Source organism: Glycine max, chromosome 6, assembly GCF_000004515.6.
Source record: "Glycine max cultivar Williams 82 chromosome 6, Glycine_max_v4.0, whole genome shotgun sequence".
Lineage (NCBI taxonomy): Eukaryota > Viridiplantae > Streptophyta > Magnoliopsida > Fabales > Fabaceae > Glycine > Glycine max.
In genome coordinates, this window is record NC_038242.2 from 24,589,017 (window position 1) to 24,661,105 (window position 72,089).

General features: G+C 36.1%; 2 protein-coding genes and 1 pseudogene across 2 annotated transcripts; 2 read left to right on the forward strand and 1 right to left on the reverse strand.

Annotated features, from left to right (window-relative positions):
• The first annotated feature begins 11,421 nt into the window (after positions 1–11,421).
• LOC100800117 (actin-related protein 6-like) lies at positions 11,422–14,247 on the forward strand (annotated as a pseudogene).
• Positions 14,248–31,417: 17,170 nt separating this feature from the next.
• On the forward strand, positions 31,418–34,484 carry LOC100798900 (uncharacterized). Its single transcript, XM_003527118.5, has 5 exons — positions 31,418–31,726; positions 31,861–31,975; positions 32,085–32,199; positions 32,770–33,409; positions 34,163–34,484. The coding sequence occupies exons 1-5, from the start codon at positions 31,626–31,628 to the stop codon at positions 34,251–34,253; spliced, it is 1,062 nt and encodes a 353-aa protein (XP_003527166.2). The 5' UTR covers positions 31,418–31,625; the 3' UTR covers positions 34,254–34,484.
• Positions 34,485–38,501: 4,017 nt separating this feature from the next.
• On the reverse strand, positions 38,502–40,037 carry LOC100799422 (umecyanin). Its single transcript, XM_003527119.4, has 2 exons — positions 39,757–40,037; positions 38,502–38,996 (listed from the first exon to the last, which is right to left on the reverse strand). Exons 1-2 carry the CDS (start codon positions 39,938–39,940, stop codon positions 38,677–38,679), a joined length of 504 nt encoding a protein of 167 aa, XP_003527167.1. The 5' UTR covers positions 39,941–40,037; the 3' UTR covers positions 38,502–38,676.
• Between the last annotated feature and the right edge of the window lie 32,052 nt (positions 40,038–72,089).

A 72,089-nucleotide genomic window follows, 5' to 3' on the forward strand; every position in this document is an offset into this window, starting at 1 on the left:
ATGACAAAGGGCGCAGAATTTGTCTCTGCGCGTTTATCACTCAACTTGTTGCTCCTGAATGACAGGGCGCAGAATTTGTCTCTGAGCGTTTATCACTCAACTTGTTGCTCTTGAATGACAAAGGGCACAGAATTTGTCTCTACGCATTTATCACTCAACTTGTTGCTCTTGAATGACAAAGGGTGCAGAATTTGTCTCTGCGCGTTTATCACTCAACTTGTTGCTCTTGAATGACAAAGGGCACAGAATTTGTCTTTGTGCGGTTATCACTCAACTTGTTGCTCCTGAATGACAAAGGGCGCAGAATTTGTCTCAACGCGTTTATCACTCAACTTGTTGCTCTTGAATGACAAAGGGCGCAGAATTTATCTCTGCGCGTTTATCACCCAACTTGTTGCTCTTGAATGACAAAGGGCGCAGAATTTGTCTCTGCGTGTTTATCACTCAACTTGTTGCTCTTGAATGACAAAGGGCGCAGAATTTGTCTCTGCGCGTTTATCACCCAACGAGAGTGCGGATAACCGCATGTCATCGGGCCCACCGCCTCTGGATGACAAAAGGCACAGAAGACAACGTTAGTCTCTGCGTGCTATCATGCTTTGAGTCTTATAGATAGCAAAAGAAAGTTTAAAAGTGTGGGACCAAATGGTTCCCGCATGTCATCGGGCCCGCCACCTTTGGATGACAAAAGGCGTAGAAGACGATGTTAGTCTTTGCGTGCTATCATGCTTTGAGTCATATAGATAGCAAAAGAAAGTTTAAAAGTGCAGGACCAAATGGTTCCCGCATGTCATCGGGCCCGCCGCTTCTGGATGACAAAAGGCGCAGAAGACGACCTTAGTCCCTACGTGCTATCATGCTTTGAGTCTTATAGATAGCAAAAAGTGAGGAACCAAATGGTTCCCGCATGTCATCGGGCCCGCCGCCTCTGGATGACAAAAGGCGCAGAAGACGACGTTAGTCTCTACCTACTATCATGCTTTGAGTCTTATAGATAGCAAAAAGTGTGGAACCAAATGGTTCCTGGATGTCATTGGGCCCTCCGCCTCTGGATGACAAAAGGCGCAGAAGACGACGTTAGTCTCTGCGTGCTATCATGCTTTGAGTCTTATAGATAGCAAAAGAAAGTTTTAAAAGTGCAGGACCAAATGGTTCCCGCATGTCATCGGGCCTGCTGCCTCTGGATGACAAAAGGAGCAGAAGACGACATTAGTCTCTGCGTGCTATTATGCTTTGAGTCTTAGAGATAGCAAAAAGTTTATACGGATAACCGCTTGGGTATTTCTGCCTGTCACATGACTCCAAGGTCAATAGGACAGAGATTGTGGGGCGGCCGACAAAAGCGAGGCTCTTGCTCCTACATATCCTTAATGAGGAACTCAGACCTATGTAGTTCTGGATAACTTATGAGACTAAAAATAGTCTCGGTGTTTTCTTCACTAAAATGTGAGCATGCTTTAGTAAAGAGAGAAAACTTCCAACTAATCAGAGCAACATATGATTTTCGGATGAAAAACAATGTGTCTACCGAGGAAGGGGAACATGCTGATGAAATTTTCTCATAACCATAAATGAAACTTTGGATGTTAGCATTTTGCTTCTAAATGACCATTTAGAGGAAACACTGGGCTCAACAAAAATAGAAGAAAATCACTCAAAGTGTATCAATCTCACATAGGTAAGTGTTTCATCCTAATTTTGAATCATAGATATGTCATGACTTTGCTTTGCAAGTCATTTCCTATCAAATCAAAGACTACATACGTGATCATGGATCAATAGGACTTCTTCTTAGGAATGGGTTTTTTGGTGGGAAATTTGGCTTTGAGTTTTTTTGGCCCTTTCCTTTTTTTGTTTTTGTTTAGTGTGAGGCGAACAAGTCACCGACGCACAGGATTTTGGTTGGCAATCAAAGGGAGAGGACAACTTTAGGTTGTGGCTTCCCTTCCCCTCTATTTTTGTTTACTTGGTGACAATTCTGGATTGTCCATATTGTCTGGTCCAAAGACCTTTCTGCATATTTCTTCTGTTTTCTTCCGACCCTTGATCGGGAATTTTCTTTCTTTTTTTTTTTTGCTTTCTCCTATTTTTTGATTGGGAATTTTCTTTTTCTCTCTTTTTTTTCCTTTTTTTGTTTTCTTCCAAGAGCAAGGATAGACATTCTCACCCTGGGTCAAGGTTTATGGTAAGTTGGGATTTTGGCTCAAGGCTTGTAGAACGACTGGACATGATAAATGTCAGGGCGTGGGCTTGGCCAGCGGTTCAGGGATAAAAGGGATGTCCCACATTATTTCCATGACACAAATGCAATAATGATGATTTGGAAATTTTATGCAAAACTAATTATGCATGCACCTATGTGGACACTCAAGTGTCGAATAAATTTTTCGTCATGTGATGCTAGGGCTCATAATTCATTTTCTCTACTTTAGCCAATCCAGTATTTCCAAAATATGTTCTTCTATCAATTTGTGCATTCATCCGAGTTTATCTTGGGTGTTCGAAAAACTTTTCACAGCATTTACCCTTCAAATGTGTACACACATTTTTTCAAAAACAAGTTATGATCACCGAATTTTTTTCAAAGAAAAGCTGGAAATTATCTCTTTTCAAAAGCATGTTGGTTTTTTAGCTAGACAACTTATTTTTTTTTTCTTTTTTCTCTTTTTTTCTTATTCCATGAGGTATTTTGCTACCTAAACATATGTATATTTTTGTGAGGTATTTTGCTATATACATGCGTGTCCAAGGTATCTTGCTACCTAAACATACATATATATGTTTTGTGAGATATTTTTGCTATATACATGCATATCCAAGGTATCTTGCTACCTAAACATACATACGTATATATATATATATATATATATATATATATATATATATATATATATATATATATATATATATATATATTTTGTGAGGTATGACTACCTTCCGAGCTTGTGCTTGTTTTATTTAAATTCCCAGGATCATGAGCAACTAGGTGTATCCTACTATGACTTGAGAAACAAAGGTGATCAAATAACAAGTAGAGATTTAAAAGGTACTAGGTTGCCTCCTAGTAGTGCTTCTTTAACGTCTTGAGCTGGACGCCTGATGATTTTTCGGTCACGGACCTAGTACTTTTGCTTACCTTTGGCTTTGGACTTGGTCGCCTATTGGTCGTCCATGTGTCATAGGCAACGCTCTAACCTTTTTGTGGATGAGCTGAGGTGAACTCTAGAGGTGGTGGCAGTGCGCCTGTTGCCCACTATCGGTCATCCCCAGGCTGTTGTGGTGTCTCGCCCTGCGCCTGCCTGGGGGCGCAGTACTTCTTGATGAAAGCTCGGTTAGTAGGGGGCCTGATGACCTTGCTGGGGGCGACGGGCACTCTGTAGGACTGACAAAGGCCCGTAATCCAAGCTGGCAACTCCAAGACCCTGTTGGACTTCTTCGGGTCCACTAGGTGTCTTGCAAACAATACATGACATCAGAAATCAGTTGAGCGATGTGCATACTTACCTATGTCATGATGGCGTGACCTTGCTGGGGGGAACGGGCACCCTGTAGGACTAACAGAGGCCCGTAACCAGAGCTAGAAACCCCAGGGCCCTGTTGGGCTCCTCCGGGTCCACTGGGTGTCTTGTGGGCGCAATCCCTGCAAATAGTAGATGGCATCAAAAATCAGTTCGACATAATACATACCTACCTATGTCGGGATGGCATAGACCAATTAATACTTCCGCAGGGGGAGATTGGCATTGCGGTCACTGGGAAGAATGTTGCTAAGTAGCAACGTCATCCATATTTGTGTAAGAGTGGTCATGTTGGTGCACATGATCTGCACTCGTCTCTTTGCAGCGGCACGGGTGAAATCTTGCCCCGGTATGCACAGTAGCTGCGCGATAGTCTCCTCCTCTAGTTGTACTTGCATAGTTGGCCCTCCTCCAGGATCAGGGGGTGGCCCCAGAGCTGATAAAAGGAAACTACTGGCCCCTTAACCAGGAGCGCAAGTCTCGGTTAAGCATTAAGGGCAGAGGACCTTAAATTCTCTTGAGGTGCAGATGTGGAGCCCTCTGAAAGCGAGGACGTGTAGCCCTCTAAAGACGAGGGAGTGTGCAGCCCTCCGAAGGCGAGGACGTGTTGCCCTCTAAAGGCAAGGGCTGAAAAGGGGGACATGTAGTCCTCTGAAGGCGAGGGCGTGTAGCCCTCCGAAGGCGAGGACGTGTAGTCCTCGCAAGGGGAGGACGTATAGTCCTCTAAAGATGAGGGTGTGTAGCCCCCTGAAGGTGAGGACGTGAAGTCCTTTGAAGGTGAGGACGTGCAGTCCTCTGAAGGTGAGGACGTGTAGTCCTCTAATGGCAAGGACATGTAGTCCTCTGAAGGCGAGGACATGTAGTCCTCTTAGGGGGAGGACGTATAGTCCACTGAAGATGAGGGTGTGTAGCCCTCTGAAGGTGAGGACGTGTAGTCCTCTGAAGGTGAGGACGTGCAGTCCTCTGAAGGTGAGGACATGCAGTCCTCTGATGGCGAGGACGTGGAGTCCTCTGATGGCGAGGACATGTAGTCCTCTGAAGACGAGGACATATAGTTGATTCGTGTCTTGTTTCTTCAAAGCTTCTTCTGTATATAGCCTTCATCTTCAAGTGTTTGTAATCTCACAACAAATGGATTCTTTATTCTACTTCTTTGTCTGATGAATTATGGTCGTTGAGGCATTTATTTCCTACATTAAATGCACAACTCTTGTCTATGCAGAGCCCATGCTTATAGGTTGTCGTGTCCAACACTTTAGCAGAAAATCACTTCTTCCATCAGAACAAGTCTACATTACAGAGCGAACCTTTTGATGAAGTGATGGAAGCTTGCTTGTGGAGCTTCTATGGAGGCTGGATCTTTGAGCTTCAATGAGGTCCTTTAATAGTGATTTTCCACCATGGAGATGCAGCAGAAGACAAAGGAGAAGAGGTAAGAGGCGGCACCATCCGCTAGGGAATAAGCCATGGAAGAAGGAGCTTCACCACCAAGATGAGCCTTGGATAAGAAGCTTGGAGAGGATGCTTCAATGGAGGAAAAGAAAGAGGGAGAGAAAGAGAGAGGGGGGAGCACGAAATTGAAGGAAGAAAAAGGGAGAGAAGTTGAACTTTAAGTTGTGTCTCACAAGACTCTCATTCATCAAAGTTACAACAAGTGTTACACATGCTTCTATTTATAGACTAGGTAGCTTCCTTGAGAAGCTTTCTTGAGAAAACTTCCTTGAGAAGCTTCTTTGAGAAAACTTCCTTGAGAAGCTAGAGCTTAGCTACACACACCCCTCTCATAACTAAGCTCACCTCCTTGAGAAGCTTCCTTAAGAAGATTCCTAAAGAAGCTAGAGCTTAGCTACACATACCTCTCTAATAGCTAAGTTCACCTTCTTGAGATGAAAAGCTAGAACTTAGCTACACACCCCCTATAATAGCTAAGCTCACCCCCATGACAAAAAAAACATGAAAATACAAAAAAAAGTCCTTACTACAAAGACTACTCAAAATGCCCCGAAATACAAGGCTAAAACCCTATACTACTAGAATGGCCAAAATACAAGGCCCAAACGAAGGAAAAACCTATTCTAATATTTACAAAGATAAGCGGGCTTATACTTAGCCCATGGGCTCAAAATCTACCCTAAGGCTCATGAGAACCCTAGGGCCTTCCCTTGGATCTCTAGCCCAATCTACTTGGAGTCTTCTACCCAATGCCCTTGCGGGATAGGATTGCATCATGAAGATCAACACTTTCAGACTGTGAACTTCATTTATTCTTCATAGGACTTTGATAGATTGTAAGATAATGTTTTGTACAAAATAGAATCTCAGACGTTGAGTATTAAATGAAGGTCTTAAATACAACACTTAAAGCTATGCTAGATCATGTTTATGAGATATAGTCTTGATTGAGCGTTTGTAGTTTAGTATTTTTCTATTCTTTTTAGCTCAATTGAAACCTATTTGAATCCTATTTTCTCACTTTAACTTATTTTTGGTCTTAGGATAATGATTGAGCTTAATTGATAATTGTGGCTCATTTTCATATTTTTGTGCTTACTTGGCCTATCTGCCTTGTGCAAGGCCTATAGGACACTAAAGAACTTCAAAAAGAGCATGTGAGTAGTCCTTGGAAATCTACGAAAAAGATCTTCAATTTTGTCATGGATAAGCTTGGGCCAATTCTGCCATTTTAAGGGTCAAATTGGGCTTGGAAGTCAAAACATCTGCACTTGAATAATTGGGCTACGAATTTGGGCTTTGCTTTGTGTAATTAGTTTAATTAGGTAGATTAGATAGGCCTAATCAAGACCAATCCCTTTCTTCTGAGTAGTAACTGTATGTATTAATGGAAGTTATTTAGTTAGTTACTTCATTTTGTACAAAAGTAGATTTAGTTACTTGTGCAAGCTTTAGGATCAAACCTTTTCCTCTCTTTTTCTCTCAATTGTTCTTCATTCTTCTTACTCTTTTCACTTTTATTCTTCCTTTTTCTTACACAGATTTTGTGGATCTTCCATTGATGATGATCATGGAAGGCTAAACAATTAATCAATCCAAGGATCCACTCCAAGGAAGGCTGAATTTGAGTTTTGATTTAGTATTTCTAATTTGTGTGAATGTTCATCTTTTTCTTCAATCCTTTTTTCGATTTTCATGATTATTAATATGCTTAAGATTGAAAAAGAATTAGGTTAGGGATTCCTTTCCAAATTTCGAACTTAATCACAAATTGTTTGGATGATATTCCAACCTAATTTGTGATCTCAATGAATTTAGGGATTAATTCGATTGAATTAACTCTGATGACATTGATTGAACATTCACAACTTGATCATTCTCCATAGAACTATGATAATTCGATTTTCATTGGTTTGGTGAATTGGATTGATGATTTCGAATTTGTTTTACAACCTGTTTGTGCAATTCTAATTGTGTTCTGCAACTAAAAGTCTCTTTTAGTTTAGATTTTGCATTTCTATTTTGTGTTTTTCCATTTCTTTCCAGTGCCTACAAACTATTCGTTGAAATTATCCTTGTTGTTTATAAGTTAATTAAAGAAGGAACCAAATTGAATCATATCTCTGAGTCAACTTAGGTTAATCCTATACAGCAGAATTTCCTAATTTTATTTATTTTGAATCGATTCGGCAGTCGTTATCAAGTCTGAAAAATATTAGACACAAAAATACGGATCATGATCTGATAGCACATTAGACATAACTTTTATCATTTGTATTTATTTTCATTTAATCAAAATAATTAGGAGTCCTGATTTGTCTTTAAGACAAAAATGTCTTTTGACTTAAGATTGACTGATTGTTGAAGAGAGAAAGGAGAGGAAGAGATTGTGAGTTAAAATCCCTCAACAAACAAGAAATTAACAACTAACATTTGTCTTTCAAAAAAAAGCTTAATGTTACTTTTGGTCCATTAAGTTTATTTTTAGTTTTGTTTTGGTACATTAAAGTGAAAAGGTTTTGTTTTGGTCTTTTATGTTTTCAAAAGTTTTCTTTGGTCCATTTTTCCTATTTCCATTAACAATGTTAGTGGTTTTGTTAACTTCAATTTTAAAAGGATTCATTTAAAATAGTGGTGGCGACTAAAAATCACTATTATTTTTATTTTACTTTAAAAATTATAGGCCACAAAATTGAAAAACCTTTTTCAAATGTTTTTTTCACCCTCTTCTAGAAATACCAAATCAAGACTATGAAACACACAAATTCGTGCAAGAATTGTAGCACCAAACTCGTCCACTATGCTCCCCGAAGGATAGTTCCCCAATTCCCTCAACATCTTCTTGACAAAGGTCTTGAGCTTGAACATCACAGCTTCGTCAGAGGAGGCTTGTCCCAGTAGTGGCGGGGTTTGAAGGAGTTGTTGACAGGATGAGGGGGTGGTGGGATGGTTTGTCGTTGGTGTTGGATCGAGTGGCCTCAAAATAATTAAGAATGGGGGTTGAATTAATTATTCCTAAACCTTTACTAATTAAAAAATTACTCTTCTAAGGCTTTTACTAAATTGTTAAGAGAATGAGGAGTAGAAGAGAAACTTAACAGAAAGTAAAAGCGGAAATTAAATGCACAGCGGAAAGTAAAAGAGTAGGGAAGAAGGAAACAAACACACAAGAGTTTTTATACTGGTTCGGCAACAACCCGTGCCTACATCCAGTCCCCAAGCGACCTGCGGTCCTTGAGATTTCTTTCAACCTTGTAAAAATCCTTTTACAAGCAAATATCCACAAGGGATGTACCCTCCCTTGTTCTCTTTGAACCTAGTGGATGTACCCTCCACTAGAACTGATCCATAAGAGATGTACCCTCTCTTGTTCTCAGTCAAACCCAAGTAGATGTACCCTCTACTTGTACCACAAAGGATGTACCCTCCAATGTGTTAAGACAAAGATCTCAGGCAATTAAACCTTTGATACTTTGTGAATGGGGATACAAAAGAATTCTCAGGCGGTTAGTCCTTTGAAAACTTTTGTATTAGGGAATGGGAAGAATCAAAAGAATTCTCAGACGATGTCATTTTGAATTCTTTGACAAGGGAGAAGGGACACACAAAATAATTATGGCGGTTAGTCCTTTGTTCTTCTGGAAAAGGGAGAAGAGACACACAAAAAGAATTCAGGCGGTTAGTCCTTGGCGAATTCTTTTTGGCAAAGGGAGAAGAGAATGAATAAAATGAATAGCACAAGTTTTCAAGGTTTAGAAAACCAGAAAACTTTGAAAAGCTTTTGGTACAAAGAAGAAGAAGAAGTTCAAAGAGATTCAAGGCTTATTAAGGATTGTATGAATAAGTGTAAAAAGTATTGAATGAATAAGTGTATAACAAAGCCTTGCTTTTATAGACTCTTCATGTCTGGTCAAGAAGACCATTTACAAGAGTTATAACTTTTAAAAAAACTTAAAACCAATTTGAAAAAGTCAAAAACCTTTTGAAGAGTTACATCTTTTTGATTTATTCAGAAACAATCACTGATAATCGATTACCAAATCAGTGTAATCGATTACACAAAGCTTTTATGTAAAAGGATGTGACTCTTCACATTTGAATTTGAATTTCAACGTTCAAAGGCACTGGTAATCGATTACCAAAACATTGTAATCGATTACAACTTTTTGAAATTAATTGGAACGTTGTAAATTCAATTTGAAAACTTTTTCAAAACAATTTTGCTACTAGTAATCGATTACAATAATCTGGTAATCGATTACCAGAGAGTAAAAACTCTTTGGTAAACATGTTTTGAGAAAAATCTTGTGCTACTCAATTTTTGAGAAAAAAATTTCATACTTATCTTGATTGAGCCATCTCTTGATTCTTGAATCTTGAGTCTTGAATCTTGATCTTGATTCTTGAGATCTTGAACCTTGAATCTTGATTCTTGAGATCTTGAACCTTGAATCTTGATTCTTGACTCTAAACTTTCTTCTTGAGTCTTGAATTCTTCTTGATTTACTTGAGTTGTGCTTTGATTGATCTTTGATTCACTTGAGTTGTTCTTTGATTGATCTTTGAGCTTTTTGTCATCACCTTTGTCATCATCTTTTGTTATCATCATTGTTATCATCAAAACACCTTTGAATCACCTTTGATTCACCATGAAGCTTTGCTTCTACAGTTGGGTTTGGGGTCACTATCGGCATGATGGTGGTGCTCTTGTCGAGTGGTAGAGAAAGAAATAAGGAAAGAGGGGAAGAGAAAGAAAGACAAAAAGGAAAAGGAAAAGGAAGAAGTGTGGTGGTGCAATGGTTGCTTTGATTTGATGAGGGATTCGAGGTTGGTCTCCAAGACGAGGAAGTGGAATAAGAGCACTAGGAGTGTAGGAGCATGAAGTGGATGGCAACAATGGAGTTGTGGAGGTGCTACAAACATGGTCGAAGAAGATGAACAAGAGAAAGTTATTTTTAAAAAAAATAAGATAAAGATAATAGCAATTAAAAATTGTTATTATTTAAAATTAATTATTTTAAAATTTTAAAGTCAACAAAACTACTAATTTTATTAACTAGAAATAGAAAATATAGACAAAAATAAAACTTTTAAAGGCTAAAAATATAACTTTTTAAATTTAATATAACATAACCAAATGATGTGCCATATTTTCTCCTATTTCTTAACCCTTTTTGCACCATTTTAAGTACTGATTAGTCTTAATTGTCAAATTAATTAGGCAGTTTTATTATTTGGGCCCATTCAGCTAATTTGATGTTTTTAATCTTATTTCAGGAATTAATGAAGCATTGGGCTTGAATCTAGAATTGGGCTTGGGCTTGAATCCAGAATTGGGCTTTGACTTGAAGAGGGCAGACTAATTTATTCTACAAAATTAGATCTTATCTTATCTTATCTTATCTAGATATTATTTAGATTTGATCTCATCTAGATATTATTTCATCTAGATCTTATCTTATCTTATCTTATCTAGATTTGATTTGATTTTACGTATGGGCTTGGATTTAAAACAGATTTGTAAGCTTTGGGGCTGAAAACATATATAACATCACCAAGGTTCTAGTTTAGCTCTCTATCCTCTCTCTCTTCTATTTTTTCGTTTTTAGTTTTAGTCTCTCTCTCCTCTCTCTCTTTTATTTTTCGTTTTTTTTACAATTCCAGTTCAGACTTTTAGTTTTATCAATAAAATTTCGTTCTCTATCTGATTAATGGAAGGCTAAGTCCTCAGCGTTGTTTTCTCTTAAGGATCAAGCACAGTTCTCTTTGAGGATCTATTATTATTGTTAAATTTTGTTCAGTTATTTTTCCTCTTCACTAATTACTCTGAATTTGTTGCTACTAATTCATGCATGCTTAGTGCTTGATTAATTGTTTCTGCGCTTAATTTACGTTCAATCTTAATGATCGTTTATGAGTAATTGGTGTATGTGATGCTTAATCACATAATGAATGCCTTATGTTGAATTTCGCTTAGTAATTTAATTTAGGGTTGGATTAAGTGGTTGAACTGAATAAGGATAAATTCTCGCAACCTAGTATAAGAGACTTGCTTGTGAATCAATGGGAAGCAACGTATTTTAATTATGATATTTTCTAATTAAATTTTACTCGCTGTTTAATTTACAAAAGCAAACAATCCCCCGCCCCCCAATTTGTTACTATTCCCTACTATCCGTTATGAACATTTGGTGTATCATTGCTCGTTGGGAAACGACCTAGGATCACTTCCTAGTTACTACATTTTAATATTTATTTGATTCGGGTACGGCCTCGATCACCAAACTAGAAGCAAACAGTTTTCTTTCTAATAATCTTTCACAGCTACACTAATCAGCCTACTATTCTTGTTTGACATAGAAAGAAAGAACCCGGAGAGATCCTTTGGGGGAGCCAATGCAGAGATAAAGGGGCAACCAACCAAAAAGAGTGATTCAATTGGTTGAGCAAGATGTCGACATCGACGAACCTGGTGGTCCTGGACAATGGCGGTGGGCTAATAAAAGCAGGCATCGACGGCGAGCACGACCCCTTCGCCATAGTCCCAAACTGCCTTTACCGCCCCCCCAACATCGAAGAAGTGGCTCCACCTCTACTCTGGCAATGAAGACCTCACCTCTACCGCCATGCGCTACCCCGTGGACCGCGGCTACCTCATAAACCCGGACCTACAACACAAAATCTGGTCCCACCTCTTCTCCTCCGTCCTCCACACAAACCCTTCCAAATCCTCTCTCATCCTCACAGAGCCTCTATTCACAGCCCCCTCCATCCAATGCTCCATGGATGAACTCATCTTCAAGGACTTTAACTTTTGGGCCCTCTACCTGGCCGATTCTGCCTCTGTCGTCTACCTCTACAAGGCCAGCCGCAACAATGCCAACGGGATCCTCTCCAAGGCCCAACAAAGCCTCGTCATGGACTTGGGCTTCTCCTTCACCCACACCTCCCCCGTCTTTCACAACTTCGCCCTCAACTACGCCATCAGGAGAATCGACCTCAGTGGCAAGGCCCTCACTAACTACCTCAAGGATCTCGTCTCCTTCCGCTCCGTCAACATCATGGAAGAGACTTTCATCATCAATGATGTCAAGGAGAAGCTCTGCGGCTTGTGGGGGATTGATAAGAAATAATAATGGTAGATTCATTAAAGGGTTTGTTGTGAGCATTGGAAGTTGCAATGCCCTTTGGGCTGAGTTATGGGGTTTGTTTAAGGGTATTCAACTGGCGAGAGCCATGCATCTTCATCAAGTCTATTTTGAAATGGGTTCTTTACAAGTGGTCAAGTTTTTCAAGGAGAGAAAGTCTCAGTCTAGACATCTTTAGCCTATTATTGATGACATCATTCAAAACCTTAGCAAAACGGATTAGATAACTAAGCTTTCCCGTTCCTATGGGGAGGCCAACCTCTAGGAAAACTTCCTGGTGAACTATGGGCATCATATTGAGTCTCATTTTCTTGTTATAGATGTTGTTCCCCCAACTATGATATCCTCCTTACTGTTAGAGGATAGGAGAGGGATAGCTTTTCCACACTTTGTTGCACTGTAGTTTTTTCTTTGGTTTTACCCAGTAATAAAAAAGAACAATTGAATGTGTAAAAAGTGTGACAATTGCGCCTTGTCCTTAAGTTTTTGTAGACCATTTTGTCATTAAATTGTAATGTTCAAGGACCAATATGATATTAAGTTATACGAAACGTAATTGTTTCATTTCTTGCATATTCATAGCTAAATTAGAATTTTTATTTTTTCAAGAACTAAATTGTCATCATGGCTTTACACTTTCATGGACAAAAGTGGATATTTTCCTGGTGTTTTATTCTAAAAGCAACTTAATAGTAAAATTCAATATTTAATTTTTTATCCAACGTAAAAGCTATCCAAAATTACTTCAACTTAATTCATGTAGGTAGGACCCAGAATCAATTCTTCAAAGTGAGACCAAGCAATTGAACATTTAACTAAAAACACCTTAGCTAGTACTTCAGTACTTTAATTTATTTTTGACAACTCAACATAAAACTAAGCACATACTTAAACTGATTTTTGACGACTCAACATAAAACCAAACGCACATTAATTGTTAGGTATGCTCATTTTTGTTATGCTATAGTTTGTTGCTTCATTAGGATAATATTGCGGCCTGAGAAAAAGATTTCACATACACAAAGGAATTTGTTAAGTATCCAGATCAGGCACAACACTATCTTGCATTGAGGGAGTGTGGCCTTCCTTCTTCACCATCAGTGGATGCACCAGGGGATGTGAAATGCCTGGAAATTGCTAAGCAGCCAGAGGACAGGAAGATAGTTGATTTGACAAAAAATGTATTTGCAAGAATTTCTTGTAGTGTGATATTCATTTGTTTCAATGATTTGATGTTTGGCTTTCAGTTTGTGTGATCCTTAAGAATTTGACTTGACAAACAAACAGTTTCTTGTGCCAAAGATGATATTTCGTCCTGCTGATTTGGGTCTATCAATACAATGTGATTTTGGTTAATTCTTTGCTTGATGAATTTCTTAAGTGACTGTAAATGAGGGTCTTAGTCGAATTTTATTATTTGCTCATTATGATAAGGTGGTTGTTCTTTTATCTGTAAAATGTTGAGCAAAATGGTTTGCAAGAATGAACCAAGTTGAGCTAGTTGAATGCATTGTACGTGTTGTTAATGTGTGTCATCCACATCTTCACCCTGTACTCTATGAAAGGAAACAAGCTCAGACCATTATTGATGGCCTTGTTTGTAGATATTTGCATTTTTCTTAATTTGAAACACTCATTTTTAAATGTTGTGTGTGTGTGTGTGTGTATTTTTTTTTGTAGCATCATTTTAACTGGTGAAAGCACCTTATTTCCTCAGTTTGTTGAGAGACTGTAAGTTTTTTGTTTGGATCACTGCACTTTGTACCATGATGCCATAAATTTTATGCACTTTTGTGATCTATCTTTCTTGCCCTGTATAGCATGTTGTAAATGTTTAATTAATTGATTTTAAATGTTGTAGCGAGAAGGAGCTTCGGCCTCTAGTTCCTAATGACTATCGTGTGAAGATAGCAACTCAAGAAGAGTAAACATCTTCCCAAAATAGTTTGTTCATTTCAAGTTGATATTTTCCATAAAAGAAATTATTGTTCTTCTTCAGTCCCTTACTAGGTGTTTGGCGTGGAGGGTCACTGTTGGCATCAAGTCCAGACTTTGAAGCTATGTGTGTGACCAAGTCTGAGTATGAGGAGCTTGGTTCTGCTAGATGTCGCAAGAGATTCTTTCATTAAATATACATGCTGTCATACCCTAATTTCGTCTGGGGACCATTGTTTGATGACATGCAACCTTTGTTTGACCGCTTCGAGGTACTTGGCACCCTTTGTTGCACAATACGTGAAGTTCTGAGACATGCCGAAAATCAAAAGGAAGCATTGTTACGCAATCCGTGAAATTCCGTAACATGTCGAAAATCAAAAGGAAGTATTGTTACGCAATCCGTGAGTTTCCGTAACATTCCGAAAGCTAAAAAATGAGTAATTACATGACCCGTAAAGTTTCGTAACCTTACGGAAAGAAAACAAGTATCGTTACAAAATTCGTAAAGTTTCGTAACGTTGCGGAAAAAGAATCACCAAAAAAGCAAAAGGGGGTGTGCATTTAGTAAAAAGGGGGTGTAAATAGAAATTAGAATCTAGGTCCTTCAACACATTTTGGAAGTTGGGTTGCTTAAGGAGAAAGCAACTGGGCGGCAAGCTCCTCCACATTTTTGAAAAATGGTTTCCGGGGCTTCCGTCGATTCCGTAATGCTTACGTAAAATTTCCGAAAACCTTGGGTAAGCATATTCCACTTAACATTGGTGAAAGGGAAGAGAAAAATAGATGAAAGTTAAGTCATATATGCTTCCGTAAGGCTTCCGTAACTTTTCCGTAAATTACACAAGAAGGTGGGGTGAACTTATTAAGATAGAGGTGTAAATAGCAATTCGAGTCTAGGCCCTTTTGGAACATTTTGGAAGTTTGGTTGCTTAAGGAGGAAGCAACTGGGCGGCAAGCTCCTCCACAGTTTTGAAAAATGGTTTCCGGGGCTTCCGTGGCTTCCGTAATGCTTCCTTAAAATTTTCGAGAACCTTGGGTAAGCATATTCCACTTAACATTGGTGAAAGGGAAGAGAAAAAAGATGAAAATCAAATCCGAAACACTTCCGTAAGGCTTCCGTAACTTTTCCGTAAAATACAAAAAGGGGGGTGAACTTAGTAATTCGGGTGCGCTTAGAAATCTTCTTCATTAAGTCTCTGGGCAGTAAGCACCTCCCTTTTTTCCTATAAATAGGGGCGGGGGAGCTGTTTCAAAATGTTCAAGACCCCTTGGCTATGCATTTCGGCTATTTTGGGCAAAAAAACACGTTTTCGTGAAGAAAAATCGAGTCGAAGTGTTTCCGTAACGCCTCCGTAAGTGATTCTGTGGAAATTCTTCATCGTTCCTCGTCGTTCTTCACCGTTCTTCGTTCGTTCTTCATTCTTCAACGGGTAAGTTTTCGAATCTGAGACTTTCAATTCATTTCTTGTTTTGTGTACTTTCACTTTAATTTCGTTTACTTTTAGTTTTCTTTTCTTCCGTTTTTGACGTGCTTTAGTCATTTACTTAAGTCATTCTCTCACCTAATCAAAAGATAAAATAAATTTCCACCGATCATTTGATTTGTAATATCCGTTAATTTCTGTTAAAATGAAATCTGACCATTCGGTCATACCGTAACCACATTGGAAACCAAAAAGAGGTAAAATAATAATATAATAATCAAAAAAATATCTTTTAGTAAAATAAACCAAAAAAATCAATCGGATGTTTCTCTTTGGGATTTCTCTTTCTTAATTGAATTGACTAATAACTAAAGTGAAACTAAGGCTAAAATCAACTCGCAAAGTCAAGCTCGTCCGCAAAAAATCACTAAAAAAGATTTTAAGGTTCGATACCCCAGTTTTTCTCATCAAGTAAAATGGATCATTTTAAGGTCCAACACCTTAAAAGGACCACCGTCCAAGTAAAAAGAATCGCTTGATTCGCCCTTTAGAAAGAACTACATAGGTCTGATTTCCTCTTCGGTGGAGGATACGTTGGAGCAAGAGCCCCGCTTTTGTCGACCTCAAAAATAAAAAAGATAAAAGTTTAGGTACACAATTTCACACAATTCTAATTTAAGGCTGTTGTCCTTTGGAACAAACATGAGAGGTTCTAATACCTTCCTCAAACGTAAATACAACTCCCGAATCTGGAATATTCTTCATGACCGGTTTCCTTCGGTTTTTCCGACGTTTTCCACAAATAAACGTTGGTGGCGACTCCGCGCATTTTCCTCCTTTGGAAGACGCACTCGTGAGTCTCGCCTCGCTCGCCCGCAAAAGGGTAGGTTGCGACAGTTGGCGACTCCACTAGGGACAAGAAGCATTGTAGGGCCCTGAAGCATAAGGTGCAAGGTCTAATTGATGCGGCCTGGTTGAAATTTGAGGAGAATCGCGTGTAAATCCCGACATTGACAAGAGATGCCACACATGGGGCAATTTTGAAAGCTGTTGTTAGATGTCTCTAATAACTCATCAGGATTTTCAAGTTTGTACCATTATTGTAAACCACAGTTACAATGTTAAATGAAATGGATAAAGTTGATATCTTTGTCCCTCATCCTCTCACAAACGCATCTTTGCTTATTCAACTTTCACCGGAATGTGGGTGCAAGCCATTGGTCTGTTTGCTCAAGCGACCTGTGCTCCTGATTTTGGACTTCCAAGACCGTTCAATCAGAGATTACTCGTCTTGCACGTTGGTGGGGGTGCCGTAAAACAACGAGTAAAGTTCAAAACAAATAAGTTTGAAAATAAAAATAAAAAAAGAGTTCAAAAAGAAAAAAAAGCATTTGATTGACTGTGTTTTCAAGACGTTCATGTGACCTCATTTTATCATTCCGGAAAGTTTGTCTTTTTAGAGAGAAGTGAGTTATCAAGAATAGGATGTTGGACAAATGGCCTCAGTTACCTTAAGAAAAAGGGGGGTTGAATTAAGATACAAAGACTATTCCCCAATTAAACTTTCACTCTCTCTTTTCGGATTAACAATGCACCCTTAACATGAATTACTCAAAAAACAATTCAAAATAAACTTCTTTAAAGCAAAAGATAAATAGCAATAAATAAAAGAAGTTTAAGGGAAGAGAGGAATGCAAACTTGATTTATACTGGTTCGGTCACTTCTTGTGCCTACGTCCAATCCTCAAGCAACCCACTTGAGATTTTCCACTCTCTTTGTAAAACTCTTTTTACAAAGTCTGAGCCACATAGGGACAACCCCTCCCTTGTGTTCAGGAATCCTCTACAACAAGAGACCCACGGTCTCTTAATCCCTTTTTAGAAATAAGAAGAAGAGAAGAATAAATCTCTCTTAAAAGAGATAGATTGTACAATGAAGATCAATCAAAATTCCTTATTGAATATGCAAGTGGTTGACCAAGGAATCTTTTTGAGAGGATAAGACATTTCAGTTCAGAAAAACTCTTAATCTTTTGAGAGGATAAAACTTTTTGGGCAATGAAAACTCTCTTTAAATTCGTGTTTCCAAGTCACCTTTGATGGCCATTCATAAAACATTTGAATAGATGTGACTCATGGAAATTATTTTCTGAAAATCCCCTCTGGTAATCGATTTCAAGACTTGTGTAATCGATTACAGGCTTTAAAATTTGAATTAAAACGTTCAATAAACTGCTGGTAATCAATTACCATCCATGCGTAATCAATTACACATTATAAATTTTGAATTCAAATTTCTAGTGACTGTGATAAACATTTTCAGCTGCTGGTAATCGATTACCAAAGAGTAAATCTCAATTTAAAATGATTTAGATAGAATTCTTTGGCCAAACCTTTTTCTTTGGAAACTTCTTCCTAAGATTCTAGAGATCAACTTGATCATATATCTTGATTTTCTTGGATTCTTGGATTCTTGTCTTGGAAGCACTTGATCCTTTGGCATCATCAAAACATCAAAACATCTTGCTTCTACATAGGAGTCATTTGACTTAATCCATCAACTGAAAAAAATCTTTCAACTATTTCTCGTCCTTGGAAAATTCTTTTTGCAAGAATCAACTGCTTCTTTCGCTCTTCCCCATTACGAGGTTGTGAAAACAAGACAATGATGGTTACCTCAAAGCCTTACACTGGGGCAATGAAGGGCACCGTGCATGAACCTCAAGCAAACCTAGAGGCAGATTAGAAGTTCTCACCCAATAGGTTCCCTGCTACAAGGTCGTGACGAAAGACAATGATTGGTACCTCAAAGCCCTACACTAGGGCAATGAGGGGCATCGTGCATGAGCCTCAAGTGAACATAGGGGCAGATCAAAAGTTATCACCCGTCGATGTTTTTTTAAACAAAAAAAAGGGGGGGGGGGACAAACCCTGGAATTTCAATGGATTGATTAAACGTCAAACGGCTCCATTGTCGTCACTCCAAAATGGTCAAGTGACTAAATCAAATAGAACAAACCCTCTGAGGGAGTTCCTGGAGAGATTTGCAAAGATAGGATAAGGTTGCATGAATTATCGCCTCTTTCAAAAGGACAGTCACTCTGTGTTTTCCAAAAAAAAAAAATTAAAATCACAAAATATGGAAAGAATGTCATGAACATTGTACAACTTTCCATTACATTGCATTGTTTCATATAAAGTCCGCATTTACCAAATTTCACGACAAAGGTTGCATGCATCTGCATCCCTAAAATTCATGTTAACTGCATAGATTTCCTACATCTAATGTCCAATCTTTTGAATTTGGAATGACCGGCCCTCTCAATGAGTCAATCTCTTGCTTTCTCATAAGGGCGGACCCTTGGGTACTAGTACCCTCACCTTCAGAGGACTGCACATCCTTACTTTCAAAGGACTATGCGTCCTCGCCTTCAGAGGACTACACGTCCTCCCTTTCAGAGGGCTATACGCCCTCGCCTTCAAAGGGCTGCACGCCCTCGCCTTTAGAGGGCTATGCATCCTCATTTTCAGTGTGTTCCATATCCACACCTTAAGAGAATTTAGGGTCCTTTGCCCTTAGATGCTTAACCGAGACTTGCGCTCCCGGTTAAGGGGCCAGTAGTTTCCTTTTCTTAGTTCCTGGGCCACCCCCTGATATTGGAGGGCGACCAACTGTGCGAGCACAACCAGAGAGGGAGGCTATCACGCAGCTACTATACATACCGGGGCAAGATTTCACCCGTGCCGCTGCAAAGAGACGAGGGTGGATCATGCGCCCCAACATGACCACTCTTACACAGATATAGATGATGTTGCTACTTAGCAACATTCTGCCCAACGACCGCAATGTCGATCTCCCCCTATGGAAGTATCAGTTGGTCTGTGTCGTTCTGACATAGGTAAGTATGCATGTGGCTAAACTGATTTTTGATGTCATCTATTGTTTGCAGGGATCGCGCCCGCAAGACACCCAATGGACCCGAAGAAGTCCAACAAGGCTCTGGGGTTTCTAGCTCTGGTTACGGGCCTTTGTCAGTCCTACAGGGTGCTCGTCCCCCCCCAGCAAGTTCATGCCATTGTGACATAGGTAAGTAGGCACATCTCTCAACTGGTTTCTGATGTCATCTATTGTTTGTAGGGATCACGCCCACAAGACACCCTGTGGACCCGGAGAAGTCCAACAGGGTCTTGGAGTTGCTAGCTCTGATTACGAGCCTCTATCGGTTCTACGGGGTGCCTGTTGCCCCCAGCAAGGTCATCAGGCCCCCTACTAATCGAGCTTTCATCAAGAAGTACTGTGCCCCTAGGCAGGCATAGGGCGAAACACCCCAGCAGCCTGGGGATGGCCTGCAGCAGGCAACAGACGCACCGCCACCACCTCTAGAGTTCACCTCAGCTCATCCACAAAAAGGTTAGAGCGTTGCCTACGGCACATGGCCGACCAATAGGCGACCAAGTCCAAAGCCAAAGGTAAGCAAAGTACTAGGTCCGTGACCGACAAGTCATAAGGCGTCCAGCTCAAGACGTTAAAGAAGCGCTACTAGGAGGCAACCTAGTACCTTTTAAATCTCTGCTTGTTATTTGATCACTTTTGTTTCTCAAGTCATAGCAGGACACACCTAGTTGCTCATGATCCTAGGAATTTAAATAAAACAAGCACAAGCTCGGAAGGTAGTCATACCTCACAAAATATACATATATATATATATATATATATATATATATATATATATATATATATATATGTATGTATGTATGTTTAGGTAGTGAAAATACCTTAGATATGCATGTATGTAAACAAAAAAATACTTCACAAAATATATATATATGTATGTTTAGGTAGAAAGATACCTTAGATATGCATGTATGTAGCAAAAATGCTTCACAATATATATATATATATATATATATATATATATATATATATATATATATGTTTAGGTAGCAAGATACCTTGGATATGCATGTATATAGCAAAAATATCTCACAAAACATATATATGTATGTTTAGGTAGCAAGATACCTTGGACACGCGTGTATATAGCAAAATACCTCACAAAAATATACGTATGTTTAGGTAGCAAAATACCTCATGGAAAAAAAGAGAGCAAAAAGAGCGAGCAAGAAAAGAAAAAGAAGGAAGAAAAAAAGAAAATAAATAAAAAATAAAAAGTTGTCTAGCTAAAAAATAACATGCTTGTGAAAAGAGATAATTTCCAACTTTTCTTTGAAAGATTTTACTGATCTTAACCAGTTTTTGAAAAAATGTGTATACACCTGAAGGATGAATGCTGTGAAAATTTTCCCGAACGCCCAAAATGGACTCGGATGAATGCATGATTTGATAAAAGAACATATTTTGGAAACACTGGGTTGACTTAAAATAGGGAAAATGAATCCTGAGCCCTAGTGTCACATGACCATAAAAACTTGATGCTTGAGTGTCCACATGGGTGCATGCTTGACCAGTTTTGCATAAAATTTCCTAATCATCATTGTTGCATGTATCATGGAAATAATGTAGGACATCCCCTTTATCCCCGAACCGCTGGCCAAACCCTGGCATATATCATGACCAGCCGTTCTACAAGCCTTGAGCCAAAATCCCAACTTATCATAAACCTTGACCCAGGGTGAGAATGTCAATCCTTGCCCTCGGAAAACAACAAATAAAAAGAAAAGGAAAATTCCCTATCAAAAGAGTGGCAGAAAGCAAAAAAGAAAGAAAGTTCCCAATCAAAAAGTGGGAGAAAGCAAAAAAGGAAAGAAAATTCCCGATCAAGGATCGGAAGAAAACAGAAGAAACATCCAGAAAGGTCTTTGGACCAGACAATATCTGAACAGTACAGAATTGTCACCAAGTAAACAAGAAAAAGGAAACCAGGACCTAAAGTGGTCCTCTCCCTTTGATTGCCGACAAAATCCTGTGCGCTAGTGACTTTCTCGCCACGCACTAAACAAAAACAGAAAAGGAAAAGGCAAAAACACTCAAAGCCAAATTCCCCACCTACAAACCATTCCCAAAATAAGTCCTATTGATCCATGATCACGCATGTAATCTTTGATTTGATAGGAAATGATTTGCAAAATCAAGTCATGACATATATATGGTTCGGAATTAGGATAAAACACTTACCTGTGTGAGATTGATACACTTTGAGTGATTTTCTCCTATCTTTGTTGGACCCAGTGTTTCCTCTAAATGGTCGTTTAGAAACGAAATGCTAACATCCAAAATCTCATTTACGGTTATGAGAAAATTTCATCAGCATTCTCTCCTTCCCCGATAGACACATTGTTTTTCATCCAAAAAGCATATGTTGCTCTGATCAGTTGGAAGTTTTGTCTCTTTACTAAAGCATGTTCGCATTTTGGTGAAGAAAACATCGAGACTATTTTTAGTCTCACAGTTATCAAGAACTACGTAGGTCTGAGTTCCTCATCACAAATTAAGGATACGTAGGAGCAAAAGCCCTGCTTTTGTCGACCACCCCACTTTTTGTTACCGTGACCCAAGGGTCTAGTGGCATGCGGAGCCACATGACCGTGGGATCCCCAAATTCGTATGTTCCATCATTTATCATTTGTATGTTATCTTATTTCTATGACTTAAGGGACTAACGTTTGTTTCGTTTTGATTGACTTTTGTTTTGTACATACATATCGTTTGAGTCGTTACGTTAGTACTTGTTTCATTGTTGTCAATAGTGTCTGTTGAAATTCCGAAATCGCGTAGAATTTTTCATTTAGGATTGTCGTCCTATATATATACACACACACTGAATAATATATATATATATAATTATTTAAATGTAACACTTACAAAATTCCGGGTAGAAATTCTAGGATGTTACATTAATCTCTCTAGAAAAATATATCTTTTATTTTTTGTTTTGATTAATTTTAGTTTTAGGTAGTTTAAACATTAACAAGTTTTTGACGTAGTTGCCTACCAGGGAATAATTGTTTGAAATTCAAATTAAAATCTTTTAGATTTTATTTTATATTATCTTTTAGGGAATTATATTCATAGATTAGGTAGTTATCTTTAAATTTATTAAGAAATTATCATAACTATTATCTTTCTAGATTTTATTTGTTAGGTTGTTATTTATATTATCTTTTGTCTTTATCATATTAGATTTAATTGATTTATCCTTTCAATTTATCTTTTTAAATTTTCAGCATTTGATTTTGTTTTCCTTTTTAACTTTAAAATCTCAAAATATACATATAGATAAAGATATAATTCGGCTTTCTTATAAGATCATAGATTTATATTTTCAATTTATCTTTCTAATTTATCATTTAGAATTTCAGCATTTAGTTTTTCTTACTTTTTTCCCTTTTGATAAATAAATTTTAAAAAAAAAGACAAATATATTTCAGTTTTTATTTTGTCTTCAATTTTTAGCATTAAATTTTAGTTTCCCTTTGTGATAAAATTTCAAAAAATTATCGTTTTGCGTGTAACTTAAAATTTAACAAAACCAACCTCTGAATCACGCTCAGGGTCTCATTCTGAGCGTTTTGATATATATATATATATATTGCCTATCTTCGAAAATGGACCCCGACAGGTGCAGAGAAATGCGAGGAACTAGAATCAGAGAGGTGGCATGCAAACCGAGGCAGGATTTTAGCATCCAAAAAGGTCCAGTTTTTTTCTCCTTTATGACTGAGTATGAGGTCAAATCAAAGGAAAAGGTGGGCCCTTTTAGCTCCAATTAAAATAGGACATGTGGCATTTGCTTTTTGAAAAGAAAATGAAAAAGAAAAGAAAACCCTTTTTTTATAAAAAAAAAAAGCCAAATCCTCTCTCCTTTTTTCAGAAACTTCCAGCAGCCCTCTTTCTCCCTCCATGTTGCTTTTTCTTCCTCTTCTTCTCCTCCATTGTTGTCCCTCTTGAAGCTCCAAATTCCTCTTCATTTCTACCCCAAATTGCAAGGAAAAGCTATTTTTGAAGTCTAGGAGCCTACCTCTACTTCGTGGGGCCTTAAATTTCAGGTAAGGGTGTACTTCTTCTCACTTGAAATCTGTGGGTGTTGGGTTTTTGGGAGCTATAATGGGTAGTTCTACTAGGTTATTGCTTTAGGGTAGTTGTTTGTGAAGGAAATTGTTGAAATTATGCTAAACTTGACATGTTTGATGTAAGTAAAATTACCCATGTTGATTTAGGGTTTAATAATGATGCTTTGAGATATATGTATGCTTAAAATGTAGATAGAAAACTGGTAGAGAGGATGGGGAGAGTTAACTTAGAGTTAAATGTGAGATTGGTAGTGTTGTAGGTGGAAAAGTGTGAGATTTTGAGGGTTAGAAAGCCAAATTTGGGGTTAGTAGAAATTTGAGTCTAAAGTGAGTTGATTCTAGTTTAGAATGTCAATTAGGACTTGTAGGAGAGCTTGGTTGGAGCAAATGAGAAAAATGTGTGACAAATGTGAAAGAAAAGAGTCATTTATAGGGTAAATTGGGTGTTGAGAGGTCAAATTTTGAATAGGTGGAGATTTCACCTTAAAATCAGTTTGAGCAAGTCTAAATCAATCTAATAGACTTGATGAAGATGAGAGTTTACCCCAAAATTACCCAATTTTCATTTTCACCTTTCAAACCTTGAGAATTCACTAAATTGGTGGGTTTTGGATACCTATATTTTGCTTTACCTTGGTTTGAAGTTTGTTTTTGATTTGAACATGATTTATACATGGTTTAGGACTTGTAGGATCCAATTTGAGTGAAAATGGATACATGCAAGCTAGAATTCGAAATCTGCCAAATTATGCAGAAAAAGCTGTCAAATTGTGCAACAAATTTTGCCAATTATGCAGAAAAAAAATGGTTGTGCAATGTTGATTTCTGTTGTCACGGGAAAGGTAGCATATCTCGTGTTCTAGACGTACTTTAGCAGATCCCAACGGTTAACACTTAGATTTCTGTATTAGGAACCCTCAATTAAATTTTCAAGGCGATCCAATGGTTAACGAATCGGAACAAAGAGAATGTTACTGAGGTATGTGAGTAGGAAAAACTGTGGAATTCGAATGAGTCTTGTGCAAAGTTTTCTGCCTCCACTCTGTTTTCTTGGTTTAGGGTAGTTTCATGACAAATGGAATTGAATTGTTGGATATTGTGAAAGCTTGGCGGGGTTGACGGGGACCCGGGCTGAGAGAAACGAGGAGAAGGCTACGTGCGTGCACGTGAGCTAAATTTAAAGGTGGGCAACTGGGGATGGTGTGCTTATGCCTGACTTGTGGAAATGGGATAGTTGATTTGTGCCATCGCCCGATCGCCACCTAGTACCACGTATGACGGGTGCCCCATAATCCAATAAGCTTGGTGTGAGAAAGCATGGAAGAGTCAGTCTTCCTACTTTTATTTGTTGACCACAGAGTGGTACCTGGAGATATGTCGCGGGGGTCAGGAGACCTTGGGGACGTCAGGTGGGGTGCTATTGCCCAAAACCAAGCTTGGCCAATCCCGACCCAACCCGAGCATAATCAGTTAGTGAGAACCTGTGACGTACCTAAGCAGGCGAGCTCCTAGTAGTCAACCAATAAAAGAACAAAGTCCACGAAGCAAGGAGGCTTGTGTGGCGGCTGGCCAGCTATTTATCTTGGGTGTTATCTGAAAAATACCCTCTGGTAATCGATTACCATTCGTGGGTAATCGATTATAGGGTTTAAAAATTGAAACAGGGTGTTCAGTAGCTTCTGGTAATCGATTACCAATTGTGTTTAATCGATTACACTGTGTGATATGCTACTGGTAATCGATTACCAGTTGTGTGTAATCGATTACATAGTGTTACCTGCTACTGGTAATCGATTACCATTTATGTGTAATCGATTACACAGTGTAACTTTTAGATTCCAATGTGCAAAGGCTGTGTAATTCATTTTTGGGCACTGGTAATCGATTACATACTTTGGTAATCGATTACCAGAGAGGAAATCCCTTGAAAAAGACATTTTGACTATGCGTAGCCGTTATGGGACGCATTGTATTGTTACCTGTGTAGTTAGATTTCTTGTGAAAGAGTCTACCCTCTTTCTTTTATCTCTTGTAGATCGCGATGGCAGCGCAGTTGATCCGTGATCGCGTTGTGATGGAGTGCCTAGAGGGTGTTTGGGAGACCCTCGAAGGCAATGAGAGGTGCCGATTCCGTGGCACAATTCGACTCACTACTACTTCGCTAGAACAACTGGAGCAACCCGCACGCACACTTCAGCAGCCTGTGGAGTGGATACTACCTACACCTACTCCGTATCGACTAGTGGAGCCGGTTCAAGTGATAGAGGTGTCATCCTCTAAAGAGGATCTTGAAGAGGACCCAGAGGAGTTACCTCCTGAACTTGCTATGGACTCCCCTGACTTACCAGAGGATGATGAGGACCCACTCCCTAATGTTGATTCTCCAGAGGATATTATGTCAGCATCTGAGACAGACTCTACAGAGGAGAGTGGCCCTGGAGGGACAGTGATTAGTAACGACTCTTCATCGTAGCAGACGGCTCCTTAGACTAGGCGTACATACTTTTTGTGGGTGGGTGTATCTAGTTCAGACTGCTAGGTTTACTCTTTTGATTTTTGGGTGGGTAGACCTATTGTATAGAAATTTTGATGATTGTATATATTGTGGCTGAAGCCACCACAGTTGTTACCTTTGCTCTGGATGTCACTGTGTTATTTTGCAAACTCCCATATTTTGGAAAGTTTTAGATGATGAAAACAATTATGTGTTATCTTGTTATTTGAAAAAGAAATGATAACGAACTTTATTTTAAAAGAGTTTACCGACCGCACCTTATTATTTCTCACGTGACGACCTAAACTGATGGCTGGTATATTTTTGAAAGAGAAAAATAGTTTGGAGGTTATGAGTGAGCAGAAAGAAATGAATCTGAATAGAGTTGTGAACTGGCCATTCAGGACTCTATAGTGATAATTTTCCTTCTGAATTTAATTAGCGTGAAATGAATAGCAGTGCGAAAAAAAAAAAGAGAAAAAAAATTCCCATGGTTTCTGCAATTTGATTTATTACTATTAAACCAGTCATTATTTAGGGACGCCACAATTAATGTGTTGAAAATTTAATAACAGACATTAAAAGAAAAGGTAAGAAGTTACTTGCTGACGCGATAATAATTGTAGACAGAAACAACAATGTTGAGATGCTAAAGTTGTACTTGGAATCCCCCTATTTGTTGCATTTCCTCACACTTCTATGTCATTATATCGTTCATCCCTAATTCTCTATCCCTAGTTGCTGAGCAAGATTGATCAGATGTACAATTGGAAACTCCATCAAAATGAGGATTTGGGAAATATCAATGAAACATTGAGGCTAGGCCGAGAAAGCACCACATTAGGGGTGGTAGTGATGAGGATGATTAGAGTCTGTAGCCATCCTTAGCCTTATGTTTATGTTTTATGTCTTTTGTTGTGTTGCTTATGTTCTATGTTTAAGCTCTATGTCTTTGATATTTTGGTGTTGTTGTTGTGAGTTTTTTTTATCAATGATGTAATGAAAGCCAAGTTATGTGCATCACTCTTATCATAATGGCTATATATGAATGAATGAGATTATGTTTTGTGTGTATCATTCCTTGTGTCCTCATTATCACTAATCACATACTATGCTTGTTTTCTTTTTAATATGCCTAAAGGGGAACAAAAGTGTATGTTGTTTGAAATAGGAAAATATTACCATTGATATGGACTTGGATTAACACCAAGTATGACTTAACAATACAAACATTTGAAGAATAAAAGCAACAACATCACAAGGAGCTTGGTCATGGTCCAAAAATGGGAGAATGTAAACATGAAGATGTTATAAAACCCCTTTTATGTTGTTGATGATGTATTGTAATAATGAACACTAGTCTATCATTAGGATTTTTGTTTGCTTTAATGCTTGATTGTATGTGAAATCATGAATCCTAGACTAGGATATGCATTTCAACATGATTAATGGATTGGCATAGCATTGATCCATGCCAATTAGCCTAAGAGAATTGAAACCATTCGTAACTTAGTTTTTAAAATAATGAAGTTTCAATTTTGCATCAAAATAAACAACAATATATTGATACAATAGACTATAATGAGGCTCTATATCTCAGGATTGAGATTGACTCACATTTAATCAATTATAATTAATACATAATCAACTGTTTGGGTCTGAAGAGTATTTCATTGTCATATTCAATTGATTATTTTGTGAAATAATCGACCATATATTCTTCAGAAAACCAGGTGATGTGAAGAACAATTTAATTGATTATATTAATTAGATAATCAACTATTTATGTTACAAGACTATAAAAATGATTTCTCAAAGGAACTCATGTGTGACACCCATTCTCTTATATTTCCACTTCATTTTTCATTGAGAGAAATTTAGAAACTCAGTGTGTCAACACCCTTTTGGTCCTTTTTACATAGAGAGTCAATGGATCTATGCATGGAATCATGAAGAGATGTTGATATTAGGAATTGCTTTTCAACTTTAATATATTTCAGTAATCAAGTGAATTATTTCCTTAATATGTGATTAATTTTGTGTATCTTGAGTGGGTTTCTCAAGTGTTTTTATGTTGTAGGTTTTTACACATAGGTTTGTAATTCTTGATAGGTTTACAAGGGGTTTTGCATATGTGGGTGCATGTGCATGTGAGTTTGGTTGTAAAACTCAAATTATAGTGGATAAATCCAATCTAAAGTTGTTGTGGATCAAACTGGATGTAGATTTCTTTCAAATCAAACCAGTGTAGATCTTGTGTACATCTTTGCTCTAACCCTTCATCTTTTACTAAATTCTTGCTTAAGTTTCTTAATAATTGGGTTTTGATATTTACTTGGTATCATTGTGGAAACCTCTAACTGTGTTTAAAAATCAAAGGGTATTTGCAATACATTTCAATTCCTTGTTTCAACTGGATTAAAAGGAAGCACATTTAAAAAATTATCAACAAGGGTGAAAAATGTTTATTAATAACTCAATAAATGCATTCACTTTCATGAGAAATTAGTGATATCTCATTAATAACTTTCATAATAAATTTAGAGTATAAAAGGAAACTAGTTATTATTAATTAGCGGTGGGTAAACGAGCCCAGGTCCATGGACTGGCCCACAGGGCCCACGGTCCGCGCGGATAATAAACCAATTTTTTTAAACGAACCATGGTTATGTCATATTTTTGGGCCCGTCCTACTTAACCCGCGGACTATGTGGGTTTGGCCCGCGGGGTCCACGGGTTACCTGCATTAGGATTTTATTGCTTCAAATATGGAATCATTTGTTGTTGGAGATGTTTAAGTTTCATATTTTAGATTTATTGCTTGAATTTTCTTTTGTTAAGACATTATTTATTTTATTGATGTAATTGACTAATTGTTAAGATTTTATTTACGTTTGTATTGAACTTAATTTGATTGTATTGTATTTTTATTGAAATTGAAATTCTTTTAAAACTAAGCCTGCGGACCGGCCCGTTTGACCCGCGGGGTCCGTAGGACAGGGGCGGAGGAGGAGGTTTGAATAATAATTATGAGATCATAGGTTTGGATAGTAAATATGAGATGAAATCATTGTATTTGTATATATAAAAAAAAAAACTCTTCATAAAAAAACATCATTATTTATATTTTTTTTCCTTTTCGTGAAAACATTACAAAAGGTTTCACTGATGGTATATGTTTGGTTTAAGAAAGAAAGTGAAAAAAGAAAAGAAAAAAAGAGTGGAAATAAGTTTTTGGATTGTTTGGTAAAAGAGAAAAGAAAAGAAAAATAAAATAAAATGTATAATAATCTTTTTTCAAAATATTAAAAAGTTGATAGATCATAATTTTTATAAATTTATTATTTAAATATTAAATATTAACACTACAAATCAAATGTTACTTTTTTTATTTTTGTATTAATATGACTCATTGAAAGAATATATAAAGTTATTTTAATTTATATAATTAAATAGTTGAGTATAAGAAAATTATCTCATACCTTTTCCAGAGTTAAAATGCTACATTCTTCAGAATAAATATTAATTTTGGAGAAAATAAATTCTATGAATTATTTCAAGAAATAAAATTGATTTTAAAGAAAAAGATTCCAAAATTATATATGCAAAAATCTAAAACCAATATATAATCAGTTCCTTTTGGGCTGCTTTACACTTTTTAGTAGTAATAACTAACTAACTAAGCTGAAAGAATGAATAAATTTAGTCATTTTCTATTCAATATTTTGGGTGTACGGATGAGAAATAGCTGGCCATGGTAATGTAACAATATAAATAAAAAATAGAGTAATTATATTTCACTATTCACTTTTTTTTCATCTCCTATTTTTTTAATTTATTTCTTTTTCTATCAATTTACTTATTAGATTTATCATTTTTTTTCTTCATCTTTTCTTTTCTTTTATTATATTTTTTTACCACTCAAACTCATCCAAAATTATGAATCAAACGTGAAATTGTTTCCGTATAATTAGATATTTCAAATACGAGTCCTTATTATATAATTAGATCTTATCCAATTGGAATAAGATGATACTTGTTATATATATATATATATATATATATATATATATATATATATATATATATATATATATTTGAGAGGACTTACATATATTTCTTAAAAATGATAAGATCCACAATAATGCATTAAAAAAAATTGATAATAAATGTAACAACTAACAACCCAAATACTGAATGCTGCAATGCAGCTACTGCCAAAGCATTGAGGTGGAGATAAATTTGGTTTTTCTACTGTCCCTTCCCATGCTGTCATGTGAAAATAACACTGCATGACAGTTATATTAATATTTAATGATAACATTTAATCTTAAAAATCATTAAAACTGTATAATTTTAAAGAGACAACACAAGGGGGGACAATAGAGAAACCAGATCCGATGGAGATTTTAGTGGACTTTATTATCCAGGTGCCTTTTGATGGTAACCCAATCCCCTCCACTCTCCTTTCCCAACCGGTGTGACCTGACCTAGAGTCCCCCTTCAGACTACACAAAAGATAGTTAAAAGGGAAAAACATAACAACCCAATGCATAAATCAGACTACCAAATTAACCTTTAGAATTTGTTTGAATGGGAAATTTTAAAATTTCAGAAAATTTAAAATGTTACAGATTTAAAATGCTCTTATTTAAATTTTTTTCATTTTGTAAATAGTTTATTTGAATGAATCAATTTAAATTTTTGGAATTTCAAATTTTTAGTTTGCATGGAACAATTTAATATGTATTTTACAAATTAAATTTTAACTTTAAATTTACTAAAAATAAACATTAACCAATACTTAATTATCTAATAATTTTAAAATAATTTTAATTTAATATTAGATAAAAATAAAAAATTAAAAAATATCATCCTTTCAATTTTAAGGATTTAAGTGATGACAAAAAAGTTATACAGTATAAATTTTTTTATATAGCTCATTCAATCATAATACATTATTTATAAAATAATTATATTTTAAAATAATTTAAACAGTTAAATTACACTTTAAAATTGTTAAACAATTGTGCTTAAACATTAAACCCTTAAATCACGGTGAGACTTAAAAAACAAAAGCAAAAACATTTAAACATTTAATTAGTCATTTAGTTGTTATAATTTTTAAATTTATCTTTTTTAGTCTTTATAATTAATAAGTAAATTTTTTTAATTTTTAAAATTTATACTTTAATTTTTAAAAAGTGTTTGTCTTTAAAATTCTTTAACTAACACAATCAAAATATTTTAAGAGAGTTTTTTTAGAAAATTAAAACGTAAATTTGAGAAACTAAAAAATCTACAATTAAAAAATTTACTTTATAACAGTTAAAAAGAATAAATATAAAAATTATAAAAATTAAATGGATAATTAAAAAAAAAGAAAATTTTACTCACTCCTTAGTCCTTTCTTTCCTCCTCCTACTACACGACCAAAACTATGCCATTACAGGCAAGACCTAAAGTTTGAAGAAGCACAGCGCACCAAAACCTAGGTAGAGAGAATCAACTAGTGTACTACAGTACTAGCTAGCTCCTCTCAGGTCCTAACACAAGATAGAGACAAAAAAAAAAACGCCACAAATCACAAAACACAAAAAAAATCAGTTTTTTCTTGAAGATGCCGAGGCCCGGCCCTAGACCTTACGAGTGCATGAGGCGAGCTTGGCACAGCGAGCGGCACCAACCCATGAGAGGTTCCATCATTCGGCAAATTTTCAGGTTTATTTTTTATTTTTTTCTCTCCTTTTATTCAATGCTCTGTTCATTTTACATCTGGATAGTTCAGTTGGTTTAAGAGTGTGCGTGAGTTATTGAAAATCCTCTGACCGAGCGTGCGTGACGCGTTCAATTAGGGTCGTCGCGGAGGCTCACTCCGCGGCTACTAAGAGCAACAAGGAGTGGCAAGAGAAGCTCCCCATAGTTGTCCTCAGAGCCGAGGAAATCATCTACTCCAAAGCCAATTCCGAGGTTGTTGTTAGTTCTCTCTGATTCCACCAAAATGCATGTCACAGATTCTTTAGATCTTTGTCGTCAAAAAAAAAAAAAACCTCGTCAATTTTGGTTTCCCTTTGCTTAGGCAGAGTACCTCAACCCCGACACGCTCTTGGACCGACTCAATGATGCCATCAACACCATCATACGCAGAGACGAAACCACCGAGACCGGTCAGCTTTTGCCGCCATGCGTTGAAGGTACTGAAAATTAGTTCCACCTTATTTCAACATTTCCCTTAAAAATTTTAAAAATTTGGCGTGTCATTTAGGAATTTTAGAAGGATAAATGACCATTTTAGTCCTTGAATGTATATAAAGAGGTTATAATTTAGTTTTTGAAAGAACGAAATTCTGATTTAGTTCTCAAATGTTTAAAAATGTTTATGGATCAATTTGTGATTAAGTTGCATATGACAGGATGTAATTGTCTCACTTTTGATACATTTAGGACTGAATCAAAATTTTCGTTCTTTTAGGGACTAAATTGTCACGGGTTTATACATTCAATATATATAAACAGGTGACAATTTAGTTTCTGAAAGATCCAAATTCTGATTTAGCTCTCAAATGTTTATGGATTAATTTGTCTTTAAGTTGTATATGACAGGACCTAATAGTCTCACTTTTGAAACATTTTGGACCGAATTAGAATTTTCATCCTTTCGAAGACTAAATTGTCACCGGTTTGTAGATTCAAAGACCAGAATGGTCATTTAGCAATTTTAAAACGTGAGCCATTTATGTTTTTTTCTTTCTTCATTTTGTTAGCTGCACTTAATATTGGTTGCAAGCCAGTGAGAACATCAAGAAGTGATAGGCATAACCCCAGGGCTTACCTTACCTCCAGACATCAACTACATCCTTGTTCTATTTCTCCCAAAACTGTTGCCAACAATGCTTTAAACTTTCTTCCAGTGTCGGATTCTGATGATCACACCAACAAAAATAACTATTCCTCATTAGACACTTTGGCTTCTGTTGTTCTTCATCACCAACCCTTGGCAGTGGAAACTAACCCCTCATTGAGCCTGGGTTCGGTTTACCCATTATATTATGGTTTTGAAGTCAAAGAGCCTCAACTAAGGACCAGCATCCGAAGAAGTACTTGTTCGGATACAATATTTGTTGGAAGACCGGTTATTAGTCCAGCCTTGGAGCCATGTAGAATGGATCTATTAGAAAACTTGTCCTGTGGTAGAGTCTATCATGCTCCAAAAAGAATTATGAAAGAAAATGCTGTAAGCGTTGCAGGTGAGTCGCAAGATGGGGAATGTGATTTGTCTTTGAGGTTGGGTATATGTTTAAAGAGCAACAAAGCAAGTTCAGCATATGGATCAGAAGATATTGGGTTAAGAGTGTCTGAAGAGGGCAGGAAATTTGGCCATTCGTCTCGACAGAAAAATGAAGGGTACTGTTTTTACCCTAGAGGAACAGGTTATGGTTCCATTTAGTGCATGTTTGGGAACCAGATGTTTTTGGGAAGTGATCGTTTTTTAAGTTCTCAATAAAAATAATACAAATAAATGATTATTTCTTCAAAATAAGCTGAACCTAACATGCAATTATTCCATGATGTTGAAGATGATCAAAATGCTGGCAACTTTTCAGAAGTACAGTGTGCTTCTAGGTAGCTAGGTGGATGGGCAATTTTGATGGCCATGACGGTTCTGCCCATTCTGTTTACTGGTAGAATTACTGGGTCAGGTTTGTAGTTTGTCTTTCATGTTGTAGCATATTTGCATTTGCAATTGAAGTTGGTCCATGATGTTTCATCCTCTCATGTGGATTCTTTGTTTGTAGCTATGCTTGTAAAAATTTAGGTGGTGCCATTGAGTTGCTCTTTGCTTGGCTGCAAAATTGAGCTGTATATAAAATCTTAGCTTGCTTTGTTTTGTTTCTACTTGGCTCAGAATAGATCAAATTGGAGAAAGAGAAATGAAACAAATGTCTTGAATGAATGTTCATATGCCCCAACTTAATGATGTCTGGCCTGATTCAATTCAACTACAAAAGTTTTATGTGTGGCAAACATATAACTGATGTACTACATTATTTCTGCTTTCTGAACCAGTCTAAATTCATGTGGCCAGGAGTTCGATCTGCTAACTGGAATCTCTTCTCAGTTACGATTAGCTCCCTTAACCCAATCTTTGTTTTGCAGAATTATGTCTAATGCAAATGATCAATCGAGAGAGAGAGGCCATAAGGTGAATTTTCCATTACAGTGGTCAAATGCAAATGCAATTATGTAACTTTTTTAAAAAAGACCCTGCGTATTAAATCACTGAACAGGACTTAATTTAGATGTTTCGCAACATAGAACTGGTGTTTTAAGAGATTTAGTCTTGCTCTTTCGTACACTTGACCACATTAAAAATCAGAATGCCCAATGTTATGGACAAGGTCTAAGTTTGAAGTCAATCAATCTGATCCTGCTATTAGAAGCGTGAGTTTCTAAATAATAAAAGGATAACTATCTTCGAGATCTCTCATTATTGTTGCTTTTCAAATTTCCTACTGTAGCGTGATGAAAATTGTTTGAAGGCAATTTTGGTTCACTATTTCTCTCTATAGATTTAGAATTGTGCAATTTTGATCTTTTAAATTTTTTTATTGCACATGTAGTTTTTTATGTTTTTAAAATTTAGCAATTTTTAGTGTGTTGTTAGTTTGTCATCTATTTAACATTTTTTTTAACAGAAATTGTTGACATGACTTATTTGAGATGTTTTGCACTCGTGTTAATATGGCAGGCTTACACATCCTAACTTTACTTACAATGTGCATACATGATAACATGTTAGTTAACATGTTGGTGTCATGTTATGATTAATATATGTCATACCAATCATTTTTGTTAAACAGTTAATGACAGATTATTGGTGAGCGAATATTGATAAGTTTTAAAGTCATGAGGATTAAGTGTGTAATAAAAAAAATTGATGGATTAAAATCGTACAACCATAAAATTATAGAAACTATAAGTGGATTTAAGTTAAGCTTAAATAAAGGGAAAAAAAACATTTAAATCCAATTGGAATTAAAGGGGTTTAATTTAATTAGTTAAGCGAGTGTGTTGTGTTCTTGTTGTAATCACTTATTTTTCATTTTTATGGGTAAAAAAAAAACTTAAGTGAAATGAGTAATTATTACATGATTTGAGAGTGATAATTTTTATGGGTCAGTAGCCATGATAATGAAATCCCTATTTGTCCAAACTCGTCTCGATTTTGACGAGAAATATTTGAGTTGATTGACATTGATTTATATTCGAGGATTATTCGACTTTTTTAATAAGAGACAAAGATGTTAGTATCTGTACCATATCCATATGAAATTATTAAAATTTTATTAGTTACTTATTAATTTTTTTATATAATTTTTACATAATTTAAGATTCTTTTATTGATGATTTTTATAAACAAATATGCTGCAATGGGTTTATTGATATATAAGTAGTTAAAAATAAATGTGTAATAATCATTTAAAAAAAATCAGATTTTTAATATAATTTTTTTATAATTTTTGTTTACAAATAAGGGGATGGAATAACAAATTTTAATTCGTCCCGCACAGTTGCCATGCCTACTGTATATAATAATCTTATTATTATTATTTTAAAATTTTGGTTATATCAAATAAAGATTAATAAAACAAGTAATAATTTTTCCGAGAACTATAGGGAGATGCAGAAAAAAGTGATGAAAAGTGATAAAAAAAGTAAAAAAAAAATATTAATTTAAATAAATCATGAGAAATTATTTAAATAAATATATCCTTTCACGGATGACAAATTCGTATGTCTCCAACAAAAAAAAAAATCACGTTTAGGCCAGGCGTATGAACAAATTTTTAACAACTAAAACCTCCTTAAACATGTTTAAATGGGAAGATCATAGAGTTAAACAATGCTCAAGTTCAGCAGCCTGAAGTTGACAATTCTACAAAGAGCGGTCAAGTTATCAGATTGATTACTGGAGTGTCAGTATGTAACTTGTTACGGATCTTTGTATACTCTTCTTCGGACCAAGGACTGGAAAGGCATATAATCTTGCATTGCACGGGTGATTTGGTATATCTCTTAAAAGTTGTCATTTCTAACGTTGAAAAAGATAATCTATTAGGCACGTTTCAAATTAGGGGTGTTCGTTTATTTTTTGTGGCAAAACATTGCTGATATTTAAAAAAATGATAAATTAATTCCTTAAGTTATGCTGGACAAAGCATTTTAAGGTATTTTACTTAGTTTTTAGTTTTTTTATTAGCGGAAAAATTTAGTTTACTGTTTAATAAATAAACTTTTTTTTAATAATTTTTAATATTTTTTGAAACGTTAATTGAAGTAGTATTTTTTAAAATGTTAACTTTTAATTTTTTATATTTTTTCATTTTTATTCCGGATATATTTATCAAATTTTCTTATTATCTTTTATAAATAAATCATGATTTTATTATTTTTATTATTATTTTATAATTTTAATTTTATTCAACACTTGTCGTTTAACAAGTTAATTTTTCAATTATTAATTTGTTAAATATAAGTTATATATGACAAGACATTTTAATTAATTTTTAACTTTTTCTATTAGCTATAAAATTTGTTTGGTTGTTCAATAAATAATTTTTTAATAATTTTTATTGTTTTTTTAAACGTTACTTGAAGTAATATTTTTTTAAAAGACTAGTTTTTAGTTTTTTTTTATATTTTTTATCCTTTAAATTCTTAATATATTTATCAAATTTCATATTTATTCTTTTTAAATAAATTATGATATTATTATTTTTATGTTATTTTTCACTTTCCAATTACTTTAACAATTATCAAATGTTTCTTAATTTTTCAATTAACTTTTTAACTTTTAATTATTTTTTAAACTGAGTTAATGTAACCGAACTGATAACCTAACTTTCACAAATATTTTATCATTGATTCAAATACCGATTTCATACTGGATGGACGAAAATACTCTTTCTTTATTGGTGAGTATGGATGAAAATACTCTAACATAACGGTTTATTTAATTTTTAACGGCAGAAAACACACGGTCATGTCTATAAGTTTTGTTTGATACAAATATAACAGAGGTGTTATGCAAGTTTTTTATTTGAGATCCATTTTAATGTAACTCATCAAAAATTTTATTTTATTCTTTTAATATTGTGAATATATGTGTTAATAAAGTTTAATAATGAAAAAAATTTAATATTTTATTATTTAATAATTTATTTAACCACTATCTTATAACATAATTTATCTCAAATTAACTCTTAAAAAATTAATCTTAAAAAAAAATTCAACAATCAATCGACAATAATTACAAAAAATAATAATATTATATGAACATTACATGCACTAAAAATTAAAGATTTTTTTTAACATAATTTAATACTTTTATATATTAGGACACTAATTCCTTTTGTTAGTAATTTTTTTTACTAACTTTAATTTAAAAAAAATGTCTACATTACAAATATAAAATTGATGCTCAATAAAATTTAATTTTACACAGAGAAACACACACCCTTGCACACACATATATAATAGAAAATTATTAGTTTTTATAATATATTAACATACATCCTGAACAAGATAAATATTTATTTTATATAATAAAAAATTTATTATATAAAGTATTACATTATAATTAAAATTTTTATCAAAAATTTATTTTGAATAAATAATTATATTTTAATATTATGATAAGTTATTTATATTATTATATAAAGTTACTTTTACTTATTAATAATTTTTTAAAATATTTGAATTGAACTTAAAAACAAAGATAAATTATGGAATAAATATTATTAATTATTACTTTTTGTTAATTTTCTCTCTCTTTCAATTTATCTTTTTCATTGTGCATCAATGTAAAAAGATAGATTAAAAGATAAATAAATTAACAAAAAATTTTAAAAATAATTTTGTTAAATATTTTTTTATAAATGATCTTATTAAAAAATAATTCTTATTTAATATAGTTATTCTATTTTATATCTAGATAGAGAAGAAATTTTACTAAATTTTCTAATAATAAATTAAATACAAATAATATAATAAATTTTACTATCTAATAATTTTAATATATATTTATATATATATATATATATATATATATATATATATATATATATATATATATATATATATAAATTTAATAACTTAAAAGAGGCCTAAAATGGTTGCCTTATTGACTTTGTCTTAGCCAGTGGCATGCAAAAAAAATAGTTTTGGATAATGTAAATAACTTTTTATTGAAGAGTATTGGATAGTAATTAGTGTATGGGAGATATTATTACTTCCATTCCCTTTTCAAGTGTTATTGGATAGTTAGTGTTATTTAAAGTTTAAAAAAATCAATGTTTTCATGCGTATATTGAAAAGGAAGTATTTTGAACTGGTCACTGAAATTAATCTTTCACTATAATTTTTTTTTTTAGTTTTTAAAAAAGTATCCTACGAAGACCCGATAAATTAAAACTAAAACTCTATCAATTCAATATTAATTGAAGTAACGTCTTTATTAAATTTAAAGTTACAATAGTATGTTGTAAGTAGCAGTACAACATTTATTGAAACAAACAACCCAGCAATCCTATAATATCTATAGTGAATATGTTCAAAGAATTGCTAGGAACAAGAATGCAAAATCCTCGTAGAGTTACACGACAAAGTAACTAACTAGTAACAGTGAAGAAATACACAGCCAAGCTAGAGAGAAATGCAGATAAGATTCTGAATGACAGTGTAGTAGGAGCAGCGGAATCAGGATGAGACTCAACGCTGATACTAAACTTCTGGCCTCTTTCACAGTGATTTCCAACGGTGCAGAGGAAATAGCGAGGCCCAGTTGGAGGAATAATATTATGTCGAAACATCGAATTACTCCCATTGACGCCTATGAACGTGAAACCAGTTAATAAGCTGGTGTTGCAATTCTCATAATAAGTAGCCTCTGTTCTAATTCCCACCGAATGCTCTCCGCTGATGTTGAAAACTGGTCCATTGTCGATAAAAAGTCAAAAGATTGAAGCAACTATAGTTACATTAATGATTTGTTTTCGAAGGTAGTTGCATTAAAGATTAATAGTTTAAATATCTTTGTAGTTTTTATAATTTAATATTTTTTTCTTCTTAGAATTTTTTTAATTTTAGTCTTTAAAAATAATATTTGTTATGTTTTTCATCTTTGTACTTAAAACGATATAGATAATGCTGTATAGTAGAAAAAAAAATACTATTTAAAGAATGAAAAACAAAATAACCATAAATTATAAGGACTATTTTTTTTAAGGATGATAAACAAAAAAATAATAAATTACAACAACTAAAAAAATATTAAACCATGATTAATTATAATGTATTTTATTCTCACATAATAAACTATTAATACATTTAAATATAATTAATATATTATATAACCTAATTTTTTTAGATGAAGCTAATATTAACTTATCCATAAGTTTTACTGTAAAAAAAATTATGCATAAGTTAATTTATAAAAACACTCACATATAACTTATCAATTAAATGAGAGATTCTACTAATTAGTTTGAGTATGAATTAATTTAAGAACTTAAAATGACTAACACTTTATTTATTTTCATTTAGCCAAGAGTATGAGCCAATTTATTTAAACTTAAAAAAATATGAAAGTGATTTTTAGTATAAATGAATCAATGAACTTGTTTTTTTTTTAAAAAAAAATAAATGACTAAATTTTAGTAGGATGAGAACGAACTCATATTAAAACTTACTGAGATTGTCACCAACGAAGAATCTCTTGGTGCTAGCCCAGTCTGTATAAAAGCTCTCATTGGAGGGAACGCTCCATCCGAAGCCTTCACCAACGATATAATCTGTTGCTTCAGCCACACCAATTATGAAAACCATTGCAACGATGGAGCACCCTATAAAATTCAAACCCACCTTCCTTGCCATTATTTTTTTCGTGTTATGCGTTATGAAATTGTGGTGGTGGATATTTAGTATTTATATAGAGACAAGGGAGAAATTGTTGTCTGAAATTAGAATTTTCAAATGGGGTATTCAACGTGCACACGAATTTATAATGTTAATAGAAAAATCAAAATTAGAAGACAGGGAGAAAATGTTATGTACATAACGTAGAAAATTCTAATATGTACATTGTGATGATGGTACGTGCGTATATAGCTCGAAGAACAACAGCTTGGGTCGTAGCCACGTTGCCTATTGAAACAAAATAAAGTCTATGTGCTAAATTGGAGGCGTGCCGCATTAATCATTACCAATGATGCACGTACTTACCGTTAAGAAATTGTTGAAGTATACAAATATTAGACCCTATTAGGCGCTGTAACATTAGACCATCGACCAATTACACGGTTGGCGGATTCACATTTGAATTAACAGGTTATCTCTCACTTTTAAAAAATGACATATAAATATATTAAAAATATGTATATTTTTTCCTTCTAATTTTATATATTTAAATTTTTTGTCTTTAATTTTTTTATTTATTTTAATGTATTAATAATTAAATTTATTTTTTTAAATAGGTTATCCCTTAACATGGAATCTTAGATTTGCCACTAGATGAAATATATAGGAAAAATGTGAACGCACAAAGAAAAAATCAAGAGATAATGTAATGGGTATGGTACCGAAGGTCTGTGTAGTAGTGTTTTTGTAATTATGTAAGTGATTCCGTTTTTTCTTGACTTTTCTGATCTCCCTACGTTGATTTAGTACCTGATACTTACAAAAAAACAAAAGGTCAATTGAAGGGTTAATGGTGGTACTGGTATACCAAGACCGAAAGACGTGTAGGCAAAGAAAGGAAATTTTGGTCTTAATTGATCTAAAATAATAATTATTACTGGAAAATGTTCACACTTTTACCTAAATTATATATCATGATTTTTAAAATCGGCTCAGTGATTAATCTAATCATGATACTTAGTTACTGGGTTAGTGGTTGAACGAGTGGGTCACTCGTTGACCCACATGACCCTATCTCTAATAAAAAATAAATTTTTTATATTTGTCTTAAAATCTTTCTCCTAGCGCATTGAAATTCACAAGTATTAAAAAACACAAACAAACTATAAAGAACAAAAGTTAAAATAATGACTATTATCTCTAACTTTTAACATCAAAGGCATTGACGATAGTATATATCAATATCCACACTAAAATGAAACATAGCGATATCACATTAATGTAGATTATAAAATATAAAAAACCAATCCAAAGTTTCAATAACTCAACAAAAAAATGCAATTGCGGGCACAAACAACGCTCAACAATGAATGAAAAGATCAATTTAACTCATAATCACACCCAAAAAAAAAAGTAAAATAAAACAAAATGAAAAGAAAAAAAAATTTAGTTGGACTCACTTGCACCTCCCACAACATTGCAGATGAACTGAGTGAGTCTAACAAGGGATGGCAGCAACACGACACCATGATGAGAGGAAGGAAGGAGAGGTTGACAAGTAGAGTGGCGGCATAGAGCGACAAAGCGAAACTGTGAGAGGAAGAAGGATAGGCCGATAGGGTTTCTAAAATTAAAATGGGTTCAAATTGTAACTATGTCGTTTCGGATATCGTACTCCATTGCCCAAAGGCTCTTCGCTATGCGAAGGTATGGGGGAGGGATGTTGTACGCAGCCTTACCCTTGCATATGCAAAGAGGCTGTTTCCAGATTCGAACCCATGACCAACAAGTCACCAAGGCACAACTTTACCGCTGCACCAGGGCTCGCCCTCATGTCGTTTCGGATATAATTAGAAAAAAAAAGATAGTGACCCGGTCTAGGTCCAAGGGTCACCAGTTTGACTGTAAACCCAGTTGGGTCAATTTAGGCTGCTCCGGGTCAAAAGCACACTCGATCGAACTTGTGACTCAACCCGGTCCAGCCACCTGGTCGCGGTTCGACCGGTCAGACTGGTGGAGTTGGTCCAAGTCTTAAAACTTTGATATATATTATCATATTAATTACTTAAGTTTATATTTTAATTGAATTTGGAAGAATCTCCTCACGATGATGTTTTTTCATGAGTTTCTTCACAAACTATAGTGGGATATTGATGGAAGCTTGCTTGAGAAACTTCTATGGAATGTTCCACAAGAATATGCCAAATGAATATTCCAAGAATATGCCAAAGAAATATTCCAAGAATATGCCAAAGGGGAGGAAAACTACACACATCTCTTCAATAGCTAAGCTCACACCCATGTCAAAATACACGAAAATACAAAAGAAAGTCCCTACTACAAAGACTACTCAAAATGCCCTGAAATACAAGGCTAAAACCCTATACTACTAGAATGACCAAAATACAAAGCCCAAAAGAAGGAAAACCTATTCTAATATTTACAAATAAGAGTGGACCCAACCTTGGCCCATGGGCTCAGAAATCTACCCTGAGGTTCATGAGAATCTTAGGGCCTTCTTTAGCAACTCTAGCTCAATCCTCTGGAGTCTTCTATCCAATACCCTTGGGGGATAGGATTGCATCATCCCCTCCCCCTTGAAAAGGATTTGACCTCAAATCTAGAGGTTCTAGATACTCTGAGCTTCTTCCCTCGACACCTATAAAAAGAATAAAAACATATATATTAGTAGTGTTAGGTATGTTAGAGTAAGATAAGGTCTGAAAACCCCTTTCCTAGGCATCTTCCCATGAGGGAACATGGTTCCTCACCAACTCAATGAGTGGTGCTACAAGTATAAAAAAATATGGGACAAACCTTTTGTAAAAGTTTGTTAAGTCATGGAATCCCCAAATTTCCCTTATACTTTGTGGAGTGGGCCATTCAGGAATAACCTTTATTCTCTTAGGGTCCGTGAGAACCCCTTGATCATTATTTACAAAATTAAGAAAAGTAATATAATAAAACATACATTTTCTGTATTTTCATGTTGGTTATTCCTACAAAAAAAGTATGACAACCCTAAGGTGTCTTATATGAGCATCTAGGTTTGTATTGAAATAAAAAATAAGAACAAACCTACCTAATGAGTCCCTATGTACACGAATCATGAAGATGTTTGGTACATGAGTGATTTTAAAAAAGAGGGTTGCACTACTCAACACATTCATCATACCACCTATCATAGGGATTTGGTGCCTCATAATACCTATTTTGGGCACCAACAAAGCACAAGGATTTAAGCTCTTACGAACCAAACCCTCATCCAACAACTCCTTTACTTGAGGAATAACCTCAAGCTCAAGAGGTATGATAGTGCCAAGGGAGGTTTCCCTTGATAGAAGACGGTAGAAGGATTGTTTAAGAAGGATTGCTCTTTGGATATCACCTTTTGTTGCAAAATGATTTTTCTTCTTAACTATCTTCTTGGAGGAATCCTTTTCCTCTTTTTCCTTCCCCTTGGCCTTTGAAGACAAGACCTTACTATTCTTCTTATTCTTTTGTTTTTCTAGCTTTTCTTCCTCATCCCTCTGATCATCTTTGGGCTTAGAAGGTGTAGCCCCTAAGATGCCTTGACCTTGGTCTTTCTTTGGATAAGAGTGAGAGCCATAAGATTTTGAAGTAGGCTTCATTTTAAGTTGGTACTCTACCCTTATGCAAAGTTGGACTAGGTCATCTAGGTCCCTATATGGAAGGAGCTCAACCTTGTCCCTCACTTCCATATTATTTCCACTAAGGAACCTAGCAATACTTGTTCTTTCCTCCTCCCTAAGCCCAACTCTCAAAAGGAGTAGTTCCATTTGTTGCCTATACTCTTCAATACTCATACTCCCTTGTCTAAGCCTTTGGGGCTTGTCCATAAGCTCTCTTTTATAGTTGGAGGAGATGTGCCTCTTCCTAAGGGCACTTTTCAAGTCATTCCAATACTCTACTAGAGGATCCCCATGAATCCTTCTTTCCCTAATAAGGGAAGTCCACCAATAGAGAGCATACCCTTGGAAGATAAGGGTAGCCAAAGGAACCTTTCTTTCTTCACTTGTATGATGGCAAGCAAAGAGTTGCCCAACCTTAATTTCCCAATCTAAGTTAGCCTCTACATTGTCCTTTCCATGGAAGTATGGGAGGTTAGTGTTGGCTTCTTGAGGCTTTCTTTCCTTTTCTCTCCTATGGGAGTGAGGTCTAGGATATGACCTATGCCTTCCTTCATAATAGTCACGAAATTCTTCACTTAGGCTCTTGCAAGAGTCATGACTACTATATAGGAGGCATATTTTTTTTTCCTTAACTCTTTTAGTATTTTCCTTATTTCTTCTTCCCTTATTTGTTCCCTTTCATCTTGATTTATTTCTACCCTCTTTTTTCCTTTTTCTTTTCTGTCTAGTTTTTCTTTCCATAACTTAAGGGAACTCAACTCATCTAAGATTCTAGATAAAGGGTCCTTATGACTAGTACCCTCACCATTAACCCTAGATGAATGATGACTCACTTGGTTCTTTTTCTATAATTTGTTTACCAATGTCTAGAAAATGCAGTAAAAATTTCAGCTCAAAATTTGCAGTGACCAATTCCCAGTAATTTTTACAAGTTCATATGTTTAAGCTGCTAGCACCAACAATTTTGTTGGATCAAGTGACCTCGGAATAATTAAGAAGGGGGGGTTGAATTAATTATTAATGTGCCTTGACTAATTAAAAATTTATCCTTCTTAATGTTACTAGATTTAATTAGGCTTTTACTACAAAGTTAAGAAAATAAAGAATAGAAAAAGAAACTTAACCAAAAGTAAAAGCAATAATTAAAGTGCACAGCGGAAATTAAAGAGTGTAGGGAAGAAGAAGACAAACACAAGAATTTATACTGGTTCGGCAACAACCCGTGCCTACATCCAGTCCCCAAGCGACTTGCGGTCCTTGAGATTTCTTTTCAACCTTGTAAAAGCCTTTACAAGCAAAGATCCACAAGGGATGTACCCTCCCTTGTTCTCTTTGAACAACCAAGTGGATGTACCCTCCACTTGTACTGATCCACAAGAGATGTACCCTCTCTTGTTCTCAGTTACAATAACCCAAGTAGATGTACCCTCTACTTGTACCACAAAGGATGTACCCTCCAATGTGTTAAGATAAAGTTCTCAGGCGGTTAGTCCTTTGAAACTTTGTGAAGGGGAAACAAAAGATATCTCAGGCGGTTAGTCCTTTGAAATCTTTTGTTTAAGGGAAAGGGAAGAAGCAAAAGAATTCTTAGACTGTGTCATTTTGAATTCTTTTAAAAGGGAGAAGGGAGACACAAAAGAATTCAGGCGGTTAGTCCTTATCGAATTCTTTTTGGCAAAGGGAGAAGAGAATGAAAAAGATGAATAACACACTTTTGTTTTTTGTGAAAGAACAAGGTTTGGAAACCAGAAAACTTAGAAAGCTTTTGGCAAAGGAAGAAGAAGAAGAAGTTCAAGAAGATGTTCAAAAGTATATATCAAAAGTTATTGAAATGCAATTCAAGGTTTTGCTTTTATAGACTCTTCATGTCTGGTCAAGAAAACCATTGGAAGAGTTATAACCTTGAGAAAAATCTGAAAACCATTGGAAGAGTTATATCTCTTGACTTTTTATTCAAAACTTGTCATCGGTAATCGATTGCCAAAACCATGTAATCGATTACACAAAGCATTTTATGAAAAGATATGACTCTTCACAATTGAATTTGAATTTCAACATTCAGATACACTGGTAATCGATTACCAATATATTGTAATCGATTACACCATTTAAAAATCAATTGGAACATTGCAAATTCAGTTAAAAGCTTTTAAAATCAAACTTTGCCACTGGTAATCGATTACAGGTAATTGGTAATCGATTACTAGAGAGTAAAAACTCTGGTAACTTAGAAAATTTTGAGAAAAACTCTTTTGAAAAACAAAATTGTGCTATATTTGTTTTTTGAAAAATATTTTCAATACTTCCCTTGTGAAGTCTTCTTTATTTCTTCTCTTGAATCTTGAATTCATCTTCTCTTGAATCTTGAAATCAAACTTCTCTTGAATCTTGAATCTTCTTGATTTCTTTTCATGAAACTTGAAATTAATCTTGATCTTGAACTTGTTGACTCAATCTTGAAATCATTCTTTGGGCTTTTTGTCATCATCTTTGTCATCATCAAAACTACTTGAATCAACTTGATTCATCATCATGAAGCTTGCTTCTACAGATTTCAGACTTCAAATTTTTTAAGCATGGTATATTGATTGCCTTAGGCTTACTTTCAACCTTCCTATGTATGTTGAACTCACTAGGCTTGTTTACCACATTTTTAGGAGTTCAATATTCACTTAGGATCAAAATTTCAGCCAGCAATTCAATCACCAAAACTCAAAGGAACTTAGACTCAACACAACTCATGGTTCAAGAACAAGAACAAGAACAAGAAATTTGAACCATAGAAAATCAAATCTAGCTTCTATAGCAAGTTTAATCAGTGGAAATTCTAAAAAATCATGTTAACAACATTCAACACAAAACATGTGAGGAGATACATGGAGAAAAATGAAGAAACAACAATGGAGGAGAAGGTAAAGTTGAAGATTAATGGAGGTTTAAGGAGCACCTACTTGAAGCTCTTGTGCTCTGATACCACTTGATGGAAGTTTACTTGAGAAGCTTCTATGGAAGCTGGATCTTTGAGCTTCATTGAGATCCTGCAATGGTGATTTTCAACCATGGAGTTGCAGCGGAAGATAAAGGAGAAGAGTTGAGAGGAGGCGTCATCCACTAGGAAATAAGCCATGGAAGGAGGAGCTTCACCACCATGAGAGTGTCTTGGATAAGAAGCTTAGAGAGAAAGCTTCAATGGAGGAAGAAAATGTGAGAGGGGGGGGGGGCACTAAATTGAAGGAGAAAAAGAGGGAGAGAAGTTGAACTTTGAAGTGTGTCTCACAAGATTCTTATTCATCAAAGTTACAAGTGTTACACATACTTCTTTTTATAGCCTAGGTAGCTTCCTTGAGAAACTTCCTTGAGAAGTTTCTTTGAGAAGTTTCCTTGAGAAGCTAGAGTTTAGCTACACACACCCCTCTAATAACTAAGTTCACCTCCTTGAGAAGCTATCTTGAGAAGCTAGAGCTGAGCTACACACACCCCTCTAATAGCTATGCTCACCTCCTTGAGATGAGAAGATAGAGCTTAGCTACACACACCCCCTCTAATAGCTAAGCTCACCTCATGCTAAAATACATGAAAATACAAAAAAGTTTCTACTACAAAGACTACTCAAAATGCCCTGCAATAAATGGCTAAAACCCTATACTACTAGAATGGCCAAAATACAAGGCCAAAAAGAAGGAAAAACCTATTCTAATATTTACAAAGAAGAGTGGACCCAACCTTGGCCCATGGGCTCAGAAATATACCCTGAGGCTCATGAGAATCCTAGGGCCTTCTTTAGCAGCTCTAGCCCAATCTTCTTGGAGTATTCTATCCAATACCCTTAGGGGGTAGGATTGCATTGGTGCCCTTAGGAAGAGGCACATTCCCTTCTACTATGGAAGGGAGCCTATGGATAAGCTCCAAAGGCTTAGACAAGGGAGTATGAGTGTTGAAGAATATAGACAACAAATGGAACTACTCCTTTTAAGAGCTGGACTTAGGGAGGAGGAAAGAACAAGCATAGTTAGGTTCCTTAGTGGGCTTAATATGGAAGTGAGGGACAAGATTGAACTCCTTCCATATAGGGACCTAGATGAGCTAGTCTAACTTTGTATAAGAGTGGAGCTACAACTTAAAAGAAAGCCTTCTTCAAAATCTTATGGCTTTCACTCTTATCCAAGGAAGGACCTAGCCCAAGGAATTTTGGGGGCTACACCTTCAAAACCCAGGAAAGATAAGGGTAAGGCCATAGAGAAATCCACCCCTAAGACTAGTTCTCAAGCAAGGACTAGCAACATTAAATGCTTCAAATATCTCGGGAGAGGTCACATTGTCTCTCAATGTCCTACAAGTAAAACCATGATTATGAAGGGTCAAGACATTTATAGTAGTCAAGAGGAGACTACTTCTTCCCCTTCCTCAAGTGGAAGTGAAGATGAAGTAAGGGGTGAAAAGTCTAGTGAGAAAGTCTACCCTCATGAAGAAGGTGACCTCCTAATGGTTAGAAGGCTCCTTGGAGGTTGTCATACCCTAATTTTGTTCGAGGACTATCGTTCAATGATCTTTTGATCCTTGCTAGTCGACTTACGATGTTGAATGCCAGTTATAGTGCAAAGAAAGGAACCATTCACTGTTTCGATTAGGAAAGCAAAAAATACCAAAAAATAAGGGCAAAAGGGTCTTTTCATTGAGTTTCCTGGACCCTAGCTCGCCCAGGCTAGCCTATGGCTCGTCTGGGCCCCCAAATTACTTCAGGGTTAAGGAACTAGCTCGCCTAGGCAAGCCAGTTACTTCAGGAGTAAGCATCAGCTCGCCTGGGCGAGCTGCCATTGCCCCAAGTGCCTATTTTCCTATAAATAGGCATGCTAAGGAGGCTGAGAGGGGGTTCCAGCATTCAGTAGTGAAGGAAATTGAGAGAATTAGGAGAGAAGAAGAAGAAATGAAGCTGGGGCGCTACCAAATTGTGATTGTGATCAATCCCTACTTCGTTTCTTGTTCGGTGTTCTTTGTGCGACCGTCGGTTAGTTTTATCTTTTAAGATTTGAATGTGATCTATGTACCGTTAGGGGGCCCCCTTGTTATTATGTGCATATCCATCTTCTCCATCTATCATCAACGATCTCATTTTTCTTTGTAAAGTTCAATCTTAACCGATCACTAGTATCGTAAAGTTTGTCTTTAAAGAGATTTAAAAGTTAATAAACAAAACTCAGATAAAACAAACTCATAACTAATTTCTTTTTATCAAATATCACTTGAGATCATTTCAAGGTCCAACGCCTTAACGATTCTCTCTGTTTTTAAAATTTAAAAAGATCGTTTCAAGGTCCAATGCCTTAACAAATCTCTCTGCTTTTCAAATTTAAAAGATCGTTTCAAGGTCCAACGTCTTAATGATTCTCTCTACTCTTCAAAATTTAAAACATCATTTCAAGGTCCAACACCTTAAAGGACTTTTTGTTCACAATTAAAATGAATCTTTCAAAAACATAAAAATCAATTTAACACACAAACATTCAGACTTAAAGAACTACGTGGGTCTAAATTCCTCATCACACCTGAGGATATGTAGGAGCAAGGGCAGCACCCTTATCGACCCCAAAAAAATAAAATATAAAAAAGGGAAAATACATAATTTTGAAGTCATGTTTTGCACACTCGATTAAAGGCTGTCATCCCTTATGATGGGCGCTTGGGGTGCTAATACCTTCCTTATGCGTAAACAACTCCTAAACCCTTCTTTTCAAAATTCTCATACCTCTTTTTGGTTTTTTAACGTTTTCCTCAAATAAACATTGGTGGAGACTCCCACGCGTTTTCCTTTTTGGAAGACACTCCTTTGGCTTTTTGCTCGCACTCCCGTCATAGGGTAGGTTGTGACAGATGGCGACTCCGCTGGTGAATATCTCTCTCATACTTTTCAAAGTTAGAGACACACATATATAGGCCCTTCGTGCCTTTTCAAAATGGTTTGAAGAGATGTGTCTTTTCAAAAAGCTTTTTTCTAAAATTCTTCACTGGTAATCAATTACACAGTTATATTTTGAAGGGTTATGACTTTTCAAATTGAATTTCAAGAGTTTCGTTGTTGGTAATCGATCACTAGACATGCAAAGCTTCAGCTCTCAGCCCAAACTCCCTTCACAAAATCTGATTTCAGGCTTAAGTAGGTGGCCTTGTTCGTGCTCGTGCGCTTAGTGCAATTCTGGACCGCTTAGCGCACATTAGTGAATTTCGGCTTAGCGCGTGCCTTTCTCGCTCAGCGGATGGACTGAAGCAGTGCGCTTAGTGAGATGAAGCGGTGTGATCAACGAACCTATACAGCTCATCTTCTTCCAGATTCTTCCTTGCGCTTAGCCAATGAGTGTTGCACTTAGCGAACGCTCGCTAAGCCAGCGGATTGGCTTAGCGAGAAGGTGAAAAACAACACTTTTCAAAGCTTGCCTAATTAACTTGAAAGTGAGAGAAAATGATTATTAAACACAGAAAATGGAAGTACTAAGTATTTATTACCTATACTTAACATAAAATACTTATAACACTACAAAATAACCATAAACTAGGGAAGTTTGATACAATTTACACAGGTTTTATACACAAAGTTAGTCGTATTCATCAACTAACACCTTGGATGTCTAGGAAACACTTTGTTTTGAGGCAAGGCTTGATCTTGAGTTAATCTTGAAGCAAGGCTTTGTTTGTTGAAGCAACCTTGTATTAATCTTGAAGCAATGCTTATCCTTTGAAGCAAACTTGTTTGATTCTTCTTGGCATCATCAAAATCATGTATTCATACATTCACAGCCTCATCTAGAGTTTTCCTCTTTTGGTGATGCATTTTCGCTGATAGTCCCTATTGCCACAATGTATTACCTAAGAGGATGATATCTCTAGAAGCCAGTAAAGTTACATGAAACCACCCTTGGGAGTTGTCACTAGAAGGGGACTTTTGGATCCTTTCCATTAGGTTCCTAAATTAGGGGCACATAGCAAACTCACTTTGGCTTGTTCCTTGATCGCATCATGCATCTCTTCATGGCATCGTAATGGACATATCATTCCTGCATTTTTCATTTATCATATTCATGCATTGCATTTGCATAAGTCATTGCATTATCATACATATTCATTTAGCATGCTTTTGTTCTGCCAACTGCATACATTCTATTTTCATTGTTTGCATGTTATGTTCACTCTGCCAAAAAAAACAAAAACAAAAAAAGAACAAAAAGAAAGTCACAATGAAGAATGAAAGTTTACCCCACATTCTTAATCACATGTGTTGGGTACCATGATGACAGCTATAAACAAACCATGTTGGGATTATACACTTATTTCTCTTAAAAAATGATTGAAAATCATGTGAACATGGTACCTAATGCATTGTTAACCAGGAAATGATGTTTCCTCAGGCGTCTTTTGTCGATCTCATTATTACATTTGTCATGCATAGCATAAGTATGCCCTAGTCATTCATCTCTATGATATGTTGTTGAAGTATTGACAATCAAAATTTCTATTCCTTGGATTAAGGGGTCAAACCAAGCACATGCTTTTAAGAAAAAGGTTTTCATCAAGTCAAGGTCAAGTATGGAAGTAACCAGCTTGCAAAAGTTGGGGCAAAAGATGGATTAAGTTTACATAGCTTCTTTGGCTATTGCCAACACATGATTGAGCTAAATAATTTACAAAATTAGGGACTGTTGATGTCTATGTTTTATTTCCAGTTGCACTTTGACTCTGACAAGATGTAATGAACAATGTTGTTTTAATGAAAATCTGAATTGATTCGACCCTATGTTTTACTAAATGTCCTATGTAAAAGTTTGCAATACTTCAACAATGTATCATTCACATACACCCATGCTTATTTCTCTTTCACATTGGTTGCATTGCTCATCGCATTCTTTCCTTGGAATCAGAACTGTAATCATTGTAATCAAAAGGAAAAAAACGTGCTTTACGGTGCCCTTACCGAACACGTGCCAAAGCTAGAGTGATGAGTGAAATAGAGGAGGTGCAAGAGCAGATGAAGGTCGACATGGAGGCCATGAAAGAGCAAATGACCACAATGATGGAAGCCATAATGAGTATAAGGAAAATGATGGAGGTTAACACAGCTATAGTCATTGCCGCAAGTACCGCCACTGAGGTGGACCCAACTCACCCATCTGGCATCAATCAAGTAAATCGTCCAGTCTCAGATATGGTAGGTCAGGGAGGCGAAGCATTGGGAAGTATGGGCGACTCCTATTTTGTGCAGGTTCAGAACAAGCATTCCTTCCCACCATATGGCCTCCTTCCCAACTATATACCACCCAATGTTGTACACGCTCCCGATGAGAATGTCGATAACTCTACACCCATACCCATTGAGAGCCAACAACCCCAATCTGATCATGCACAAGTCTCTCAACCCATGGGGGAGACACATGAAGCACCCCGAGACCACAATCTAGCTGACTTCGAGCCTCACCTCGGATATGCCGTTGAAGGGCAGGCGTTTTGCAGCGTACCCCTACCAAACCCTTTGGGAGGCCTTTAGTATCACCCACAATCGCAACTACAACTCTTGCATTGTGGTGAGAAGAGTCCTTCCTGCTATGGGGGAAAGGGAGAGATTTGATCATATAAAGGAGAGGCTGAGGGCTATTGAAGGAGGCAGAGATTATGCCTTTGCTGACATTGCAGAATTGTGCCTAGTGCCCGACGTCATTATCCCTCCAAAGTTCAAGGTGTCGGATTTCGATAAATACAAGGGGACTACTTGCCCCAAGAATCACCTGAAAATGTACAACAGGAAAATGGGGGCATACTTGAAAAATGAAAAATTGTTGATGCATTTCTTCCAGGAAAGTCTTACTAGGGCAGCCATCACCTGATATACTAATTTGGAACCTTCCCGAGTCCATTCTTGGAAGGACCTAATAGTTGCCTTCATTAGGCAGTATTAGTACTATTCTGATATGGATCTAGATAGAATGCAGCTACATAACATGTGTAAGAAGGAGCATGAATCTTTGAAAGAATACGCCTAAAGGTGGAGGGATTTGGCAGCTCAAGTAGCGACCCCAATGAAGGAGAGGGAGCTGATAACAATGATTGTAGACACGTTACCGGTGTTCTACTATGAGAAGATGGTGGACTACATGCCTTCAAGATTTTTCGATTTAGTGTTTACAGGTGAGAGGATCAAAGTTGGCCTAAAAAGAGGTAAATTTGATTACGCTGCTTCTATGAATTCTGGTGATAGAAGGCCTGGGGCAAATGGAAGGAATAAGAAGGAGGGAGAAACCATGTTGTGGCTGCCGTTCCTACATGGTCAAATTTCCCATTAGCCAAACAATATCAATACTCGACCAATATCAGTCCTTCTCATTACCCCCTACCCTACCAGCCAAGAACACCCAATCACCCACAAAGACCACCCCAAATCAGCCATAAAATCCACCCAATGCACATCCAAGACCAAACACCACCCCTAATACCAATCAAAACACCAACCAGGGAAGGAAATTTCCAGAAAAGAAGCCTGTAGAATTCACCCAATTCCAATGCCATATGCTGACTTACTCCCCTATCTAATCGATAATGCAATGGCAGTCATAAGCCCAACAAAGATTTCTCAACCTCGGTTTCCCAGAGGATACAACCCCAATGTGACATGTGCTTATCATGGTGGAGTTTTGGGGCATTCCATTGAGCATTGTATGACCCTGAAACATAAGGTGCAAAGTTGGATTGGTGCATGCTGGCTGAGATTCGAGGATGGAAATCGCTCGTGAGTTCTGATGTCGTCAAGCAATACTATGTATGATGCTTGGGGCAATTTGAAGGTTGTTGTTAGATTTCTTCGATGACTCATTAGGATTTTTGGTTTTATGCCATTACTATAAACAACAGTCACAATGCTAATAATATGAATAAATTTGATGTCCTTGTCTCTCATTCTCTCACAATTACATCTTTGCTTATTTAACTTTCACTGGAATGTGAATGTAAGCCATTGGTTTGTTTGCTCAAGTGACCTACGCTCCTGAGTTGATCTCCAAGTCTGTTCAATCAGAAATTGCTCGTTCTCCATGTTTGGTGAGGGTGCCGTAAACGACGAGTAAAGTAAAAAGTTAAAAAAAAATGTTTGATTGACTGTGTTTCAAATAAAAAATAAGAAGTACAAACGTTCATGTGACCTCATTTTATTGTTCTTAAAAGTTGTCTTTTTGAGAGAAAAATGAGTTATCAAGAACATGAGTCATTTAACTTAATCTATCAATTGAAAATCCTTTAAATATTTCTCATCCTTGAAAATTCATTTTTGAGAACTTGCACAATTTCTTTCATTTTTCTTTGCTACAAGGTCATGACAAAAGACAACAATAGATACCTCAGAGCCCTACCTTGGGGCAATGAGAGGAACCATGCATGAGCCTCAAGCAAACCTAGGGGCAGATCAGAAGTTCTCACCCGGTGGGTTGAAAACCCGAAAGGGCGGCCTAGGCAAAAATTAGGGTAACAAAAAATAAAAAGAAAGGATAAGGAGCATGTTTATCGAAGGTTTTGTCCCAAAATCCAAACTACAAAAGTATCTAAGTCAAGATTTGAAATGACACATGGTCGTGTTTCAACATCCCAAACACTAATTTATCCCTTGCTACCCCCTCTGAGCCAAAGCATATTTATTTTCTAAAAGCAACACAAAAAACAACAAAAACAAAATAGAAAACCTGAGTAGGAACCACTGCTAAACTGGTGGGAAGAGCAATGCAAACAACACATGCATGAAGTTGGGCAACAATGAAAGAAGAAAAAAAAAAATCCGCCAAAGGTGAGTGAAGAAAAAGAGAGACAAAAGATCTCCAGATTTTACAAGGAAGGTACAAAAGTGCAATAAGGATTAAAGTGTAAGACAAAAGGAGTAGAGCTCGACCCAAGAGTTGAAAGGAACAAAAGTACAAGCTAGACTCTCATGGTTCTTACTCAATATAACCCTTAAACACTCTTTGAGCCTCTCTGATCCTTTCTATCATAGCCCTCTTACCCCTGACCACATTACAAGCCCAATAAAGCCCATGTGGATCAAGGAATGACTAATTTTGCTTTTAAGTTGGGATTCTAGAATTGAACCCGCACACGCTTGTGATTGTTGAATATATATATATATATATATATATATATATCAGAGAATCCTCGAGGTTTCACCCTTGTACATTTGAGAAGAAAACTCATTCGACCAGGAGCTCGTGGAAAATTCCCAAAGACAATTGTAATAGTAGGGTACATTTGATGTTAGTCACTCATGCAGCCCATGTCATCAAGTTTCAGCGGGATCGATAGACCCTTGACATCACTCTATGACCTTAAATCAGGAAAGTTTCACTTGGTCACATACCAAAGTGTGGCAATCCATTGCCATCCTTTAATGGGGCGCATGATCGATCCCAAAGCCTTATGTTTCCTTGTTGTGTAGAATAATAGAAGGTTTTAAACAAAAAAAGAAAGGGACAAACCCTATGATCAATATTTCGGTTGATTGATTAAATGTCTAATGGCTCCATTGTCGTCACTCCAAAATTGTCAAGTGACTAAATTAAACAAAACATACACTCTGAGGGAGTCCCCAAAGAGATTTGCAAAAAGATAGGATGAGGTCTCATGAGTTATCACGTCTTTCAGAAAGAAACAGTCAATCCGTGTTTTCCACAAAAAGAAAAAAAGCAAGAAAATCAAATCAAAATCAAAATCAGAAAAATAGGAAAGAATGTCATGAGCATTACACAATTTTCATGATTCAAAACCTTTTACATTTTATTGCATTTCAAGATGAAAGTTGCACGCATCTGCATCCCAAAAATCATGTTAGGTTATAAGTGCATAGATTTCTTTTGATATACCCAATTCCCAAATCTAATGTCCTATCTTTTGAGTTTAGGATGAGAGGCCCTCTCAAAGAGTCAACCTCTTGCTTTCTCATAAGGTTAAGCCCTTTGGTACTAGTACTTATTGGCTTGTTTCGTAGGACTTAACATCCTTTCCTTTATCTTTCATAGGACTCAGTTCTTGCTTTTATCTTTCATAGGACTCAAAGTCCTCACTTTTATCTTTCATGGGACTCAAAGTCCTTGCTTTTATCTTTTAGGACTCAAAGTCCTTGCTTTTATCTTTCACAGGACTCAAAGTCCTCTCTTTTATATTTCACAGGACTCAAAGTCCTCGCTTTTATCTTTCACAGGACTCAAAGTCCTTGCCTTTATCTTTCGCAGGACTCAAAGTCCTCGCCTTTATCTTTCATAGGACTCAAAGTCCTCACTTTTATCTTTCATAGGACTCAAAGTCTTCGCCTTTATCTTTCATGGGACTCAAAGTCCTCTATCTTTATGCTTTCATAGGACTCAAAGTCCTCTATCATTTACATTTCAAAGACTTCAATATCTTTAGTCATTTACACTTTCAAAGACTACAATGTCTTCATTTACATTTCGAAGACTTCAATGTCTTTTGTCTTTTACATTTACAAGACTTCAATGTCTTTTGTCTTTTACATTTACAAGACTTCAATGTCTTTTGTCTTTTATACTTTATAAGACTTCAACGTCTTCTATCTTTTATAGGACTCAATGTCCTTGTCTTTGTGCTTCTTAGGACTCAACATCCTCTGTTTCTATGCTTTGAAAAAAATAATAAAAAAATTAAAAATATATATAATATAAAAAGAAATAAAAAAGGAACTTCAAATGTCTTCTGCTCTACAGGACTTCAATGTCCTCCATTTTACGTTTCATAAAACTTCAATGTCCTCATGTATTTTCAGTTTCACTTCAATGTCCTCCGTTTTATGTTTCATAAAACTTCAATGTCCTTATCTTTACTTCCCCTTTATTTCCAATAAAAGGTAAGTAAAGAGGGGCAACTGTCATACCCTAATTTCGTCCGGGGACCATCGTTCGTTGATCTTTTGATCCTTGCTAGTCAACTTACGGTGTTGAATGCCAGTTACAGTGCAAAGCAAGGAACCATTCAGTGTTTCAATCAGGAATGCGAAAAATACCAAAAAAGAGGGGCAAAAGGGTCTTTTCATTGAGTTTCCTAGACCCTAGCTTGCCTAGGCTAGCCTCTGGCTCGCCTGGGCCCCCAAATTACTCTAGGGTGAAGGAACCAACTCGCCTGGGCGAGCCAATTACTTCAGGAGTAAGCATTAGCTCGCCTGGTGATCGAGGTCGTACCCGAATCAAATAAACATTAAAAATGCAGTATCTAGGAAGTGATCCTAGGTCGTCTCCCAATGAACAATGATCAACCAAACGTTCATAACAGATGGTAATAAAACAGTAACGAATTGGGGGGATGTTTGTTTTTGTAATTTAAACAACAAGAAATTTGAATTAAAGAAATAATAGAACTAAAACCTGTTGTTTCCCTTTGATTCAAAAGCAAGTCTCTTATCCTAGGTTACGAGAATTTATCCCTAATCAGTTCACCCACTTAATCCAACCCGAAATTAATCTACTAAGCGAAAATTAACCTAAGGCTGTCATTATGTGAACATCATGCCTTTTTCGTAATGAACAAAACCAAACCCCAGTATTTTGTCGTGGGGACAACACAAAAAGTTGCCAATGTGCCCAAATAGAGTTTTCATTTCATGATGCAAGCTCCATTGGAGCTTGTAGGCCTAGGATCTTCTTCATCAATTGATTCCTTTGCTTCTTGGAAGATAAATGGCAGCGGAATGGAGAAGGAAGAGAGAGAGGAGACGCCACTTCAAGGAGAAGATGAGTCTAGAAGAAGCTCACCACCATAGGAGGCCATGGATAAGAGCTTGGAGGAAGAAGGAGATGAATGAAGGGAGAGGGAGAGAAGAACACGAAATTTTGTGCTCCAAATGAGCTCTGAAATCTGAAGTTTAATATTCAAATGATCAAAGTTGAAAAAAATGCACACACATGACCTCTATTTATAGCCTAAGTGTCACACAAAATTGGAGGGAAATTCAAATTTCACTTGAATTTGAAATTGAATTTGTGGAGCCAAACTTTGGAGCCAAAATTTCACTAATTATGATTAGTGAATTTTAGTTATGGTTCAGCCCACTAATCCAAGATCAATTCCAAGATTCTCCACTAAGTGTGCTTAGGTGTCATGAGGCATGAAAAGCATGAAGGACATGCACAAAGTGTGACTATATGATGTGGCAATGGGGTGTAGTAAGCAAATGCTCACCTCCCCCTCTAAAATTTAATTGGATTGGGCTTCTACCCATTCAATTAAATTTATTTCCAACCACACACATCAAATATCCACTTAGTGCATGTGAAATTACAAAACTACCCCTAATACAAAAACTAGTCTAGGTGCCCTAAAATACAAGGGATGAAAAATCCTATATTTCTAGGGTACCCTACCTACATTATGGAGCCCTAAATACAAGGCCCAAAAATAATGAAACCTTAATCTAAAATTTCAAAGATAAGTGGGCTCGTACTTAGCCCATGGGCCCGAAATCTACCCTAAGGCTCATAAGAACCCTAAGGCCTTCTCTTGCATCTCTGGCCCAATCTACTTGGAGTTTTCTATCCAATGCCCTTGCGGGGTAGGATTGCATCATTCCCTCCCCCTTGAAAAGGATTTGACCTCAAATCCTGAGGTTCTTGAAACTCTGGGCTTTTTTCCTCAACACCTGTAAAAAGAACAAAAACATATGTATTAGTGGTGTTTAGTATGTTGAAGTAAGGTAAGGTCTGGAAACTCATTTCCTGGGCATCTTCCCATGAAGGAACATGGTTCCTCACCAACTCAATGAGTGGTGCTACAAGTATAGAAAAATATGGGGCAAACCTTTTGTAAAAGTTTGTTAAGTCTTGGAAGCCCCAAATTTTTCTTACACTTGGTGGAGCGGGCCACTCAGGAATGACCTTTATTCTCTTAGGGTTCATGGGAACCCCTTGATCACAATTTAAAAAATTAAGAAAAGTAAAGCAATAGAACATACCTTTTTCTGTATTTTCATGTTGATTATTCCTACCAAAAAGTATGACAAACCTAAGGTGTCCCATATGAGTGCATAAGTTTGTATTGAAACTAAAAATAAGAACAAACCTACCTAATGAGTCCCTATGTACACAAATCCTGAAGATATTGGGTGCACAAGTGATTTTACAAAAGAGTGTTGCACCATCCAAGACATTCATCACACCACATATTTTAGGGATTTGGTGCCTAATAATACCTATTTTGGGCACCAACAAAGCACAAGGATTTAATCTCTTGCGAACCAAACCCTCATCCAACAAATCCTTTACTTGAGGATTAAACTCAAGCCTAAGAGATGTAGCAATGCTAACAAGTGTCTTTTTACAAAGGAGAAAATGTGGAGGTTGTCTAAGAAGGGAAATTTCTTTAATATTTGTCTTTATTTCAAAATGTCTTTCCTTCTTAGCTAACCTTTTGGAGGAGACACTTACCTCCTTACACTCCTCCTTAACCATTAAAGGTTGTCCTTCTTCTTGGGGGTAGATTTCTTCACTAGATTCTTCCCCTTTTGCTTCTTCACTTTCACTAGAGGAAGGTGACGTAGTAGCCTCATCTTGGCTACTATAAAGGTCTTGGCCCCTCATAATCATGGTTTTCTTGGTGGGGCATTGAGAAGTAATGTGTCCTCTTCCAAGACATTTAAAGCACTTCATGGAGCTAGTCTTCTCTTGCATACTAGCCTTAAGGGGTTTCTTTTCTATTGTCTTCCCCTTATCATCTTTGGGCTTAGAAGGTCTCACCCCTAAGATTCCTTGACCTTGGTCTTTCTTTTGATAAGAGTGAGAGCCATAAGATTTTGAAGTAGACTTCCTTTTAAATTGTTGCTCTACCCTTATTTCCCAATCTAAATTAGCCTCTACATTGTCCTTCCCATGGAAGTATGAGAGTTTAATGTTAACCTCTTGAGGCTTTCTTTCATTTTCTCTCCTATGGGAGTGAGGTCTAAGATGTGACCTATGCCTTCCTTCATAATAGTCACGAAGTTCTTCACTTAGGCTCTTGCAAGAGTTATGACTACTATAGGAGACATGTTTTTCTCTTTTCATTTCTTTCATTATTTTTCTTCTTTCTTCCTCTCTTATTTTCTCTCTTTCATCTTGACTTATTTCTTCCACTCTTTTTTTACCTTTATCTTTTCTCTCTTGTTTTTCTTTCCACAACTTAAGGGATCTCAACTCATCTAATATCTTATACAAGGGGTCCTTAGGAGTAGAACCCTCACCATTAACACTAGATGAAGAATGAAGACTCATGTTGGTTCCTAAGTTATGGTTCTTTCTTGTTGGGGGTTTGAAAAAAAGGTAAAAGAAACTATGGTTGAAACTAGCCAAAATAAACACTAAAAAAAGGTGTGAAAGATAAGGTAAAAACTAATTGGTAAAAGGAAAGCTATCTAGGCGGTTTGACAATGGAGGGTAAAGGAAATAAGCTATGAAAGTAAGCAAGAAATTAAAGTGCAAGAAATGCAAACTAGGCGGATCCTAAGAGTGTTTGGATGACCTCATTTAAGGTTCCCAACAAAACACTCACTATCCCAAGGGAAAATTGCCTAAAATTATTACACACAAATGGAAGTAGGGTGACCTAGCGGAGGCTCCCAACTTACTTCCAATGAAAGGCCTTTTTGTTACAAAATTTGAAAGCAAAGCAAATTGCCAATTACAAAATTACAAAGAAAAAAGTCCTCAATTGTGGTGACTTTTCTCTCTTTAGTGTTTCACTCAATTTGGAGTGCTTCTTAGTCCAATAGCTCTTAAGGTGGTTGGCCCCTTGCTTCTTGACTCAAATTCTTCAAGATATGGCACCAATCCTCCTTTCCAATTCCCTATATGGCAACTCACAAGCAAGGAAACAAAGAGACAAGCAATAACCAAAGACAAAAAAAATGAAATGAAAGCTAAACCAATAGAGTTTTAACAAGACAAATTTCCAAGGATTATTCAACAATTAAAGCAATGAAAAGCACAAAAAGCAAGCTAGGACTCAAAGAGAAACCTAGAATGGCTCTAGAGTAGAGTAGAAAAACTCTAAAAAAAAAAGACTCAAGAAACCTCTAGTTTTGGCACTTGTTTTCACAATAATTTTCAATTGAAATTTCAGAACTAGGATTGGTATAAAATAGGCACCAATTATAGAACAAATTTTGAGCCAAAACAACAAGCACACTTTCCTTTCACTTTTCTTTTTTTTTTTCCTGGACACTGATTTTTCTGCCAACTTGTGAGATTTTTCTTATTTTTTCCTTTAATACAAAATCGCTTGGTTCTTTTTTTATAATTTTTGTCCAGATGTCTAGAAAATTCAGTAAAAGTTTCAGCTCAAAAAACGTAGTGACCAATTCCCAGTAATTTATACAAGTTCGTATGTTCAAGCTGCCAGCACCAGCGATTTCAACCTAGAAATCATGAGTAGTGTTTATGTTGCTTAAGGCTTGGAGACGCCACTTCAAGGAAAAGATGAGTCTAGAAGAAGCTCACCACCATAGGAGGCCATGGATAAGCTTAGAGGAAGAAGGAGATGAATGAAGGGTGAGGGAGAGAAGAGCACGAAATTTGGTGCTTTAAGAGAGCTCTGAACTTTGAAGTTTAATTTTCAAATGATCAAAGTTCTAAAAAATGCACACACATGACCTCTATTTATAGCCTAAGTGTCACACAAAATTGGAGGGAAATTTGAATTTCAATTCAAATTTTACTTGAATTTGAAATTGAATTTGTGGAGCCAAACTTTGGAGACAAAATTTCACTAATTATGATTAGTGAATTTTAGTTATGGTTCAGCCCACTAATCCAAGATCAATTCCAAGATTCTCCACCAAGTGTGCTTAGGTGTCATGATGCATGTAAAGCATGAAGGACATGCACAAAGTGTGACTATATGATATGGCAATGGGGTGTAGTAAGCAAATGCTCACCTCCCCCTCTAAAATTTGATTGGATTGGGCTTCTACCAATTCAATTAAATTTATTTCCAACCACATACATCAAATGTTCACTTAGTGCATGTGAAATTACAAAACTACCCCTAATACAAAAACTAGTCTAGGTGCCCTAAAATTCTAGGGCTGAAAAATCCTATATTTCTAGGGTACCCTACCTACATTATGGAGCCCTAAATACAAGGCCCAAAATTAATGAAACCTTAATCTAATATGTACAAAGATAAGTGGGCTCATACTTAGCCCATGGGCCCGAAATCTACCCTAAGGCTTATGAGAACCCTAGGGCCTTCTCTTGCATTTTTGGCTCAATCTTCTTGGAGTCTTCTATCCAATGCCCTTGGGGGTAGGATTGCATTATTCCCTCCCCCTTGAAAAGGATTTGACCTCAAATCCAGAGGTTCTTGAAACTCATGGATTCTTTCCTCAACACCTGTAAAAAGAATGAAAACATATGTATTAGTGATGTTGGGTATGTTAGCATACAGTAAGGACTGGAAACCCCTTTCCTGGCCATCTTCCCATGAGAGAATATAGTTCCTCACCAACTCAATGAGTGGTGCTACAAGTATAGAAAAATATGGGACAAACCTTTTGTAAAAGTTTGTTAAGATATTGAAGCCCCAAATTTCCCTTATACTTGGTGGAGTAAGCCACTCAGGAATGACCTTTATTCTCTTAGGGTCCATGGGAAGCCCTTGATCACTATTTAAAAAGTTAAGGAAAGTAATGGAATAAAACATACCTTTTTCTTTATTTTCATGTTGATTATTCCTACAAAAAATTACGACAAACCTAAGGTGTCCCACATGAGCACCTAGGTTTGCATTGAAACAAAAAATAAGAACAAACCTACCTAATGAGTCCCTATGTACACAAATCATGAAGATGTTGGGTGCATGAGTGATTTTACAAAAGAGTGTTGCACCACTCAACACATTCATCATACCACCTATCATAGGGATTTGGTGCCTAATAATACCTATTTTAGGCATCAACAAAGCACGAGGATTTAAGCTCTGGCGAACCAAACCCTTATCCAACAACTGCTTTACTTGAGGAATAACCTCAGGATCAAGAGGTATGGCGGTGATAAGGGATGTTTCCCTTGATAGGAGAAGGTAGAAAGATGTTTTAAGAAGGAGTGCTCTTTTAATATCACCTTTTGTTGCAAAATGATTTTCCTTCTTAACAATCTTCTTGGAGGAATCCTTTTCCTCCTTTTCCTTCCCCTTGGCCTTTGAAGACAAGGCCTTACTATCCTTCTTTTTCTTTTGTTTTTCTAGTTTTTCTTCCTCATCCCTCTTATCTTTCATAGTTAGTTCATCTTTGGCCACTTGTGAAGGTGTTTGAGGATGCAACACAAATTTAGTGCCAAGATGGGTGAGGGTAATTTCATTAGTTAGGCCATTGTAAATGATCTTCCTATCAAATTGCCATGGTCTTCCTAAAAGAATATGTCCTGCCTCCATGGGAACTATATCACAATTAACTTCATCCTTATAAGTCCCAATGAAGAAAGGTACCTTCACTTGTTGGTTAACTATCTTTTCCCCTTGCTCATTGAGCCATTGAAGTTTATAAGGTTTTGGGTGGGGAATGATAGTGAGGTTCAACTTGGAAACTAATCTTGTGCTACAACAATTACAACAAGATCCACTATCCACAATGAGAGAACAAGTTTTATCTAAAATTTTGCATCTTGTATGAAAGATGTTCTCTCTTTGGGAGTGAGATAGATCACAAGATTGACCTCCAAGGAGCCTTCTAACCATTAAGAGGTCACCTTCTTCATGGGGGTAGACTTCCTCACTAGACTCTTCACCCCTTACTTCATCTTCACTTCCACTATAGGAAGGGTAAGAAGTAGTCTCCTCTTGCTACTATAAATGTCTTGACCCCTCATGATCATGGTTTTCTTTGTAGGGCATTGAGAGGCAATGTGACCTCTCCCAAGACATTTGAAGGATTTAATGTTGCTAGTCCTTTCTTGGGAACTAGTCTTAGTGGTGTATTTCTCTATGGTCTTACCCTTATCTTCCTTGGGTTTTGAAGGTGCAGCCCCTAGCGATCCTTCCTTGGATAAGTGTGAGAGCCATAAGATTTTGAAGAAGGCTTTGTTTTAAGTTGTTGCTCCACTCTTATACAAAGTTGGACTAGCTCATCTAGGTCCCTATATGGAAGGAGTTCAACCTTGTCCCTCAATTCCATATTAAGCCCACTAAGGAACCTAGCTATGCTTGTTCTTTCCTCCTCCCTAAGTCCAACTCTTAAAAGGAGTAGTTCCATTTGTTGTCTATATTCTTCAACACTCATATTTCGTTGTCTAAGCCTTTGGAGCTTGTCCATAAGCTCCCTTTCATAGTAGGAGGGAATGTGCCTCTTCCTAAGGGCACTCTTAAGATCATTCCAATACTCTACTGGAGGATCCCCATGAATCCTTCGCTCCTTAACAAGGGAAGTCCACCAATAGAGGGCATACCCTTGAAAGCTAAGGGTAGCCAATGGAAATTTTCTCTCTTCACTAATATGATGGCAAGCAAAGAGTTGTTCAACCTTCATTTCCCAATCTAAGTAGGCCTCAACATTATCTTTCATTATTTTTCTTCTTTCTTCCTTTCTTATTTTCTCTCTTTCATCTTGACTTATTTCTTCCACTCTTTTTTTACCTTTTTCTTCTCTCTCTTGTTTTTCTTTCCACAACTTAAGGGATCTCAACTCGTCTAATATCTTATACAATGGGTCCTTAAGAGTAGAACCCTCACCATTAACACTAGATGAAGAATGAAGACTCATGTTGGTTCCTAAGTTATGGTTCTTTCTTGATGGGGGTTTGAAAACAAAAGGTTAAAGAAACTATGGTTGAAACTAGCCAAAATAAACACTAAAATAGGTGTGAAAGATAAAGTAAAAACTAATAGGTAGAAGGCAAGCTATCAAAGCGGTTTGACAATGAAGGGTAAAGGAAATAGGCTATGAAAGTAAGCAAGAAATTAAAGTGCAAGAAATGCAAACTAGGCGGATCCTAAGGGTGTTTGGATGACCTCATTTAAGGTTCCCAACAAAACACTCACTATCCTAAGGGAAAATTGTCTAAAATTATTACACACAAATGAAAGTAGGGTGACCTATTGGAGGCTCCCAACTTGCTTCCAATGAAAGGCCTTTTTGTTACAAAATTTGAAAGCAAAGCAAATTGCCAATTAAAAAATTACAAAAAAAAACTCCTCAATTATGGTGGCTATTCTCTCTTTGGTGTTTCACTCAATTTGGAGTGCTTCTTAGTCCAATAGCTCTTAAGGTGGTTGCCCCTTTGCTTCTTGACTCAAATTCTTCAAGGTATGACACCAATCCTCCTTTCCAATTCCCTATATGGCAACTCACAAGCAAGGAAACAAAGAGACAAGCAATAACCAAAGACAAAAAAAATGAAGTGAAAGCTAAACCAATAGAGTTTCAACAAGACAAATTTTCAAGGATTATTCAACAATTAAAGCAATGAAAAGCACACAAAAGCAAGCTAGGACTCAAAGAGAAACCTAGAATGGCTCTAGAGTAGGATGTCATTATATTTGGTGGTTGTATTTAGGGCTCCATAATGGCTCTAGAAAAGCACACAAAAGCAATAAGTATGAACTCTTTACTATAGAGGATGAAGAAGACATGCAAAGCATGTTTGGACACTTCTAAACCATATTAAATGAATTGCAATCTCTTGGTAGAACTGATGACAATTATGATAATATTGACAAAATGTTTAAAAGCTTGTCCAAAAAGTGGAGACCATAGGTCACAGGTCTGAGAGTAGTAAAGAGTCTTGATTCCATGTCCATTGAAGAACTAGTTAGAACATTAAAGGTTCATGAATTGGAACTAAAATAGGATGAGGGAATCAAAAAGGAAAAATCTATGTGTGCACAATAGACCAAAACATCCTCAGCATCCACCTCTAGATCAATGCACAATAATGCCCCTAATGCAAATCCAACTTAGACAAAGATGATCAACTAGCCTTCATATCTAAAAAGATAAAAGAAAGATGTGAAGGAAGAGAGGCAGATCAAACTGGAGGGGCTCATCCAAGAAGCAATCTTGAGATAGAAAGGACAAAAAGAAGAGTTTCATAATTTGTTACGAGTGTAAGAAGCCTAGACACTTCAAGTCTGAATATCCATACTAGGATAGGACGAAGGACTAGAAGAATCACTTCAAGTCGAAAGGCAAAATGGTTCTCATGAGCACATGGGAAGACCTGGACGACACATCGTCCGATGAAGAAATAGAAGAAGAAGAAGCAAATTTTGGTTTGATGGCTGACACAACTTCAGAAGAATCCGAGTCAAACTATGATGAGGATGTAAATGTCAATGGCCCATAAACTTTAAAGATAGTTTATGATGAACTTCTTTCCAACTCATCCATTCCATCTAAAGCTTACAAAAACTTGATGAAGGATGTTAAGTCAAATGAAATTTATGTCTTAAAACGAATTAGGACTCATAATTATTTTGATTAAATACAAATAATAAAAGTTGTGTCTAATATGCTATCGAATCATGATTTTTATATGTGCGTGTAATGCCTTGAAATTTCGCTAACTATAAATCAACGTTTAAAATTATTTATCGTGTTATTTGATTATATGATTGACTTAGATGAGTTGAGGTATGGTGTGAATTAACCATGTGTGATTTTCTTGACGTGGATGTTGAGTTATGTGAAGTTTTATTGACTTCAGTTGAAATTATGAGATTTTAAGTTTCACCTAAACGTGTTCCGATAAAACTGCAATCCCGGATTTGTTAACCGTTGGATCGCCTTCAAATATAGATTGTAGGTTCATAATCGATGTCTTCACATTCTGACCTTTGGGATTCAAAAAATAATAATTTTTGACATGTCAGGATAAGCGCAATTCCAACCTAAGAGGGAATTATGCTCGGCACAAAATATTGCCCTCAGTGAAAATTTTCACACTTAGCGCAAATCATAATTGTTGAACAAGTGGTCTCAAAAACTTTAGAGCGGGGTGAATTAAGTCTTAAAATTTTTTCGACTAACAAGTTTTAATCCCCTTTTAAATGATATATGATAGATTTAGAATGTAGTAGAAGAAGCAACAATCAATTTAACAATGTTCTTTAAATGTGCAAGACAAAGTAAATTGCAATAAAATAAACGAGATAAGGGAAGAGAGAATTGCAAACTCGATTTATACTGGTTCGACCACTTCTTGTGTCTGTGTCCAGTTCTCAAGTAACCCAATTGAGATTTTTCATTATCCTTGTAAATCCTTTACAATCTTTGAACACACCTTAGGATCCCTGACCCTCGTGTTTGAGTTTCTCACACTCCAAGAGACAAACAATCTCTTGATTACAACTGAGTTTTATAAGATGAACAAAATGATTTCTCTCTTTTAGATCAGATGATACAACTTGAAGTTCCTAGAAGAATTCTCAATAATTTGCAAGAGTTTGGCCAAAAATATTTAGAGAGGTTTTGAAAGTTAAGTTCTCTTAGAATTCTCTTATTTTCGAAGTAAAGACACGCATATATATAGGCCCATTGTGCCTGTTCAAAACAGTTTGAAGAGATGTGTCTTTTCAAAAGATTTTCTGAAACTTTTTCACTGGTAATCGATTGCATGACTCTGGTAATTGATTACATAGTCATATCTTTGAAGGGATGTGACTTTTCAATAGTTTTTCTGAAATCTCTTTGCTTGTAATCGATTACATGATTCTTGTAATCGATTACACAGATCAAAATTCAAATAATTTTGTGTCGTTGGTTCATCAGTTCAAAAATTTCAATATGTCATTTTCACAAACTCTCTAGTAATCGATTAGAAGAACTTGATAATCAATAACCAGATCAAAAAGATATTTTTGAACTGACTTAACTTTAATAAAAGAATTTTGACAGTAAAGATTTTGAGGTCAAACTGTAGCAATCAAATTGAGATTCTTTCAACAAATTTACTAAGTCCTTATCTTAAATTTTCTTGATCTTGTCTTTGACTTGATTCAATTCGTGCTCATCAAGTAAACTTTTGGCATCATCGAAACCTGCATGATATACATTAACATTCTCCCCCTTTGTTGAGGATGACAAACATCTTTAGGTAAGGAGTAAAGAGAGAAATAATAATATCCATTTGTGTCGTTCAATCCCCCTTGATTTTTCAGTGATTGCTTATATGAAAAAGTTTAAGATTTGATGAAAAATTTATATATAAAAACTCTTTCAATACTTTGGACAAAAAAATGGATAGTGATCTACCTCATCTATCTCTCCCCCTTTGGCAACATCAAAAACAAATTAAGAGCAGAGAGAAGAAAAGCATACATTGATTATAATAAGTAAGATATTATCGTTCAGAGTACCATCCAAGCAGAATAATAGTAAGCAATAAGTTTGAAAGTATAAAGTACTAAATATCCTAATGTAACTTAAACAAGTCTGAAAGTTTATTAATTATTATAACTAATTATAATGCTAAGGATCGGTTGGTGGATCAAAGCAACGGTGGATAAATCCCATGTCATCCTTAAGACGAGTGATGTGACAATGCATGGAATCAAACCTTTCTCCAACAAAAGCGTGAAGATCCTGAATCTCGTTGAGAACATCATTTAGTAAAGCAAAGGAGGGATCCCTATTGTCCATCAAGATCTTTCTTATAACCAAAAGAAGCAATACAACGGCTCCTATTGTAAATGAACGCTTAACCTTGAAAGATGGTTCATTAGTAAGAGGGACTTTGAAGTGCTTCAAAAACAGAGTAACCAGATGGGAATATGGTAGAGGGGCATTTGCACGTAATGCCTTCTGCATACGGTAATGAACAAGATGTGCCTACTCTATTTGGCGTCCAGTTTGCAGTGTCCACATCAAAATTAAGTCTTCCTCAGTGGCTTGAGCAAGGTTAGTAGAATGAGGAAGCAACACATAGCAGAGAATGTAATGCATGATACGACATTCAAAAGTAAAGGATCCAACAAGTAAGCAACGAGACATATCAGCATTTGCAACACAAACCATTTTATGAGCATCAAGACTATAATAAATTGGTTTCCAATCATCAACTAAAGTTCCTTCAAAAGGCACACCTTGACTGCTTAGTTTGGTTAGGGAGTAAAACAAGGATTGATCAACAACAATTGTTATTTTGTTCATTTCAGAAAATATCACTTCTTCATGAATTTTCAAGTTGTTATAAGACACTCGAACCAATTCAGGGTAATATGGAAATTTCTTAGTCATGAAACCCACTAGTTTAGAATTTTGAAACACTTGATAGAAATCAAAGTTTTCTCCCTCAAAGAATTTAGAGTCAAGGTATTTAGGGTCAATAATATCACAATTTGAGAATGATGAGTAATACCTCTCACGTTGGACATTAGTGGAAAATAGAGTGAGAGAGCGCGATGAGGAAAAAGATGGATTGGGTGGTGCCTGAGGGTCACCAAAAGGACCGTGGTGGTGGCCGACAGTGGTGGTGGAGGATGATGAGCCCTTGCGCCTCTTTGACGATTATGCCATTTGGTGAAGTTTCTGAAAATTTCAATCAGTGGTTTTTGTGGAGGATTCGAAGAGAAGTATTTCGCACTTTGTTTGAAGCGATTTGGTGAAGAAATGAAGAAGATATGAGGATTTGATGTTTTTAGGGTATGGGGTGCCATTACAGAGAGGGGAGATGAGTGTTTTGAACTTAGAGAGAGAGAGAAAAGTCGTATTTAAAGACAAAGATGACTGGTAATCGATTGCATACCATTGTAATCAATTACAAGCATTATAATGTAACTGCCTAATTGTCTTGTAATCGATTACAGATCTATTGTAATCAATTACATGCTTAAGAAATAATAGACTAACCCCTTGGTAATCGATTACGAACCTATGGTAATTGATTACAACCTTATGTTTCAATGGTAATCGATTACGAACCTATGGTAATTGATTACACCATTATTGTTCCTGGGTAATCGATTACATGCCCTCAAATCATTAAATATATAAAGAGGAAAATATTATATATAATTTTATGGGCTAGGAATCTAAGTCAGATTGGTCAATAATCCCTAATTCTCATCTAATGATAAAGAAACTTTCTTTCGGCAGATGTTTTGTGTAACATCCTGAAATATTACTAATTATAAATCGATGTTTAATTGTATTTATTGTGTTATTTGACTATATGGTTGACTTGAATGAGTTGAGGTATTTCTTGAATTAGTCATGTGTGAATTTCTTGATGTGCATGTTGAGTTATGTGGAGTTTTGTTGAGCTAAGTTGAAATTATGAGATTTTAAATTTTACCTAAACCTATTTCTGTAAAATCGCCATCCTAGATTTGTTAACCGTTGGATCGTCTTCACATTTTGTCTGGAGGTTCCTATGACAATGCTCCACATTCTAACCGTCGGTATTTGGAATATAATATCTTGAGTATGAGATATGAGTTTTTTACCGAAGCAGTAAAATTTGAGCTGGATCAGCTTGCCCAGGCCAGCCAAACTCGCCTGGGCGAGTGTTGCAGGCTACAAATACTTCCATCAGCATAAAAGAGCCATCTTCTTCCTCCTCCTCTTCCCCTAAACCCTCCCCCAACACCCCAAGCTCCTCCTCCACCACCACTGACCACCGGTGACTGCCACGAGCCGCCTTTGTTTGTCGTCGGATCACCGCATGAAGAAGAACAGTTTAATCGGAGTGGAATCTTCAAAACTCAACTCAAGGATTCGGTAGAGAACGAAACCTCCAATCCTTCCTTCGTGGTTTCTTCGAGGTAACTATGATTCTAAGCCTTCTCCCATTTAGTTTGAGCCTATCTTTGCATCTCTTCTGACTTGGGAACCATTATTGGATATTTTTACACTTCCTTTGAAAAACCCTTGAAAATGAGACACTGTAAAAGTTAACTTTTTATAACATTGATGTTATTTTTGTGACCTTCATTGAACCTCGGTCACATTGGCGTGGTCAGAATTTTAAAATGATGTCTCCTTTTAGTAGAATCCGAAACACCCCTCAGTCCTTTATGTTTTGATAGGGGTATTTGACTCCGAATATGGTTATTAACCTTGTTTTTGAAACCTATACTAAATTTCGTTCAATTTGGTATATAGAACCTTGCGTTTGGACTGAAGAGCGTGAACGAGAGAGGCCTCTGAGCGACACAAAGAGGAACTAAAGGAAGGCTCACAATAGGTGAGGGGAGTTTATTATTGTTTATAGTTTTTAATACCATAGTTGGGGTCAAGGAACCTAACTATGGGAATGTATGTCTGTCCCTGTTGCATGCTGGTTTTCAAGAAAACAATGTTTTTGACTAATGAGATGCGATATATCTATTATTGATGAATAACATTATTGTTTCTATTAGACTTGTGTTGTCTGAAGACTTAGGGAGTGTGAATCTCAGGCATGAACTATATATGTATAAACAGAGTGTGACTTACTGATGATATTTCTATTGATGACATTAACTAACATGAGGTGACATTAATGTTTATGATAATATTGATGTGAGATGATGTGGTTATTGATGACTATGTTAACATGAGTTGATGATTGATGATGTTGTTGTTGTTGTTAATGTCATTGAGATGAGATGATGTAGAAGTTGATAATGATGTTGATGATGTTAAAAAGGCACTGTGATGATGTTATGTTGTGTATGTACATGGGGGGTGCAGTAACCTTGTTGGATATCCCTGGTGGGGGAAATAGAGTGGTTAAAGAGTTTTAAGCATCTCTGGAGGGGGATGGCTTAGAATCTTTAATTATCCACGGTCAGTGCATTAATGGTGCCCATGTTTCATACGTTGTATGTTGTGTATGTACATGGGGGGTGCAGTTACCTTGTTGGATATCCCTGGTGGGGGAAATAGAGTGGTTAAAGAGTTTTAAGCATCTCTGGAGGGGGATGGCTTAGAATCTTTAATTATCCACGGTCAGTGCATTAATGGTGCCCATGTTTCATACGTTGTATGTTGTGTATGTACATGGGGGGTGCAGTTACCTTGTTGGATATCCCTGGTGGGGGAAATAGAGTGGTTAAAGAGTTTTAAGTATCTCTAGAGGGGGATTGCTTAGAATATTTAATTATCCACGGTTAGTGCATTGGTGGTGCCCATGTTTCATACTTCATATGACATGGAAATAGTATAAACTTTGGCAATAAGTACTTGCAGTTTGTCATGAGGAGGAATACTTGTACTTGGGGGTATGTCACTCGGTTTGGAACTCCCTTGAGACTCAGGCTGATCACCATGGGGGGGAGTTGCCCGTGCACGACAAGGTGACCTCGACACTTACTACCTAGTTTTCCTAAGTGAGAATGTCGTGTGGACATGCTTAGGATATTTCCTTGGAGATGGTACCACATTGCATTTGAGAGTTGAGGTCAGGTGCATGCATCATACTGAGCATGATTGATTGGAACTATGGACTGATGATGACTATTTGTTAAGTGTGTGTTGGACTAGTGAATGTTTGTGTAAGCTTATGGCATTTGTCATTGTTTTCTTACTAATTTTGGTTATTTGATTTTTG

What these genes read in the sequence shown, in the direction of transcription:
- LOC100798900 (XM_003527118.5), top strand. Translation starts at nt 31,626, where the DNA reads ATGCCGAGGCCCGGCCCTAGACCTTACGAGTGCATGAGGCGAGCTTGG. An exon ending in TTTGCCGCCATGCGTTGAAG is followed by an intron (nt 32,200 to 32,769) that starts GTACTGAAAATT and finishes TCATTTTGTTAG; the next exon opens with CTGCACTTAATATTGGTTGC. An exon ending in TCTCGACAGAAAAATGAAGG is followed by an intron (nt 33,410 to 34,162) that starts GTACTGTTTTTA and finishes TTTGTTTTGCAG; the next exon opens with AATTATGTCTAATGCAAATG.
- LOC100799422 (XM_003527119.4), bottom strand. Translation starts at nt 39,940, where the DNA reads ATGGCAAGGAAGGTGGGTTTGAATTTTATAGGGTGCTCCATCGTTGCA. An exon ending in CTTCGTTGGTGACAATCTCA is followed by an intron (nt 38,997 to 39,756) that starts GTAAGTTTTAAT and finishes ACAATGGACCAG; the next exon opens with TTTTCAACATCAGCGGAGAG.